This window comes from Aulostomus chinensis, chromosome 18 (genome assembly GCF_037954235.1).
Source record: "Aulostomus chinensis isolate RoL2024-O1b breed Wild chromosome 18, RoL_Achi_v1.0, whole genome shotgun sequence".
Classification (NCBI taxonomy): domain Eukaryota; kingdom Metazoa; phylum Chordata; class Actinopteri; order Syngnathiformes; family Aulostomidae; genus Aulostomus; species Aulostomus chinensis.
In genome coordinates, this window is record NC_141337.1 from 14,743,065 (window position 1) to 14,815,153 (window position 72,089).

The window sequence follows — 72,089 nt, forward strand, 5'->3', positions numbered from 1 at the left end:
CTGCATTCTGGAGTCACAAAGTATTGCGGGAAGGAAGGAGGCCTTTTTGAGCTGAAGACAACTATTTATAAATACCTGAAAGGCAGAAAAGCCTTTTTGGGTGACGTATCATTTTAAGGTCAGATATAGGTATGAGTATAACGATCACATGGCAGTGAAAAAGTCCAAATAGCTGCTTCATCATTTCAGGTCCGTGTGTGTTAACGTCATAACAATCCAAACAGGCTGATATGTGCTTGATGAAGTCATCAGCGTCTTGCAGTATCTCTCTATCGCCCGCTCCTTACCTCTCAGTCATTTCACATGGGGGGGGGTTCTGTTTTTTTATCCCTCTGCTTTCTGCATCTAAATCACTGCCCTTCCTCCTCCTGTTGAACGTGCGTTCATGTGTCTGACTCATTCTATATCTGGATGTGTGACCCAGAAACATATTCAGAAAACGCGTTTCATCTTGTGTCTATGTAACGATCACATTTTGTTCATAATTTCGCTCCACCGTCTAAGATCAAGTCACGACTGGAAAAAAAAAAATCTTACACCACTTTGTCAGCATGCAATGCGCTGTAAGATTTTTTTTTTTCAAGTTATGAACTTTTGCTCTGTTAGATGATTAAAATCTCACATACCCAAAATGCCCACAGACCTCACGTGTTGCTGATGAAATATACAAATCAGTCAACTACGTATGACTCAGCCTCGTGGCGACGTTCGGTAACTGCGAGGTGTTCTATCCAGCCTCTGTATTACTTTGTAACACATTTTTAGGGTTTACTTCAAGAAGAAATTCAAATTAATGAAACTTGGGAAGTAATGCACCCCTGAGAAATAATGTGTGTGTGTGTGTGTGTGTGTGTGTGTGTGTGTGTGTGTGTGTGTGTGTGTGATTGCTCATTAACCAACCCTGGAATACGTATGCCTGATGTTCTGGAGCTTACACAAGCAGGGAGGAATGATGGGAGTGTACAGTACCCTCTTTTATTTTTAGATTTCCTTGACAGGACTTAAGCTTAAGGAACTTAATGTATAAATGTATCAGATGTTTATTCCTTCTTCACTTTTTCTGCTCTGCGGCTCGCGCACGTGTCAAGTGTCTCAATCGGCATGCTGAGCAGACTTTCGCAGCCCCGGAGGGTATTCATCCATGATTCATGATCTATAGTTGATGTAAAAGAATTGAGCTCATCCTACTTTGCACTGCCAGAAACGTTTGATTTTATACTCCCCCAAGGAATAGAAAATCTTAAAAAAACAAAACTGTGACAGTCAACAAAAGCTGCCAGTAAGTACACAAAACACTGGAAAGTCCACCAGTTCATTGTCCCCTTGAACAGCACTACAAACTGGAGTTTATTCTTATTTTCTACTGTCTGATAAGATATGAATTATGTTAGTCTTTGGCTAAGGGTGATATTAACTTATAAAATCACCATTTCTTTCCGTACTCACTCAGTTTATTAGTTCTGCAAACAACAACTGTTCACATTCGCCCACTTTTGTTCAGAGAAATTTAAGGTACGCTGCTCTAATCTGTAGGACATCTCCGTCTCCAGAATAATAAGTCTGTCCGGCGTTTATTGACTATGCTCTGTTTGGATACAATCGCTGTGACTTTGTGATCCAGGAAAGGAACATTTTGAATGTAAATGGGATTTTGTGAAAACAAGGAATAAATCAACGACCAGACTTTTTTTTTTTTTTTTTTTTAATTCTATTTGCTATGGTAGGGCTCCTCATGCGAATTCCCCCCACCCCCAAAATTTGACAGAGTAAAACACAAGTTATACTACAGGTAGTGGTTCATTATAAGACAATTTCCTCAAAATGCTGTCACACTTAATCCATGTAACAATGGTTTTGCTCGATGTAAAGTCAATTTTGGCTAGTAAGCATGCTAAGAATGTAGAGGCTGTATAAGTACTGGGACTCACTGAGCCCTGAGTGATCACTGCGGAAAAATGCATGATTGTTTAAAGTAACCCAGAAGTAACAATTGTAATACAAAGAGTAAAGTGGTTGTTCTAAACGGTCTAATTCTTTGGTATGGTGGCCACATGGGTTACATTGAACACACACACCTGCGACAGGAAGAGGGTGTTTTGATGACAATTCTTTTCTGGGACTACAGCAAAAGCAGATACATTCAAGAATGAAAAAGAAGAGGCTCTTACGCAAAGACCCTAATGAAGAACCGGGGACAGAAGTTCTGGTGAATTACTGTCGAATTTGTGAGACAAATTGGTGGTGGATGTTACTGACCAAATATAAACCAGCAAGGTTGGCCGCAGCATCATTTCTGTCTCATACCCGGTCTCCCGTTCCCAGGCGCCATCTCTCCTCAAACCAAACAGTATTTCCAGAAGTCAGCAACATGTCTGAAATGGACAAACTCCTGCTACTGCGTGTGTGGAAGGGCAAAGTTTATGTTTGTGGCAGGCAGCAGTGGTTCACGTTGAGATGTCTCCAGCAATGTTTGGTCCAAAAATCAATACCATCATGCGCTGGTGGGTGCTTTCTGCTGGAAAGTGCATCTTCATCAAAAAGGGCATAAGCAGGTCAATCCCAGAACCACCATGTGAAAAAAAAAAAAAGTTACTTGTCCAGACATGTACAAAACCTCAGCAATAAGTTAACCCTGAGTGGATGTGGTGGTGCAAAGCTATGTCCAACTACATTTGGTATTTCTGCCAGGCAGTCTTTTTCTCTGAGGTTTTGCTGTTTCGAGCCTGTCCTTTCTGTTGTTTGTCATGTGAAAACTGATCCCAGGATAACTGACAGTACCAGACTAGCTTGTTTTCTTGTGTCCTTGTACTGGAGAGCTGGTGCTGCTTCTCTTGCTATGTGCTGGTAGCTTACTCATCTTATCCTTTAGGCCTTTAAGACTGTACAACCTGCTAAAGGTGACGCTAAATGGAAGTTTTCCGTCCAAGTGCCTGTGCGTTTCCTGTGTTGAAAACGTGTGACTCTGGGAATGAGGGAAAAGCTGCTGCATGTTTGAGTGTTTCAGGTATGAGCGCTGGTCCTGTCCAGCTCTCGCCCTGCCCTGAGCGAGCGGAGACTTTTGAGAGACGTCGGGCTGCTTGTGTCCAGCTGCCTGCAGAGGTGATGTTCTGGACACCATTTTTTGGGTAGATGATGTGTAACCCTGTGAACTACTTTGGAGCACCTTGCTTTCTGCCTGGTTCAGTGGTTGGCTTCCCCACGGACGAGGCCCCATCAGCAAGATGGATTGAGTGGGTCTGGATGGCTGAGTAGGTCGTGGAGGGGAGAATGCTCTGCTGTCTTGCTGCTGGGAGGACAGGAGAGGACAATCAGTACATTAGAACAAATAATACCCGTTTACTGGTTTATTGTGTTGTGTTCTGTCACTCATTTTATGCCCTGATTATATGTCATTAACATGATCTAACTGTTTCCCAGTGTAAAATCGTTCCCGTGTTTTTCTGTTTCTGACCGTTCTGCTGCATGAATCACATGATCGTGTGTCACCATCGACTGGCGGGAGAGCAGATGCAGGACAAATTGACTGCACACATTTAAAATAACAATCAGTAATTAACTGGCCTCTGTGGGGCATAATTGTGGTTGTTCACAGGGTGGTTTATGTATCTCCACCTTCTGCAGCGGCCACAGTGGCTTGGCTGTGCCTGCTGCCTTCTAATGCTGATTGTGGCGGCATGTCTGTCAATTGGTGTTTGCGTGTTTTCTCACATCTGACACCTGATGGATGGATGCGACAACGTAGGCCAGGGTGGAGAGGAAAAAAATACAAATTTAAAATGAAAGATTCATTGCACCCCCCCCCCCCCCACACACACACACACACACAACACAAACACACGCAGACACACACGTGTGTGATTTCGGTGGTCAAAACGGAAGCGTCCGATTAATCATTCAGATCGTGATGCCCCTCTGGGGCCGAGTTGAGACCTGCTCTATTGATACTTTTGTTAATATTAGCTGTAGCTGGGGCAAACCATGCAAACCTCACATGAACACAATATCTACGAGTGAAAGCTGAACTCAGAACAGCGTTGAGTTAAACTAAAGACATGTGAAATGCCAATAAACGTGGAACTATCAATCTTTTACAGATTCATAAATGCTGCATCGGAGTGAGCGAGTACGCATGATTAAAAGTATGTAACTTTGACTCACACAGAGTCTCCTTGTTCAATAATGAACAAGTGTCATGTGTTTCACTTAGTGACGCACTGCTGGTGCATACTCAACAAACTTACACACGCACACACACACGCACACACACACACACACACACAGCAAATTCAAACAGACGGATACAACATGAATGAAACTTGCGTCGGACTATTCTTCAGCGTTTAGAATTATCAGGGCCTTTGGTATGATGGGATATGATTAATCACAACCTCTGATGCATTATGAGAAATAATACTAATAATAACGTATTTAAACACATCCTCAAGTCTTCATCTAACTGCCTGCAAAAGGACAGGGCACATTAAAAAATGTAATAATGCTGAATGTTGAACGTGATTCATCGTCAAACCACCATATCTTCCAATAACACTTTGAAATGATATGACTTGTGATCCGTGTTTCAGTGTCGTGTCTTACCCTTCACTGTGTAGCAAGGGCGTAGGTTAGGTCTCAACATTGGTAGGGACACACACAAAAACCATCCTTTTAGAGGCATGCAGGGTTGGGTAGAGTAGTCGAAAACTGTCCTCAAGCAAAAGTACTGTTACTTTGCAAAAACAAGCACTCAAGCAGAATCTACTTGAGATAGTGCACATAAGTATCTAATTAAAAATGACTTTAAAAAACTCAAACATTACATAAACATGTCTCCCACCTCTATAAAAGACTCTCATCAGACTTAGATGAAAATACCTATAATATTAAGGAAAAATGGGAATTGGAATCTAATATAATAATAGTAGACGAACTTTGGGATAAGCTTTGTAACAGCAGTCATAAAGGTATCAGCAGTCAGCAGTGGAAAGAGTTCGACTGGAAACTTAAAATCAGATTTTTTCGCACCCCTTTGGCTGTTTCAAATTTCGTTGAAGACCCCTCAGCAGCTCTATGCTGGAGACAGTGTGGTAAAATAGGTGATCACACGCACATTTTCTGGGACTGTCCGGTTATTCTTGAATATTGGAAAAAGATTAAAGACGAAATTGAGAGAATTATGAAAAGGGAAATTCCATCAAACATGCTGCTCTACCTGCTGGGTGCTGTACCGGTCGACCTTTTCACTGCTGACCAAAGATATATTTTGCATATTTTATGATTGGTTGCCAAGAAAAATATAACAGCAAACTGGAAGAAAGTTAAAGCAGCGACTGTGGCTGAATGGAAACAGAGATTGAGACAGGTTTATCTCATGGAAAGAATGACCGCATCATTACAGCTGAAAGTGGACCTTTTTGAACGAAGGTGGAGCATGGTCGGAAAATATCTAACAATATGAACTATTTGGGTTGTTGAGGCTGTTCCTAAAGCAATGGAAACGGACCCTGACACGATGTGGATTTTTTTTTAAATTATTATTATTAACCTCATCATTTATTCATTCTTTTTTTTATTAGCTATTTATTTATTCATTTTTGTCTGTCTTGTTTGCTTATCCTTATTATCACAATGTGTAATGTTTATTTGATATACATTTGTACCGCCATTTGTACCTTTTTACATCACTGACCTTGTCTCAGACATTGTTCAATGTTTAACTGAAAAAATTTAAATAAAAAGTTCCAAAAAAACCAAAACAAAACCTCAAACATAAACTTTGGAGGTGTTTTACCTCTCAAGTACTCACAAACATGTGCAAATATCACAAAGATGTTTGTTTTTTTCCTCTGAGTCACTTCTTTGTCATTCCAGAAGGCAGAAAGTACCACATATATTCAGCTTGAAGCTACTGGTGACTTCTGGCTAACAACAGACGCAGCAACAAAAGAACAGCAAACACACGAACGCTAAGTGTTTCCAAACTTTCAAGCGCATCAACTGATATAATCCACCTCTTCTTTATCCAGGCATGTGCCCAGTCATTCCCAAATGTTTTAATTTGAGCCAAAAAAACACAAACACTTCCAGCTGTTGGAGAGCACGCCCAGCTCGTGGAGTCAGTCAGCCCCTCACGGTAGCGCAGTGCCGATTGTCAAAGACAATGTGTAGTACACCAACGACTTGCTCGAGATATGGTCAAAGTTTCATTAGCTTCAAACTAAACATACATGGCTGGCGGCTCTTTCTGCATTATGGAGTCACAAAGCCGTGTTGAAGGCAGGGAAAAATATCTTTTTTGAGTTTGGAAACATAATACAAAACATATTTGTCAGTACTTGAAAGGCAAAAAACATTTTTTGGGTGACGTAGCAATTTAAGATTCAATAATCTAAAAAGGCACCACACTAACGTTACTGTCTTTATAGATTCTTTAATTTATTAGCATCAACACAGCACAAGCACTCACTGTCAGCTTGGGTCTCTGATGTACTGACCTCAGAACAGCGTTCATGCCTGAGGCGCGCTACACTGTGCTCCCTTAATTCATCTGTAAGTATTAGCAGCTAGTAGTTTTTGAAAGCCATCCTCTTGTTGTAGCTTCTGCCATGATGCTGCCTTGAACAGCATCTTGTAGCTCCCAGTCTTGGGATGGCACGTCACTTTATCGGACTTCACCACAAGAACCAAACAAACCGGTCATTCAAATATAACTGGGGGCATTTCTGCAAACCTACGCCCTTGTTGTTCTGCTAGCTAGATCAGTGTGACATGGTTGAAAATTCAAAGGTACTGTGGGAATGACAACCTGCTGCCTTTCTGGTCATACCTTCTGCCTCTCAGTCTTTCTGGCTGACTGCGTCCTGTCTTTTGTCTCCTCACTGCTGCATCCTGGTGCCATCTGGCCACCTGAGGACACTTTTTTGGGTCTCTCAACCCCAGATGAGTCTTTGTCTGGTTTATGTTCACCAGTGGACAATTGCCTTGACTCTGTTCCCACACTGGTTGACTCTCCTGGATTCGGTCCACCGTCAACCAGCCTCTCTGCTGCTGATTTGTTTAGCATCCTCTTTCTCTTGGGAGGTTGGTAATCTTGCTCTTTTCCTATGATCTTTGTTGAATCTTTACCTTTGTATGCAGGACTAGTGGAATTAGGAGTATTTGGAATATGTGTGTTATTAATGTGATCCTCTGTTGTCCCGTGGCTGCGGTACGCTGATCGGTCAATAACGGGGTCCTGGCAGGGGGAGTCGCTACATTCATAATACTCCTCTGAGGTTGTGGAGAGAGCTTCCATGGGTGAGAAATATCCATCACTCACATCAGGAGAAAGTGTTCGAAAGTCTGGAGTGTCACGTGATGAGTCTGGTGCGTGTGTTTCGGAGTCTGGGGAAGGTATACATGGCAAAAGGCCATCTGGAGTTGTGGTGCCTATGAGGGCAGATTGTGATTCTCTCTCAGGTGAACGCATATTCTGTACGTACGGGTTGGACAAATATAATCGCAGGGGTTTCTTAGGTATATGGCAGCTTGTCCGTTCTTTAGAGGTGCCAACTGTCTTATTTCTTGATGCATTTGTCCTATCATCTCCGTGGCATGCTGATGTGACACCTGCATTACCCTGCTGACTTAGTTCGTCTTCAAGTGCATGATCCGTGCTGTTATTATGTAAGTGTTGGTTGTGTGGTGGTGCTTTCAGGCCCACAATATCAAGCACACCTACATCTTTTGGATCCAATCCACAATATGATTTTCTCTGTGGTTCACCTACTTCTGCAAGGTATGCTCTGTTGTCCCTTTTCTCTTTTGGAACTTTAGCAAGTTCACGGTCTGTTTGGGGTCTTGGTGCAGTTTTGGTCTCTGTCTGTGCTGTGGCTACACATTCTGCCGGTGGCTTTGGAGCTATATAACAGTCTGCTAACATCAAAGTTTCAGGCTCTTTTACATTGTCAGCAAATGTGATCAAACCATCTGATTGGGTTTGTAATTTGGTCCCAGAAACCATTTGGGTTCCTGCTATGTCAGGTGGTCCAACTGCTTCTTCAACTGCTTCCTCTGGAGAAGGTTCTCTCTGTTTTTGCTGTCGTGTTTTCCCAAGATTTTCCATGTTCCCATCATCCTTTTGTACTCCAGGTTTTCTTCCAGCTACGGGACTGTTATCTGCTGGTGTCTCTGCCTCAGTTGCAATAGAGGGCTCACTGTGGTCAACTTGCTCCCTGGCCAGACTGTCAGGCCTAGTAACAGTACTGGTACTTTGATGGTTCCGGACATCTTTAATAACCAGAAAGACAGTGCGAGGTTTAAGGATGGGAGGAGTGGAAATCAAAGAGGAGGACGTGGCAGATGAACAATCGCAGGCATTGGTAGTCACGCCAGAGGGCTCTGTGCTAATGTAGATGTGATTATTTGCAGAAAAAGAAGTGGAACTGACAGGCGGAGAGTGCATGTAGCTGTGGATGACAGGAGTTTGGGTCTGGGTGATTTGTGCGTGTGAGTCTGCATGAGGCAGCAGTGTTTGTGTGTGTTCTTCTGAGTTTGAGTCAGTGGGATGAAGCAGGTAGGAGGTTTGTTTGCAGTCTGAGCTCAGGGTGGGAGCCCTCTGTTCAGCAGCACTTGGTGTGCTCGGATTATTTTTAGTTTGTGCTTCTTTATCAGTGTTTATTTCAGGTAGGGAATCTGGTTTAGGATTGTTTGTGGTGACAGTTTGTGTCTCGTTGTCAGGAGGAGGGGCCTTGATGCTGGTTTGGGAAAGTGTGCGCGCAGTGGTGTGACCTGTGTCTTGATTCTTCGATGTGTTTGAGTGTAGATTGTGCTCAGCCTTGCTAGATTCTCTAAAAGGTTTGGACTTTGGTTCAGTTGTAGCTGATCTCTGTTTAGGTTCCTCTGCATTCATTTTTATACCACCAGACTGTGTGTTGAAGTGCGTTGGCTGTAGCTTGTCTACTACACACTCTACCTCTTTAGCTTTATCTTGTGTTGCCCGAGGCTTAGACACCCCCACAGGTTCGGTAGTCCGCTGTCTGGGCTTGGCCACCTCTGGCAGGACTTCCTTGGGCATACTAAACGGACTGCTAAACCTGATTGCTTGACTGGTTTCAAACCTCTCAGACCGCTGCAGATGGACTTTAGTGGGTTTGCTGGAATCTCGAACATTAATGAACCCAATAACATCACTTGGGGGGTCAGGTTCTGGCCATGTGGGCAGGTATGAGATCAAACATGCCTTCTCAAGATTACTAAGCCCAGGATGAAGAGGAACATTTTCCTCAAGAGCTTCTTTAATAGCCCTCCTTTTCTTCCCTTTCTGGGAGTTCGTAAGATTCTGGGCCTCTTTAGGGCTTTCCTGGTCAGCACAGGGGTCGGTGGTAGGAGTAGGACTAGGGTTCTCTACAAATACAAGGGCATATTTGGGGTTATGCATTTTTCTAGCAAGAGCAGCAGGGAGAGGGGCAACGGCGGCTGGCTGTGGGATAGGTTCTGGCTCAGGTGCAGGCACTGTGGCGACCTGGCGGAGGTCAACAAAGCTGGAGTTCATGTAAAGGCAGCGAAAGAGTCGGTCAAACGTGTCTACTGCATGGCCTGTAACCACGGTGATAAGATTTCTGTCCAGACGTGATGACGTCCAGGTGAAGCTATAGGACACACAGAAAATAAACAGCAGTTGACACCACTGACACCAAACAGAAACTTCCAATAAAAACATTCATGACATCCTGAAATGAAAATGTTTTTTTTCTGTCCAGTTACTTTAGGACAATCCTTTAAATACATTTCCTTCTCTTGTACATACAGAATGCTGCATTTGCAACCTGTTCATCAGCTTAAAGCAACAGTGTATTCTTTATTCATATCTCTTGACACCACATTCTGAAACAAAGACAGGTGTAGCCCTCAGATAGGGATCTGTCCCCTTCAATCAGCCTACTGGCACACACACACACACACACACACACACACACACACACACACACACACACACACACACACACACACACACACACACACACACACACACACTGACCTGTATGACCCAGACACAGCTTTGTCTCCATCAATGAACATGAATCTGTGTCCCATTCGCCCTCTGACCTTGGTGCAGGACCGAGTGTAGAACTCTGTCCCGTCTGTGCAGCGTACACGCAGGTGCTGTAACACACACACACACACACACACACACACACACACATGCGCGCGCGTCAGGTGCTAATGTTAGTGGGAATCTTTTTTTTTTCTTTACTAAATAAATAAATCCATCCATCCATTTTCTTCCACTTATCCTGTTAAGGGTCGGGGGGGGGGGGGTGCTTGATGTCTTTGGACTGTGGGAGGAAGCTGGAGTACCAGAGAGAACCCACACAGGAACAGGGAGAACATGGAGACTCACACAGAAAGATCCTGTGCTGGAGCTTGGACTCAAACCTGGAACCTTCTTGCTGTGAGGCAACAGTGCTGACCACTGCACCACCGTGCAGCCTTAAATAAATAAATTGGAATATTAACTGTCCAAGGGGCGGCGTGGCTCAGAGGTAGAGTGGCTGTCTAGCAACTGTAGGGTCGCTGGTTCGATCCTCATTTTCCCCGGTGACCATGTCCAAGTATCCTTGAGCAAGATACTGAACCCCTAATTGCCCCTGATGGACTTGCCATCCATTCAGGGGGAACCCCGCCTCTCACCCAATGTCAGCTGGGACAGACTCCAGCCTTTTAAGTCCTTTATTTCCTGGTTCCTTCCTTTAATTCTCTTTGTCCATGCATTGAGTAAGAAAAGAAGAAAACAGTAAAATGGCTCACGCTCAGTATTTCACAGATTTCAAGAACTTGATGATGGTCATTTTTAAAATAAGATGAGATATTACTTATTATTTCAAATCAAATAATTTCTCAGATGGGAATTTATATCAGGTCTCTTCTCCTTTTTTGCTCATCATGGATGATGAGACAACACGAATAAATCGTGTATTTTTTTCAGGGTTTTTCCAAACAATATGGAAAGGAAGAATAGTGCCTTTTTTTTAAATTCAGTATGAACAAAATGTGTATATTTTTATAAACTTGGATTCAAACTTGGATTCATTGGAAAAGAGAAATCTGCTAAAATATCAGCGTGTCAGATATCAGCAAAAATTCTTAAGTCATGCATCCCAACTGACAAAAGAAAAAAAGAGATTCTAGATCCCAGAACGTCTGCATTTTTAATTGCCTTTGAGATATTTAGTATATTTTTCTGCTCGACTTCAGGAAGCTGCTCCAGGTATGCAGCTCCCCAGTTTCCCATTAACACTTACTGGTCCATATAGGGGTTTACTGGAGTATTCGGGAGATCCAGAACCACTTCACGGGAGCTACATTAGATTGTGTTGAAGTTGAGCTTTTCTTTTGGCGTAGATGGAGCGTTGTTGTGTGTAACTAACAGGTATAAACTGCATCATCTCATGTTACCTGCAGCTTTGTGCTGTTCCATGGGGATTCAAGGGTGCTCCTGATGTGCTTTATTCAAACAGAAGGTGGCTGCTGTTGTCCAGGTGTTTGATGTCATGACTTAATGATTTAGCCACCTGGACAAAGTTTAGACTGAATCCATCTCACCTGGAGAAGACCACAGTGTCAAACTGGCCCTCACGTCCTCTTAGGACACAACGCGCCTCGCTAGACATCTGTTGGAGAGATTATTTCTGGTTTATCTCACAGCAGAAACACTGCTGCATTTTTCTCCTCCTATGATTCCTCACTTCTCTTTCTCTCTCTACATTCCTTTGGCTTAATGATAAGATTAAATCAGAAAAAGGAATTTTTCTGTGTGTGTGCATTTTTTTTTTTGGCCACAAGATGCAGGTGATGAGCCCTTCGTTGTTCTAGAAAGAACGTAGTGATGAAAAGCTCGATCCTTATAAGTTTAGTCGACGTGGAGTTTAGGTCCACACATCTTGGATGGAAAGGAGCAGAGCTGGAACGTCTCCTGAAACTTCCTCATTCGACTAAGAAGAATCTGGCTCCTCTTTGCTCCTCCCGTCTTGTCTATTCACTCCTCCACCTACACTCCTTCCTGTCACTCATGGCTCACTAAAAAACCCTGTCATCAAGCTGTCAAATGTCCTGTCAATCATCCTCTCCTTCAGTAGCCAAGCCTATGAGCTGCTCGTTCTCAATGTAACCGCCACTTTTTGTGTAGCTTTCCCCTAAGGATGTCAAGTGGAAACCATGTCCATAAGCCTGTCAGACTCACTTTGAAGCATCCCCCAGACCATTATAATGCAGACGCACTTTTCTGGCAACGTAAGCAACTGACAGCTTCTCTCCAATGAGTCCCAGCAAAGCAAATAACATGAAAACATGAACTGTTTCGCTTATTTTCTATATATCAACTTTGAGTGGGGGTAAAAATTCTGGTCTATAACATTTGTCATGTTTGAATGCTGATGCTGTCAGATGAAAACTCAATAGGAACTGGAAAAAATTCACATTTCATGACAAATCCGTCAGAATACAGCACAAAAAAGTAAAGCATTGAAGGAATTCTGGGGCAGAGCTGTTCTGCTATTAAATATTTGACTGATTTACACATGGGTCGTGTGCAGCCACTCTTCAGGCAGTTTTGCACTTGCTATGAGCAGATACGCTACAAAAAACAACAACAACATGCACTGAAGAAAAGCACAGAGTTGAAACATCCCAGAGAATGTGAGTAAATAGCAAGTGAGTGGAGACAGACGCCACGACAACAAATCAGGTAGCAAAAACGGCTAACTTGCTAACCTACAACAGCCTTGTTGGCTCGTCATCTGTCACTGTTCCCGTGCAGTACATGGATTTATGTTTATGAAGCACAAACCGCCACATGAGACCAGCATTTTCTGCTGTTCTGCTCCTAATCCACATCCAGATGGTACTGAAAGTCTGTCAGGCCGCTACTGCCTCTGTGTTTCCCTTTACTTCCTCCAAGGCATAAACTGGCAGAGGGGAGCACGCGCACATTTGTGTGTGTGTTGGTGTGTGTGTGTATGTGTGTGTGCGCGCGCGCCTGTTTCATGCTTCTGTTTCCAGAACGGTGTATCTGTGCACATACAAATACATGTTTCTATTTGTGAAACTAATCCTAGCCTACTACATCTAGGATTCCTACGCACTGTTTACCAATAAATTTCCATGGCTTTTTCACAATTTCAGGACATTTTTCATACCGTACATTCTCTGCGTTGTCCCGTTTGTGCATGAAAGGTACCGGAGAAATCTATGTCGAATTGTACCGGCGTAGATTTGACATAAAAATAATAAAAAGCTAAATGGTTCTTAAACGACACCAACATGTATCAAAATCAACCAATATGAACCCAGAAAAACTTTCTCTCGGTTGGTCTTGCAATTGCTGTTTATTGTGAAGAACATTTTCATGACTTTGCTAAAACTTTCCGACTTTATTTATATATCACAAACCTGAAAATGTCTACTTTTTTTTTTTTTTTTTTTTAATTCCATGACTTTTCCATGTTTTTCATGACTGTACAAACCTTGTAATTTCCTGTTTGTTTCTATATTTTTGCCTCATTTCCACCTCGCAAATACAGGACAGAACCATTTGACTGTTAAGGATTACTCTCATGAACACATGAGGAGTCACTGTACGCAACTTCTAAAAGGAGTAAGTCATCAGGTCTGACACAAGCCAGTATAGAGTGATCATGTGATACGTGCGGTTCATTTGAGGGATCTGATTTTGGCTATCGTGAGTAAAAAAGAAAACGTTTGGAAGTTTGGCAGCTACATCAAAGGACTTTTGTCTCGACAATAATACAATTCACAGCAGTTAAAGTTGTTATTAGTCCAATAACTCACTTTCACATGTCCAAACTAGCTAGTGTTTTTTTTGGAGTTGCCAGCCAGTTATGAAGTAACACACTCAGGGTAGACTCATTTATCCATGGTACACTGCCAGCTGGAAAGATTTTAGTAAGTGCGTGTGTTTGTGCGTGTGACATGGAGCGAGAGAGAGAGAGAGAAGGCATGTGCTTTCACTTACCCATCTCTCATGAAAATATCTCTTCTGCAGTTGCTTGTCTTACTGTCTCAAGATAATTAGCCAGTCGAATGTCCACCGGAACTACAGTGACAATCTTGAAATATTTAAAATGTATTTTTACAATGTTTTTTACTGTGTTGGATAAGTGCCAAAGATCTCAGAGCGTGTCTGCGTGCATATCTTTCGCAAGCTGTGTGTGTGTGTGTGTGTGTGTGTGTGTGTGTGTGTTAGCAATAATGTTATCGCTGTAAATGTCACAGTACAGCAATGCTGGGCAGTATCAGCGTTACTAGTTTAACCACATTGTAGCGTTGCTGGTTTCTCAATCGAGTGGCTTCTGCCCAAGCATTACCTTCTTTTCTATATTTATACATTTTACATTTATGTTTTGCAAAAATACCAACGGCTCCAATGGCATTCACTGATAATACAAAGAGACTAACTGTTATAAGAAGCTGCACCACACCAGGGACAGGTTAGGTTTAATGGTCCCGAACAACAGAAAAAAAAAGAGACATCCTGCCTGAATGCAGACATGTAAGACGGCAAATTAAAAGGTGTCCATGTTTTATAGAAGAGCTTTTTGTTTTTATCTACTCCTTCATGGGTAGGTTATTTTTCTAGAGGTATGCAGCTGTTCACTTCTGAGAGACACAATCAAATTGGCAAGCCGAGTTCTTACTTCCATTTCATTGTACCTTCTTTTCTTTTCTTTTTTTTCATTTTTTGGCAATGGCTAGTAGAAATTCTGTGAGTTCAGTGGAATGCCACTGTAGATGATTAGAATTTGAGAAGTTGCCCAAAAGGCATATCTCAGGATCCATTGGGAGGGTGGCTCCATGAATTATGGATTAAGTCTCACAGAATCCTCGCCCTTGTAGTTTACTGCTCTGGTAAGGAAAGAGCTCTCTACCAGACCTAAACAAAGGAAGGAGGTGAGACCCATGGAGCCCAACTCTGAGCAAAACAACTACAACGGTCGTTGCAATTCCTTTTATTCTAGTTTCATTCTCTTAACGATTATATTAAATCACAACCCGTTAAACTACGCCATCGCTGTTGTGGAACAGAGCTTCATACAGGTGTTGTATTCCACTTTCATGCACCGCACTTCATGTGCTGTACTGCTTATTATCTTTCTTGCGAGCTTGATCAATGATAGAAAAATTCTACAGATTATGAATATTACGTGTAGTTCATACTTGATTAGACCCAGCAGCAACTACAGATGAATGTGATGCACCAACCTGCATGTGAAATTTTGCCTTTTTTAATGAAAAAATGCCACTCCCTAAAGACCCAAGCCCAATTCCCATGCTCACCGTCACCTTAACGCGATATTTAACCCAAAAATTGGATTTTGCCTTTCAAGTACTAACAAATCTATGTGTTGAGCTCACAAAGAATTTATTTCCCCTATTCCGTTACTTCTTTGTGACCCAGAATACAGAAAGAGCCAGCCATGCAGATTTGGTGTTAAAGGTAACAGCTAACAGATGACTAAAAATAATAAAAATGTCCAAAAACTTCATTTTACAAAAACTCAAGCAAGTTGTCCAACACAACGCAGTGTTCAACCAGCTTGTGCATCCGGTTCTTAGCAGAATAGCGCACAAGTGAAAGTGTCACAGTTCGTTTTTAGCTCAAAACAGCAGTAAAGACTCAGCCATGTATATTTAGCTTGAAGCTAAATGCTAACAGACAGCTTAACTCAGCAAAATGGTACAAAAATGCCCATTTACATAATCTCAAGCTAGTGATAAGAAGTCAAGCATTGATGAAGGAGGCAAAAAAAAAGCCTTCTTCGTCAGTTCAAGATGTTTATCTGTGAGCATAAAGCCAAAATACATTTTTGGATAAAGTGTCGCTTTAAGCAGCCTCAGAATTAGCCACAACTTGAACTAAACATGGCACACGTGAAAAACAACACTATTTATCCTTCATGGAGAGATAAACTCCCTTTTACTTTTTGTCGGTTTACTACTTTGGTTATCATTACCTATTTTTGCGTTGGTGTCAACAAACTGACCCAAAGGAAAATGTTTCAACAGACGTAATTTGATATGATCCCGTATCTTTTTTTGAAATGTTTGCATCGTTTAACAGTTGTGCAAGTTGCAAATATAATCATGTGAGATACCGGCTCACCTTGAGGTGTCCAGCGTGCATTTGAGCCCTCTGACACATGGACAGGAAATGAGGTAGCGCTGTGCGTTCCAACAGGATGTAGACAGAAACCCTCCTCTTGAATCCAGCATCAAGCAAATCTCGAAAGATATCAACATCCGTGAAGACATCCATCACCACGGCAATGACCTGAACACACACACACACACACACACACATACACACACACACACGCAAAAACTCAGATGGTGCACATGGGAAATACTTCGTGCAGACGACCTGGAAGAGTGCAGCAGGATCAAGCTACCAACTGACAGACTTGAAGATGCAAACAGTGTTTAAATCTTCTGTTAAAACAACAAGGTTCAAGAGAAGCTGTTCCACAGGTTCCAGACAAATCTGTTCACATGAGCTTCTGATACAAAAAAAACACTGACAGAAGTCTGCACGTTAACAGCTCGCTGTTATCTTTGTCCTGCCAGGCTTTAAACTCCCATATTTACGTACAGTATCTGCTGCTTTGCTCAAAAAAATACCATTAAAGCTGCAATTGAGTATTTTCATCACAAATGAATCTGCTGAATATTCATTGAGGAATTTTACACTCCATTAAATGTCTACAAAATTTGAAAATCTACATTTCCAAAGACTCAAAGTGTTCAAAAACGTGTCCATCCAACAGTCCAAAACCAAAAGACACTCCATTTGCTGTCTTAACTGACAAAAAAACCCAACAAACAACAAATCCTGCTATTTAAGAGTCTGGAAACAGATCGACATCTTTAACTCGATTGATTAATTCATCATGGGTGGGTGGGGGCTATTAATCACGGGGGCACCCTCCACTCAGAGGAGGCCGTGTACCAAAAAGGTTCAGTATTTAGTTCATGTACAAAAACTGCATAAGATCACCCCAGTGTCACAACTTTGTATCAGAACCGATGGGTTGTTGTTAACGGTTTATTCAGAGCCATTATAGCCAGTGGTGGTGTCCCGCTCTAAGGAAGGAGACTTATATTTGGAGGGGGTCCAAGCTGGGCCCCGCTGACCCGCCCTAGAACCGGCCCTGATACACACACTGGCACAGCATACAGGTCCTCTATTAGTCCCTGATAAAGTAGCTTAGTCAGGTTGCACTTTACTCTTGAATGTCTCATCTGGCCATCAGTGTGTACTCTGACCTGCCTGACAGAACCACAACTGCTCAAGGTAACACTTTAACACAACAACAACAACAACTTTGAAGTTTGGAGTTAAGAAAGAGGGGTTCTTCCTGAACTACTGCTCTACTGATGTGGCCTACTTGGTATTCAATTACAATCTAATTTGTTTTCCTTTGTGTGGCTCATTAAATTCCTAACAAAACACAGACAGGTTAAATAAACTCATGTTGAGTGGGTCCAACAATGACATACCTTCTGCGCCTGCGCAATCATTTTCCTGACAATCTCTTTGACGTGCGCCTGGCCATCCAGCGGCGGCTGTGTGTACACAGTGGTGCGCGTCACCCCGCGGTAAGCGTCACTGTTCGGCCAGCCCAGGTCCATCTGCGGGATGGACATGTCCGACAGCTCCGGCCAGTAGTGAAGTGACAGCGGGGGCTCGTCTTCCTCGGCGCCCTCTGGGAAGATGTCCAAGCCCGGGTCATAGGGCTCTGCCGTCCCTGTCAGAGCGTCCTGCTCCAGGTCCGAGAGGAAACCCCGCAGGCCGCGAGCTTCCACATACTTGACGAACGCCTCGCGCCCATCTTTGAGGAGCGCCTCGAGCGCGAGCCTCTGGTCCTCGCAGTACAAAAACTCCGGTTTGGACTCGTGCGTACGCGGGTTCACGTGGTTGTTGTCCAGACACTGTATCTGGGACAGAGCCATACCGGAGCAGGAGAGAGAACTTTAAAACTCCGCCAAGTCTCCCGGAACACTTCTCCTAAACTCCTCCAGAATTGCAGTAAAGAAAGCAACGTTTAAAGGCTCCAGACAGCGGAACATCTCTCCAGGTCCTCCTCTGGTTCGGTCCACCCTGTAGTCCTCATGAGGGGCCATGCTGCATCAACAGCTGGCCATTCTCTCATCCCCGGTACCGAGTGTCTAGACCGAGAGAGACGGCGACACCCCTACGGTGGCACCGCCCAACAGGTGTGACCCTTACAGCGAAACACACCCACTAACACACACCAAAACACACACGTGTGACCCAGAGGGGTTTCCAGGAGCTCCTCTATGCTGCGTGCTCCGAGTGAAAGGAACCCTGTAACCCTAAACCACATTAAATCATTAGCAGTCACATGAAAACCATCAGCAGAACTCTCGCACCTGTTCTGACGTGTTTCTAGCTCGGGTGCCAGCCAATGGCAGAGCCCGGGCCTTTGATCTGAGTAGATTAGAGCAGAACAAACGACTTTATTGAAAGGTAAGAAACCAGATTGAAAGATAAGGGATTATGGAATCTGAATACTTTAAGGGAATATAATATGTTCAGTATATAGTCCTTTAATGCCCACCTTCCCTTTGGGAACGTCACGTTTTAGCATTAAAATTTTGATACGTACCTACTAAACTTGATCACTCCGAGAAGTCTACGCAATAAAAGCCAACAAACACGTCTTCACAAGAATAGCATCCAAAACAAGCCCTTCGTCCAGGGTGTTAGATAGCTTTTTATGACTTTAACCACCTTATTTGAACTTGAATCCCTTCAAAGAGCCGCTTGATTGTCAGTGGATTACGCTCTCAATGGAGCCTGGTTTGTGTGCCGGGCAATTACATGTCATAAATACCCTTCCGACTGCCAGAGGAGGAAACACGTCAGAGAATACTGATGGCTTTCCAGAAATAGTCCACAGTAGAGTAGGGGTCTGGTTTGCTTTTGTGAATTCAGAGATGGTAAAGAATTGTTACTGAATTCCGAAAAAGCACCGAGAGAGCGCACACCTCCGCTAAAGTGAACTTCCGGCCTATTTTCATGCTCAGGTCCTCATTAAAGCTGCAACTGCACGGGTCCTGCTGTGACTGAATCCCAGTTTGTAGAAATCTTCATGTATTGTTTACATTTTCAAAGTATCAAATATCAAGAGTTTTAAAATTGTCCACCTTGCCGCGGTGACACCATTTATCAAAAAGTCAGCTCAACGGTCTCGGTGCCCAGATAGCAGGAGTCTTTGGGCCAGGTCAGGTTCAAAGCTTCCTGATCCAGCTTTAGTGCAGGCATGGATTTGGCTGACTTGCCAGATCTTGTTGGAAGGATGAACATGTAAAACGGCTTTTTGATTTATGAGTTCCAAACGGTTGTGGCAACATGGCATACAGGCTTGAACCGTAAGCGCCAAAACCCGAGGTGAAATGAAAATGTGTGTGACCAACCGGATTCGGTCCGAATATGTTATGCAGACCTTAAGCCGAAGGCGCCAAATACTGAAGTCCAGAACTGGACCAATTCTGGGTTTGGTCTGGTGCTGATCTGTAATCGGGATGCAGGCCGTTTTTGGGCCGTCATGCTTCTCGACACTGGTCTGGATCTGGCATCTGGATCTGGGCCGGATTTCATGGTGGATTCGGCCCAGATCTGGCCCAGTCACTCTTTGCTATCTGGGTAGTAAATAAGTTGTTAAGGTGGTTCTTGGTTTGAGATGAATCTGATCCACCCACATGGAGGAGTACAGCGAAGTGTAAACTTCAAACGTGTAACTTCCTGTTGAAACCAGATGGCGCTAGGACCAATCCCTCCCTAAACTGAACGGGTTCCTTATTGGTGAGAAACGGCCTCACTGTTTTCACGTAACAGACAAACCGTCGCTAACATGACCGGCTTGGTGGAGCATCTAATAATTATAAAGGAAAATCAGCGTTGGTGTGAATGCAGGGAGCTCAGTGGTCTCTTCTTCACGTTGAAACTGTGACAGGACAGTCAGCCGCGTTTGGTCAGCTTCCGGCTGAGAAAGCTGTTTGCCAACTGCCAAAGAAGCAACAACCTCAAAACAAGAAAACGTCAAAAATACGAACATGAAGAACAATTACATTCTTACCATTTAGAATAAACGCCTTCATCTTTGATGTTGCGCCTCAAGTAGAAGAAATCAGAGCTCTGAAAAGACACCTTCATTCCCAGCTCACAGCTTATTTCCTTCTTTTTGACTTCTGAGTTGTTTAAAACGCAGCAACGGAATGAAGAATGAGTCCAGAAACCTTGAGATAAGTTCCCATCGTGACACCTCAGGTTCCCTCGTCCAGAGGTGGAGTTTTGGAATTGGTTGAGCGTCTGAAAGAGTGTCTTTGTGGTTGAACTGAATTTAAGATTTTTTTTTCTATTTTACTGCATAAAAAACAACAGTAAATACCACACCTGTATTTTACGTTTTTATATCTTTAAAAAAGCACGAAAAAGTTTTAAAAGGAGACCGGAGAGGTTGTGACACGAAACCCAAAGTTAGGAGACGTGTCAAGATAATTTTGCTTACGTCACGCGTCGGCTCATGTGACGTTAGCTTCTTCCTTCCTACGGTCGCATTTACGCTTCAAAAACTCTAAAGATGGTGTCCATATCAGAGGATTAACCCACTGCACTGAACGTGTAAGCTTCATAAACATTTAATGAATGAGCATCAAATCCAGTGTACAAACTTTACTGGCTTTTGGAGGAGGGTCCTATGGAGATGCTAACGTTCATTTCAGTCAGCAAAAATATGTCATCCCTCATAACTGAACACAAACCTTCTTGACTGAAGCCAAGCCTAATAGCCTCCCCCCGAAGCAAAACACCTTTGGTAACCCTGTCGCTTTCTGTTTACACTGCACCAACAGCCCCGGGGCTGAAAAATGAGTGAGGGGTGCACACGGAATACTGGACTTTTGCTTAAACAAAGCTGAACACGTCTGTTTCAGTGGAAGCTGGTGGACGGCCATGTTGTTGATCTCTGCAGGAATGCATGAATGGTACATTCAAGAATGGAGAGAGAGAGAGAGAGAGAGACACACACACACACACACACACACACACACACACACACACAGACAGCCTGGTTTGGCTTCCTGGCGGCCAGCGTTACCCTCTATCATTTCCAACTTTCACTCCTGCTGAGTGATTAGCGGAAGACTTCCTGGGTGTATCTCAGATAGCATCCTGCTGACTCATCAACTGCCTGGCTTACCTTTGATGCTATCTGTTGGCTATATAACAGTGTATCTGCTGTGTAGATTAGCAGGTTTGAATGCAGGACAGAGTTATTGCTTCTGTCACTTAACAGCCAGAGGCTGTCACTCAAACTGGTTGGTGTGTATTTGCCTTTAACACCCATGAATATAAGCGATGCCTCAGCTCTCGCACTTTCCTCCCCCGCCTCCGTCGCAGTTGACACATTGAATCCATGTTTTTCATCTCTCACTCTTTCGCTCTGTCCTCCCCTGTCTAGTCACTCCTCTTCAGTTCGTCTATGTCTTGATGTCTTACTGTGCTTTTGGCTATATTTATACGGCCTCGCTTTTGTGTGACACAAATATGTCGTCACAGACCAAACACACACCGTGGCGCTTATATCTGTCACACACTTTAAAGTGATTCAGCAGTTTAAAAAAAAACAACCAAAAAAAAAAAAAAAAAGCCACTGCAAAATGTTCTATTTCTGTTACACCTTTAAATCTTGACTATATCCTTATTTCTGCTCCCCTGCTGCTTTCTTTATTGACTGTCAATGACAAACCAGAGGTGACTGTGGCGACGGGGAAAAAATGAGAGGAAACGAAACAGAAAAAGACAGTCGGACAGAGTTACAGTAAGGGATCCTGTTTCCCGCTCTGTTTCAAACATGACATCCTGGTGAGAGAAGCAACGCTGCATTCCTCACATAGCATCAGCTGACTGTCAAAACACATCACGCTAACATCCATAATGAGCTGCATTGTGCGTACATTTGTTGCTGGGCCGTACACAAAGACACTCAGACCTCTTGACGACATGACAATGACATCTCTGAGATGCTCTAAATGACTGCGCGGTGTCAAACACTCACTTTGTTATTGTTTGCATATTTATTCATTAGCCACTCCTAGATTTACACAGCAGCCCTGCCAGAAATCTCTCCTTGATAAAGATTAAATGTTTTCCTCATTGACAGAAGTATGATCGCTAACTAGCCTTAGCTTTGGTCACATGTCACTTGTGCATCCTGCAATCCCAAAGTAAGTTGTTGGCTTCCGCAAAGTCAATGCATTTTTGAATAAATGACTGAAATTTAATATGTAGCTTAACATCCACAAGGACCACACCCCTGAATTCTGACGTGTTTACGCATTGTAAAAATGGCACTTGCAAAAGAGCGGCTAAATGAGGTCACGTTGGTCGTGGGTTTTAGTCGACGGAACTCACGGTGAAGCCGACTTCCGGGTTGGCCTTCAAAAATGTGTCACAGGGACAAACAGATGGGTTCTGTATGAGCACATTTTGATACTCACAGGCTACTTGCTTGATATTAATCCAAAAAAAACAAACAAAAAAGATAATCATTTTAAGCTTAGGTGACTGGCTACTGAAGAACCTCTGGCCATGTCATATGGCTGAGGACACCAAGCTGTGTCCCGTTCGTGCCATAGACACAGATTATTAGAGACGCGGTGATGCTGCCGTCAGGTTTTATAGGGCTTTTATTTACAGGTGTGAACAGAGAGGGTTTTTTTTTTATTGTATGACTAAAAATGACCATCGTTTTGATAAGTAACAAACCAAAATGATTGATATTTGCATTGGTAATGCCAAAATAACTGAATTTGTAAAAAATTGGTATTGCCCACCATAAATATGTCACACAGGTTGGTGCAGTACATCACGGTAAAGATTATGGATGTGTTAAGTGAGGTTTAATTTTTTTTTAATTCTTTCAGTTGGGTTTTATGTTTAAATGAGACATTTTTGTTCCTATGTTTTATGTTACTTTGACATTGCAAAGCCCCTGCAATTTGTAAAACATCCTCCTGTCACTTTTAGTCTTTACAAAACTGTAATTCTCTTGTTTTACATTTAAAAACGTGGCAACATTATTTGCAAGTTTGAAGATGAGCTGTTAAAGATCACCGAAAAAGTAATCACGTTTTTCAGGAAACAAATTAGTTTTACATATAAAAACAATTTTATGAGCGCAAAACTATTGACGCTGATGTTAAAAAAGAGATTAAGTGAAATAAAATTTGTGATTAAATGTGTATTACAGGATGTCTTTTTATGTGAATGCAGAAGTTTTTCTAAACTACGTGTGACTTTAATTGAAAGACGTCACGTCTCCATCGGAGTGACGTCCTGGTTTGACATCGGCGGATAGAGATGTGCCTTACGCCTTTTTCCAGTCCCACAGGACTCAGTTCAACAGCGCAGTCTAGAGATTTAAAAACACAAGTTTAACTGTTCGATTCAAAATAAAAAGTTTTGAAGAAGCATTCATACACTTTTAATCAAAAACTTATATGACATTCCTTTTTAAAATTTATTCTGCCTGATGAAACATTAAAGATACAAAAGTAGGTCCGTGGATAACTGAGCCGCTTTCGCTTCTGGAGGACTCCCAACAACAGCCTGAGCTCTCACATGTTCACCGGGTAATAACTAGTAGAAAGTATCCAACCATGACAGTTTGAAACCACAAGATGATGATGGATACACCCAGTTTCGTAGTCATTCATATTCTCTATAATACGACAGGTGAATCAGCAGTAAGGGAACAGTAATGTCCGAGCCTTCGGGTTCAAAGAGGTTCATTTCTCACTTTATTTAAATCATTTGCCATTACAGCTTCAGCAAGATGGCTCCCATGTCTTGTTTTTCTTAAACTAGTTGTTGCGACAAAAACAAAACCTTTATACAATGTTGGATTTTACTTGTAATATGGGTAATATCTAAGATTATACATGACTAAGAATAAATACATAGTAAGAAACCAATGAACTGAAATGAGATATTAGCATTTTAAGCAGTGTGTTTAAAATACAAAGTGATGTCTCGCTGACTGTGGACGCTTCTCCCTATGCACATCCATTCACTTTCTGGTTAATACGTCAAACATAAAGTTTGCAGGTTTATACATTTGACCCCCCCCCCAACACACACTGGCATCCAGTGAGAGGAATCTGCTGTGTCAGTATCCTCGAAGCGTTTGGCCCAAATATTCACACAATGACTCTCTGTGTCTCTACTCAGCTCACCGGATCTCCTAGTGGGAGAGATGCAAAACACCGGAGCAAGTCCTGACTCATCTGCTGCCGAGAAAACCCCGCCCTTCCTCCACTTGGTTCCACAGGACACACACTGTTTTTCATCAGGTTGGTTTATGTGTGTGTGTGTGTGTGTGTGTGGTGAATTTATGTAGCCTGCTCCAATGCTGATAAGCTGTCATCAAGTGTTATGCCTGGGAGTGTTTACATGTATATTTGTCCATGTGTGTGTGTGTGTGTGTGTGTGTGTGAGAGAGAGAGTGGAATATTTGCAATAAGTATTAAGAGAAGGGGAGTTGTGGCATCAGGTGGAAGCAGTTGATGTGGCTGTAGCATCTGGTTTGTGATTGACAAATGGCATCATGGGGAAGCAGGAGGAGTCAGTTACATAACAATCAGTTCAGCCTGTCAATCATCTGCCCCCCCCCCCCAAAAAAAAACAGCAAACCGAAGAGCAGTGTGAGGGCTGGGGTCAAGACAGTTCATCGATTAAACTGTTGCAATGGTGTGTCAGGTCACTGGCAGTGGTAAATAGGCTGGACGTACTCTGGAGGGAAGTAGCCCACGTGTCCATGGCAACGGCCTCTCCAGCGCAGGGAATCGGAGCAGTCAATGAGTTCGATGACATCACCACGCATGAAGCGTAGCTGGGAGGGGTGGTGAGGGCTGAAGTCGAAGAGAGCGTGGGCGTGATGAGGACGCTGTAGAGGAGCAGGAGAGAGAAGGAGAGGGAGGAATAGGAAAAGGAGAGGAGGACACAAAATAGGGATGGAGAAGAGAGAGGAGATGATCATCATGTGGGAATTTAGCTGACATTTCATTGAGAAAATCAACTAAATTAATTGTTGTCTGGAATGTACTTTTCGTCTACCCTTAAAACTTTATTTCATGAATCATGTCAGGCAGCCAAAACTCCACGTGAGAATTAACTTCTTTTGGCCAGGAAGAATCCCGCTCGCTCATCCTTGTCTTTGTGCTAAGCTAAGCTTACTAGCTTCAGCGTTAGCACGGCCACAAGTAGCAATAATTCAATTAAGGTGTTTCTTATAGAATAGTCGAATCATATTCCCATCTTCATGCTGCAAATTCCAACAAGCGACTGATGCTCACATTACGGAGTTGCATTTCAAAATGTTGAGAATATTTTGAGACCGTCGTCTTTTAGAACGAGCATAATTGCATAAACGGTGTTGAATGTTTCTTTTAAAGTTTTATCATTTTTAAATTACCATAACATCTCTCTGTATTGATAATTTATGCTACATTTGAATGTAAATCACAATCTAATACTGTGCACGTACCTGAATTTTTTTCCTAACAAAATCAGAGATGGGAATTCCAAAAACATTCTTTGTATATCATTCTTCGTCTGTGTTGAGGGAGTACACGGTGTGTTCGGTTATATAATGTCACTCAGCTACAATACGTCAGCACAGTTTTAGTGCACTCATGTGCTCAGGTGGACCAGCAGATAAGTTCCCTCAATAAACAATGCGGTCTTCATCCCTTTTAAGTAAAAATAGATATTTTATTTAGCGTTTTCATTTAACATTTATCACTCCAGACCATGGTCAGTCGTACCGCTGATATTAAATATTAACTGAGCAGTGAACATCTGACATGGACGGCCGCAGCACAAGGGACAGGGACGAGGACGTGACAGTAACTATTCAGTGACAGCTAACAATGTAATCACGTCTGCTGACTTATCTAATGAACGGGGACATGTCTGGACAGGCAGCGGACTGACACGAAGACGTGACGGTGATTTATATACAGCGGTGATTTCATTACCGAGCAGGTCTGACTCATTTAGAACTGGGAAAAAACAACATTTCTTTTCGCTTCCAAGAGTTGAAAGGCTGGCGCATAAAAATAAAAATATATAAAGACGGTGACAGGCAGACAGAGACATAAGAGGGGTGGGCAGGTTGGCTGACAGGCTAAAAGGTAGAAAAGTGTCATGTTTACTTTTGGATTCTTCCAGCTCGCTATAACAACAGCCGACTTGAATACTCAGAGATTATTAAATATGCTGTCAATAATCTGCAGCTTTTTTCACTACCCCAAGACACGAGGCTTGACTTGTCTGTCTTCACTTGACTTTTTTTTTTTTTCCAAGTAAATTTCAATTAGGAAACAAAATCAACTTTAATCTTCGTACAACTTCCTGAAGCATTAAAATCAGTCCGTGCAGCTCGTCCCCTTCAAAAGCTTTGTTCTTTATTTGACTACACGAGGCTTTTATCGTGGCAGAGCAGCTCCGCTCAGAATAAATGACAAAAGAGTAGTTATGAGGGAGGAAAAAAAAGGCTAAGCCACTGAGACGGACAGACGGAGTCCAGAAGAGTGTGTGTGAGGTTGAGATAAGTATACACATGTTAAAAAAAAAAGCTCTGCTTTGTTAAATGTTTTATGATGATCCAGGGCAAGGTGAACTGTCTGTCTCTGTGCTTTTCTTTGAGTTGATAGCCAGCCTCCTCTGATCACTGCTGAAGTAAAAGCAGTTTAAGAGGTAGCAAGAAGAAAAGCGGCTATTTTAAGGGGAGCGTCTTGAACTTGACTAACCTCCTCGCTGTCAGCTGCACTCCCACAGAGAAAAGTGGTTGTGAACTAGGAGGGAGCTTAGCAATGTGAAGGAATATCAATATTTTGTGCGTGTATTTGTGTGTGGGTTTGACTTGAGATAGTTTTGGAGACATAAAGCCCACTGAAGACCAGATAGCTGGGGAAGGCATGTGCAACTGGGGACAAAATCTATGTCCTGCATCGCATGACTCGGAAGAGATCCAGAGACATTCACTGGCTGGTGCACTTCATGTCAAACAGCCCCCCAAGAAAGGCATGAACTGTAACACATCATTTCACACCAAGCGGCTGAGACCGCTCAAGAAAACAGTCAGGGTTTCCTCAGGATAGACATTAGAACCTGAGAATGTGCTTGCTTTACTGCACTGCTCTTGAAAGCTCTCAAGCTACCGGTGATTCTTAGTTCCTACTCTCACATATGGTCATGAAATGTAGGTTATTACGCTAAGTAAGAGATCATCAGTACAAGCTGCCAAAGTGTTTGGTTTTTTTTGCAGAAGGGAGGCTGGTCTCCCCTTGGGGATGAGGTGGGAAGTTCAGTAGCTGCTCCTTCGCATCAAAAGGAGCCAGCTGAGGTGGTGCAGGCATCTGGTCTGAATGCCACCTGGGTGCCTCCCTAGGGAGGTGTTGCAGGCACGTCCAGCTGGGAGGAGGCCACGGTGAAGACCAAGGACCAGGTGGAGGTACTACATTTACCTCATCTCCATGCTGGCCTGGGATCCCCTTGGGATCCTCCAGTAGGAGCTGGGGGATGTGGCCAGGGAAAGAGAAGTTTGGGGTTCCTAGTTGCTACCTCCTTAACCCAAATTAGGATAAACAGCAGAAGATGGACAGATGGATGGATGGGTGGATGGATGGATGGATGGATGGATGGATGGATGGATGGATGGATGGGTGGGTGGATGGATGGATGGATGGATGGATGGATGGATGGATGGATGGATGGATGGATGGATGGATGGGTGGTGGATGGATTTGAGGATGAAGTTTGGCTTAAAGAGTGGACAGTCAAAGAGATGTTGAAGATGATGAAACATCACTACAGGTGTCTGAATAATGAACCTAACCAAAATGAAAAACACTCGCTGTGTAAACTAAACAAGCTGTGGGCGGCATGGCTTGGGGGTCAAGTGGCCATCTAGTAACCGAAGGGTTGCTGGTTCTATCCTCCCTTCAACCAGGACTATGTCGAAGTGGCCTGCATGGTATGAGTGGGTTAGGCAGTATTATCAAGCACTTTGAGTACCCCTAAAGGTGAAGTTTATTCACCATTCAGGTGTGAAAGCACCTGTTAGTCTTTGTAAATACCCTTAAAGTGATCACTATACACCCGATGTTTATATATCTGTTTTGCATTTCTGGGCTTCATTGCTCTGGACTGTTCTGTCTATGAACCAGGGCCCAAAATATTGGCAGCCAGGCAGAGGCTGGCACACAAACCGACAAGCACACACAAATCATAAAACAGTGTCAACAGACACAGATTTAATTCCACAAATCTATTAAATCCTCACAGTCTGATCCCTCATGATTTTATTGATCTTGTCTAGACTTCTTGCATGCACTTTCACTTCATGCCTCTATGTGTATGTGAGTGTATGTTTGGGGATGTGAGCGTGTGTGCGCAGGTCTGTAGTGTGTAGATTGTGTGAGTTCGCAAGCACAAGCACGAACGCGTGTATAACAGTGGCAAGCTTGTACGATCAGAGAAATATATGCGCATATCATCAGCCCCAACGCAGCACAACTACTGACAGTGGAACAAATTACTCTATGACAGCAGTGGACAACAGCTTTGTAGGATGTCAATGAAAAATTGCCCCTGCACATGCAAACGCACACAAAGACACACACGCACACAAACACACAGACGCAAAGCGTTAAAGGCAGAAAAATAGTACCCCAGACAGTGTTTCCACTCAGAAATGGCAAGGTGTCAAAAAGAGATGGAAGTTTTGCATTAACAGCCTTTTTGTTTGAAGTGAAAGCTTAGAGGCATGAGGACATTAGGGATATGTTGGGGGGAGAGAAACGAGAGAAGGGGAAAAAAACTCCGAATGATTTCCCATCCTGCCATGGTGAGATAAGAAGCGATCTTGGGCCATGTAATGAGCTGATGTGGAATTAGTTTGGAAAGGGACGGGACAACACAAAAAGCTCCGCGACTCAGCGCGCGGAGTGAGATTAAGCCGGTCCTCAACAGTATAACACCAGCCTTAGTTTGTGTCTGTGAAACTGACCCATATAGCCAAGAACAAAAGGGATCATGTGGTGCCAGACAGTGGCAGCAAGAAGAAGAATTAAGACAAATAAAAGTACTGTAATCAGCCTCGGGGCAACGTTTAGAGGAGTTGAAGTTGACTTTTCTACAACCCAGTTTTTATGTAATCACTTAATCACTTATGTAGAGCTTTTAAGATGTGCAAACTACTTTTTTGCCTCGTATTTGGTGCTATTTGTTGCTAAGCTTGCGTTCAAAAGGCGTCTGCATGAGATATGTGTAGTCCCCCATGAATATTTGAAACACATGTAGAGTGTAAACAATCAAGGGAAAAAGGACAGAGAAGTAAGCTGCTGAATTGATTGGAATGAACAAGGTGAGAGAGATTTTTCACCGCAGCTTGCCGAGATGTTTTCCTCGTTTCATGCCGTTAATTAACTCTTTTCCAGACGCTTTTGCGACAGATGTGACAGCTCTGGTATCTTTGAAAACGAGTTCATCTTATCTCTGAGCTGCTTTTCCATAAATAAGGCTATTCTTACATTCACAATTTTCATTTGTGACAAATGAGAAGAACTTTTCCCTCAAGGCATTCTTGAGATATCATGGTCATATGAGGTCACGGTGACCTTGACCTTTGACCACCAACATTTTTTCAGTTCTTCCAAGAGCCCCAGTGGACATTTGTTTGAATGACTGCAAATCAAGATACGAACACAAGGTGATGAAGGTGAGATGAAATATAAAAAAAGATATTACTGTACTTGTAGACAAAAACATAGCAGTTATGGATGATGTGATCAAGTTCTTGGAGAAGGGATTAAACCAGATTAAATGATTAATTAATTTTTGTTATTTTTTTAAATTTGTGTTCATCATTGACAACCAAGGAGATCCTGCCTCTAGTCGAGCATGGATCTGAAGAAATTCCCACAATGCATTTAGCTATTTGGTTAATGAGACAGAGATTATTTACAGCTGATAGTGACCTTGATCTTTGACGGCCAATTGGTTTTCAATTCATCCGGAAACGACATTGCACGTTAGTCCGATCCATTCTGGGGATATACCAGCAGAGAGACGTAGTCACTCGACCCAAAAATATAACATGTCTGACCTTTAGCTGCTGCTGCAGGAGTATAAAAACATTTTTCCGTGGCCCCTACCTGACACTGATTGTTTATTTTCAGAGTCAGACTGAGGAAAAAAAGCCTAGATTTTGTTGAAAATGACTGTTGGAAAAAAAAGTCTAGGAGGGATTTACTGCTCTGCAGGTTTACTGCTTTGAGTCGCATGTTGACAACAACTCCTAACAGGTAGGATGGCTTTTGTTGTCTTGTCCTTCTCTGCTCAGCAGTCTGACAGACACAAGCTAAAAATACAAATAGGCCTCCGTGCAAGTAGGGCTGAAATATTTAGGAAGTATTCTCCAATGCTGATCTCAGATGATGGAAAATAGACTTCTTGTTGTTTTAAACTTAGATGTAATGTTTAAATTTTGATTTAGGCGAACAAATCAGTTCATATTTACAGCAGGTTTTTTACGACTAACTACTTGAGTCTATTTATAGGCCACAGAAAATATACGGTCGATCCCCCCAAGGACTCTTTTTAAAATAATTATAAACTGTAAAGTAAACCAAGTTATGACTAAGCTGCAGAGAGCTGATTTAGAGTGACAGAGTCTTTTTCCAAAGCTGCAGCTCCATGTAGGTAAACACGACACCTTCAGCACGCCACCCTCAGCTACGGGGCCTGGTGTGATCCAGATGATCTGCAGGCGATGGCAGGCAACCATGGTGACCTACACTTCATAGGAGCAGAAGAAAATACAGATCGCATCTGATTTGACCTGCTTTAGGGTGCAGTGTTTAAGGTTCGCGACAGTATTTAGGTCATGCAGTTTTTTTCTTCCTCCTCCCACGGGTCAGCTGTCATCATCTACTCTTTAACCATCATCATAATGGCCTTTAGCTAAATTCTGAACTTGCACCTGCTCCTCTGCATTTTCAATGACTATGCAGTCTCCGCAGTGATTTATCCTGGAAGCTGTTCAAGTAAAAGAGACACACATTTAATGAGAAAACGCTCCCATAGGATGAAAATTAAAATGTTTAAAAGAGAAGCCCACGTCTTACTGGCTTAATGCTGCAATCCTCCTCCATCACATAGAACAACCTCAAAAAGGGTAAAAAGAGCTCCCTGAGTCTGCAAGTGCAAATTTACTGAACTCTCAAAGATCAGTGTCAGTGGATCATCTCCACAAGAGCATCGGATTCACTGATTTAAATTGGTATTGCGTCATATTTTCATATAAAAGGAATGTTCTTTCTGGCGTCATGCCTCAGAGGTAGAGTGGTCATCTAGCAACCGAAGGGTTGTTGGTTCGATCCTCACTTCCACCCCTCACTCCCCCCCCCCTCCCCTTGCGACCCTTAACGGAAAAGCGACATAGAAAATGGAATGGAATGTTCCTTATATTTAAGCCCCGACCAAAGGAGTTCATACAGTCAGTTCTTCCAAAGTGTTAAAGTTAAAAATGCTTAAACTTGAAGCAGATTTTTTTTTTTAATTATGAAAAATATGCATGACGTGATTAACTGCACTACTTTACATACAAGAGAAGAAGTGCAAACTCTTACAACTGTGAGGTGGTATAAATCTCATATTTTTAATGAGATGGGTTTGCCTTCTTGATTTTTTTTCACAGAAATCCACTCGAAGTGATGACACGTAGTGTTGCAGAATTAATTTTCCTTCCCAATCAATGAAAAATGCAACATTTCCCTGCTTTTTGTTGCGAAACCACTGACTTTTGCGCAATGACAGCACACAGATATTGAAAATATGCAGTCCCTTGCAATACCTTAAATATGGATGAATAATTTAATCACAAAGACCCTCGAGACATCCCAAATATGTTAAACTCAAACAAAACACATCATTTCAAAGGTTTAAGGTTGCACCATTTTACAGACAGTAACCGCGTGTATGACGACTTCCTCTTAGCCCTCCACTAACTTTGAAACTCTTTAATTGAGTGGTTTTGTAACTTGTACATGTTAAATCCAAAATAGATCAAAATGGGATAGAGAGAGTCATTGTGGGGAGGTTATGTGATGCTCAACAATATTTATCCAGTTTTTACAGCAGAAACAGTAACAGTGCAGTCGTAACTGGAGCTTTTGGCTTTAAAGCAGTCAGTATTGGAGGGCATGCAATCTGTTTCACCACACTAATATTTTACTGTTTAATTGTTTCTAATATTGGAGTCTTCCAATAATCTGCTGAGAAGTGTTGTTTGGAGCAGAATCTGATGGAAGAAAAGTGAAAGAAATGCAGTTTGAAGCCTGATATACCAGCACCTGCTTGCAGCAACTTCTGAATGTGCATCAAGGTGTATTTTTTCCTGTCTTTTTTTCACAGATTCACCACTAAACCACCCACTTTCTATATGATCGCCTCTGAAATACCACAGCAGCAGCAGCAGCAGCAGCAGCAGCAGCAACTGGCTGCAGGCCAGCATCATACATTCCTCCTCACTACTTTTTCTTTACGACAAGTGAGCTGGGTGCAGTGCCGTCTACATGACTGTTCGTGAAAGTATCAATTCTTCCCAGTGTTAAAACCTGCTTTATATTCACACTTATCAGCCATATCTAGTAAAGTAACCTTACTAAAGTGCACGGGAGGTTGAGGTAGATCAGCTTGTCCTCAGGCATGAGCAAGACACACAGCAATGCATCTCTAATGTGTGATGTGACCTGAATGTAGGTGATGTGTCCCATCCGGTTAATCGTTGATTCGACACCCATATTATGCCAGAATTACTGGTCAAATTTCTAAAACAGGTAGGGCATGAGAATTAGAGCTGCTGATATTCCTCTCTCTCTCTCTCTCTCTCTCTCTCTCTCTCTCTCTCTTTCTCTCTCTTTCTCTGTGTGTGGGAATGTGCACAAATGAACGTCCCTGTGAAGCCCACTTAAAACTCCATCCCTTGACAATCACCTCATTTATGATTAAATGTCAGTTTTCCACTCAGTTGCCAACAGAGATAACAAAAGATTATCTAAGCAGCTCCTGAAAATGTCATGTCAGTCCTTCTTTGGGGAGAAACTGTGCACAGATGTACAACAGTGAGTCCCTCCTTTCATTATTGTATCTAATAGCACTGAGATATTTTAGTCTTGACCAAAGAGCTGCAGCGACCAACTCAAATGGCGCTCCTAAGAGACATGCCGGTATAATGGTTAAACAAAGCTGAATTGTCTCTACTGACGTGGCGATTGTGAGATGAACTCAGAGCAGCTGTGAGGGCCCTGGTGCCTTAGAACTGTATTCTTTTTAATGACCAGCAGGGGGTGAACACACTAATTGCAAAATTTATGAAAACATTTCAAGTCTTCCTCTGTAAAAGAGCGTGTTGATTCAGTGAATTATGGTCTCCTTGAGAGGAAAGTGAAGGATAAAGCAGAGTGCACTTGTATCTTAGCCTTTTGTCTTCATTCCACTGTCTCTGCCTCTACTTTGCTCTTTTTTTCCTTAAATCACTCAAGGCCCACTGAAGTCCTGCTGCCTGATCAAATTATGAAAAAGTAATTAATAATTACTGACCTGACACATTTACCTGACACGAAAGAAGAACAGCATAAAAAAAAAAACGATTTAATTTTTAAAATGATTTTGTTTTCATTGTTTGGTTCGTTGCTGTGATGTATTTTTTAAGTAATTAGTTAATTTATTAATTTACAGCTGGCAGGCCAAATCAAACCTGCGCTGCTCTACATAGATGAGCGGCAGCGAGAGAGGGGGAAGAATTTCTGCATAAAAAACATAGGGAAAGAAATTTGACCAACCTAAATAAAATAACTCCTACATCACGACATCTCCTGTCATCAGCAGCGGGGGAACCTTCCTACGTGACGTCAAGTGCGCTCTCCGTGTGGCCGTCCTCTCTCATCCAATCAGCCCCGATAATTAAACGCTGCATTTTCGCTTCCCTAATGAATGACTATTCTCAGGTGCCAGACGTGAACTTGATGTGATGAGTATTCACACACAGCTGGCGTTATAGTGAAACAAACATGCTGTCGTGTCACTATTGCTGTGGATCAAATGCTTCCATAGCGACGGGGTAGGGGTGAGGGGCAGCCTAGGGGTGCGGCTTCCCTGACACTCCCAGGAATACTTGGCGTGCAACATGACCTCGCCTGCATAATGATTTCACAATAATAACAACAAAAGCAGCATCTCCCCGGGTGGAGCCTTCGTGGGAGCCACCTGTCATTCATCTTCTCTAACACTGATGCAAAGTGTTGTGAATATGCTGAAAATCTGGGACACGACTTTGGGTCATGCAGCTGTATTATTTTGGACTTTTTAGGGTTTTTTTTCCTTTACATAAGGACCGACTTGCATGCGATGTCTAAAATGCCTCGCGTAAAGAGCTCATTAAAATTAAGAATAGATCACAAATTGTGTTGCTGTGAGAAACAGGACTCAACACAACAAACCAGACATGCTCTGTCCAAATTCGACATGTGGAAACTTCATCACAACTGGTGTTAATAATTGACTCTGAAATCGGTTTTCTTTGGAACTGCTGCGCTCCCTCCCCTCTGGCTCTGTGCCTACGATGACTGATTTTCTTCTCCAAACTGGTGGCAGTCTTGTGATCGTTCATTATAAGCAACAAAACCCCGCTGCCACAGTCCCAGCGCCACAAATTTCACCATCATGTTTTTGTTCCCAAAGCTGTCAGCTCCATTTAAGAAGAAAAAAAAAAAAAGGAGTTGCAGCTTGTTCTTGCAGCGATATGAAATATGAACACCTGGTTGCTTAGATGGAAGAGGGAGGATGCAGGAGGGGAAGATGTATGACAGCTAGAACAGATGTGTTCTAAATGGTTTAGAGATTACGTGACATCACAAAGTAAGTGTTGCTACATATGTGACAGGGATTAGGGGGATTTCTTTGCTGCTTGCGAGTGGTTTATCCTGCCCATTCTGCACTATATTGTTTATATATACTTAATGCTCTGCTAATATCATTTAAAGCAAAGTTTCGGGAAAATATGTGTATTGGTCCTCCTTTCCAGAGCCAGACAAGATGGAAGATACCCTGAGACCCACAGAGACCTGCTGAATGCTAGTTAGCTTCACACAATGAATGGTAGTGGGTGGGCAGATTAGCGTACCTTACTCACGTATTATTATTATTATTATCATTATTATTGTTATTATCAGCAGCAAATTATTTATTTTGCCGTTGTGTCATCTCACCATCGCTGATAACCGATCAGGTATTTAAGCTGTTTGTGTTTTCATGTTATTCAAAGCAAAACTGTAAGCATAAAGCACGCCGTTGCGTGGTAATTGAGTGTTTGAAGCCGTCAAAGAAAGATGTAGCACGCTCACTCTGGCAAAGTGCTCGGGGTCTCTCAGAAAGACAGTCCTCTCCTTGGCGATGCTGTTGCTATGGTAGAACTCCACAAGCTCGTTCAGAGAGGAGAAGAGCTCGTCCCACACATAGTACTGACCGCAGCGATCCTGCAGCACTTTGAAGTGCTGGACATGGTCCCCGTAGCTGCAAAATAAACAAAGAGGGAAGTTTTCAAGAGTTTTGAAAACAGTGTGTTGTGAATGGACAAGTCATGCTAATTCCCTGTGTATGCACAAAGAAAAGCTGAGTTTATTTGTTTATACACAAGAAAATATCAAAATCAATCTTTCAAGGTTGCATTTTTTCTACACTATTAAGTTGTATACTTGAGGAAGAGAGATACATAATTTACTAATCATATTAAAGGTGCAGTTAGCGATTATATCATGTGAAAAGCTCCTAGAGTTGAATTAAAGCTTCAAACATGTTTGGAGGTTTGGTTTGTCAGGATCAAACTGAGGAACAGTCCCGGTATGTTTTGTTGGGATTTGTCTCCGTTCTGCTTCTAACTTCCAACTGACAAACATGAGGAAAGTTTGCACCACTTGATATGTTGTCAAGAGCTGATATTGATCGCCCATCAGCTGGTCTCTCTCTCTCTCTCTCTCTCAGCAGAAAAAAAAATAAACCGATCAAATCATCCTCAACAGTAACAGTAACTGCTTAAGGTTTTCTAACGTCAGTGGTGGACTGACATGTCTTAAACTAACATGAAACATACAAACATGCGGCAAAATACAAAATAAAACCTGCTGCAGGTAAATATAATGATTACAAATGTTGCGATCGGAAGTAATGTATGTGTTTATTTCAAGGAAGTGAGATCCAATCAGAGGAGAAACGACTCATCTTCAAACCAAGAGTGTGTTCACATTCAGCAGAGCTTGCCACTTGTGAGCCAATCAGCTCAGGGTGTATGTTAACACCAGGGTACACAGATACTTGAAACAAGTTATGTGGTTCATACTAGCTTAAAACATCCATCATCCATCCATTTTCTTGCCCTTATTCCTGTTAAGGGTCGCGGGGGGGGGGGGGGGGCTGGAGCCTATCCCAGCAGCCTTCAGGTGAGAGGCGGGGTTCACCCTGGACAGGTCACCAGTCCATCACAGGACCAACACATAGAGACAGACAACCATTCACACTCACAGTCACACCTACAGTCAATTTAGAGTATCAATCAGCCTCGTCCCCTCTTGATGTCTTTGGACTGTGGAGGAAGCTGGAGTACCAGAGAGAACCCACACAGGAACAGGGAGAACATGGAGACTCCACACAGAAAGATCCTGTGATGGAGCCGGGACTCGAACCTGGAACCTTCTTGCTGTGAGGGGACAGTGCTGACCACTGCACCACCGTGCCGCCACTAGCTTCTAACACCATCCCATTTTATTTTACAGCATAATATACGTCACTAATTGCTGCATTCCTTAGTTTCAAAGCATTTATCCGTTTTAACTCTCTATTATTTATGTTTAAATTTGATGTTTCTTCTGCAAATTTCATGAGTGACACCAACGGCCGGAGTCAAATTCCCTGTATGTTGTGAACATACTTGGCCAATAAAACTGATTCTGATTAGAACGCAGGTTACTGACAAGTAGCTCGGCCAGACTACAGTCACTGCAGCGATGAATCAATGCAGAAAACAGGATCCAGTTATGGTGATGTTGTGGTTACACATCAGTGGGGAAGTTTGATTGTAGAATAACATTAGCTATGTCCTTCAAATGATTACATTTACGCTTCCAAAATCCTAAAAGTGGATTTCAAGTGTGAAGATTATCTTGCTGAACAAAACGCTTAATCTCATAAACTAGCAGTAATCCAAAATCCAGTGCAAAATATCCCATTGTCTTTTGATCGACCCATGTCGAGGTCTGAAAACAACTGATTACAGTAGACTCAGCCTGAAAACTGGTCATTTAAATCAGATATTCATGAAGCAGCAATTAAGACCTTTAACGTCCAGTGGGATGCAACTGTGTGAGCCAGCGCCTCTCACAATAAATCCAACCAATATAGGGGATGAAGGGGTTGCTTTTTGGTTTCCTTGTTCTTTGCGCTTTTAGAACAGTGTTGGGTCACTACCAACAGCCTTGGCCTCCAGTCCTCACAGCTCCCTTTGAACTGCACAGCTGTCAGCTTCTAGTGCCCCTACACACACACACACACACACACACACACACACACACACACACACACACACACACACACTCTCCATAACTCAGTGGTTTTCATTTGTCTCCTCAAAAAACACTGGATTAACCCTCATGATCAGAGTTTCTAAACCAGGTACAGTTGATACAGATGATTAGACACACACACACACACACGAAGAATCTCACAAACAGAAGCTCGCATTCATGCAAAATGGAGATGAAAAGTTGTCTGAAGAAAAAGAGACAATTACTCACGGGGTCTTTGTATCCACATGAGTCATTTTTCTAATTAAAACGAGCAGTCGTGACATTTATGTAGGCTGCGCTGGGGGATTTTTTTTTTTTTTTCCCCGTAAAGCAGTTGATATGAAATGTGTGGAAAAAAAACAATTTTAATGTGTGTTAAATTTTGATTTTTTTTTTATTAACTATACAAAACAAGCTACTTTATGTCAAAGTGTTTGATTTATTTTCTTCCTTTGACTCATTTCGCTCTGACAAAATAGTTAAGAGGAGCTAAAAATTAAAAAGAGCACATGGCACAAGCAGAAATAGCTGCATTGTTGACGTCTTTGAGTGTGTGTGTGTGTGTGTGTGTGTGTGTTAGAGTGTGTGTGCACGTGCACATGTGCGTGTACCTTGTTCCAATTAAAAGAGTTTTGCCAGTTTTCATTGGCGATCATAAATGCTCCCCTATCTTGCTTGCAGTTGCTAAGTAACTTGCCAGTTTATCTTTAGAAATCTGGACATCTCGCCATATCATACAGTTATATAACTGCATGTAATGTGCAGCGGAAGTCAATACAACACCCCCGTATTTTCAAGCACATCTTGGAGTAGGAGTGTGTTATAAGCTAATGAATGTTAAGATGTGTTGTTTTATTTGTTTTGTTTTGCAGACAAGGATGGTATATCCTCCCGTGATATCAGGAATAAACTCCTCCTCCTCCTCCTTTATCCTGTCTGCCAGGCGCCGCTCCAAGCTCGGCAACAATAAATGAGTGTGTTTTCGTCCTTTTCTCCGTTCAGGCAGGAAGCTGGATGAACGAGCAGCACTGACTCCCTGAGGTCTGGATGGCATTCAGCTACACCTCCATCTCTCTCTTTCTCTACTTCACCCACTTTCTAGCTTCTTCTCAAAAGTGACGAAACTGTTGTGATGTATAAAAAATAAGAAAAAAAAATCTGGCTGCTTTTTTTTAAAGTTCAAAACCTTAATTCAAAACAAGTGATTTTCTTCTTATTTTTAGTCGTCTTTGAACTCGGGTCTGTGTGAGCTGTCAGTTTGTTTCTTCTGGTTCGCCTGTGGCTTTGCTCTTTCTTCTATTATCTGACTTCTATCTAACTTTTGCCTCCTTATCAGAGTTTTTCCTCTTATCTGCTCCACCGTCTCTCTCTCTCTCTCTCTCGTTCTCTCAGCTGTATCCCACTACTGGCTCACACAAAGTAATGATCCTCTCTGTCTCTCTCTTTCTGTGCGTGTGTGAATCATTCTTCTGATCGGCCCCGCCGGTGTGGCTAATTGTCTGCTGCGCCCTCCTGGTGGGGTTGGGCTACTGCTGCCAGCTGTGAGGAGGCCTGACTGAGCCGGAAGTAGGTGGTGAAGAGAGGGGTTGAGATAAGAGAGAGGATGTGGAAAGAGCGAGGACTTTCCCTGTGAGAAAATTATAATCATAAAACACTGTTAATACTAAAAGAAGAAAAGGAAGTAGAAGTCAGTGCTTTCTCCAGCTGCACGTTGTACATGATTTGCTTTTGTTGTTTTGGGGGTCTTAATTTACAGCTTTATCACTTGACCAGACTGATGAAATGTAGATTATGGATTATTGGGGTTACATTTCAAATTAACTGTGTATTGTGAGAACTGAAATCAACAACAAAATGCTCAGACTTCATGGTGTAATTGTGGCGTCTGTTGGATTAAAAATAAAAACCTTCAACCAATTTCTCAGCAGCTGTGCTATCAGCCCCTGATGCAGCTAACACGGAATTTCCAACTGTCCAACTTCAGTACGGTGGCGTCTACGATGACAGCAGTGCGGGGGATAATTTGATGTTGTGTCATTGAAAACCAGGCACATCCAGAGTGAGATTATGACACACTCAGGTGAGGCTCAGCAGTGCCTGGCAGGGACAGAGAGAGATGAAGCCCATCCTGTGCTCCATCTAGCTGAAGCAGGAGTCATAATCTCAAGCCGTCACATATTAAACCTCTCAGCGGGCGCGGATCAACTCCGGTTTGGGTTTAAAGTGGCGAACAGCTAAAGACACATCATGTAAGCTAGCTGGCCAGCTAATGTATCAGACAAGCAAGCCGCTACACGTTGAGGGTTCGTTGGCGGAAATCAGCTGGTAGCACATCTCAAAGTTTGTGTTTTGTTCCAAGGGTGAAATTAGATTAGATTTGTTTGTCTTTTTCTGGCAAGTGTTGTTAAATCAATGAAAAACGTGACAGAGGATCCAAACTAAAAGGGTTCATAAAGGTTTTTGTTTTGTTTTTTAGCTGAACTTGATGAGCCATAATTCTGAACAGCAGGATGAAGTCATGTAACTAATTATTGCTGACTTTTCTTAACAGTGCAATATAGCACCGGTGTGTTTGAGGGTATTTTTATGTGTGTGTTTGTTGTTATAAGGTTACGTGGGATTTTCTTTAGAACTGCACAACAGTGTAGAACAAATTTCCCCTACAGGAACAATAAAGTATCTTATCTTTTTAAAAAGATAAGGAAAAAAAAAAAAAACTCGCTTTGATAATTAATGTTAGTCATTATGATATCCTGATTGTGAAACTATGAGAAAATGTGAAGGTATAAAACATCTCGTATGGGGAGACACGATGGCGCAAACTGATATAGTTTGCTGCTGGTTTCACGCATGAGATGACATCTACCACAACAATTACACTTTTAAGTCGTGCGTCCATAAAAAATGCTTTTTCTTTCAAACCACTGTCGTTCAGATCCTTGATGACAGTGTTCACCTATTCAACAATATATGCCCCCCCCCCAAAATCTGTTTCTTTAGATTTTTAGATCGGAATTCAGTACACATGGCGGCAAACGCAGATTTAGACCAATAAGTAAAGAACGTAAAATTTTAAAGAAGGTGCTTGAAAGGCGGAGGAGGGAAAAAGAGGCGTTGATGCAAGCTGGTTGTGTTTTTGGCAGCGTTTGTCCCATTTTCAGAAAGATTGAGGAAACAAAACTTGGGTAGATTAGTCACAGCACCAAAGAAAAAGAACACCGTGGTGCAATAAATCACCTCACTGCAGCCGTTGCAGTGTGCAAGCTGTTTTTTTTTTCCTTTTTCCTGTTTTCCTGCAGATTAGTCACAGTGCCTTGGGTGGACAATAATGAATCGCATTCATGCACATAACTGTACGTAACGTGCACATAACGTAGTTTTTTTAAATTTAATTTTACTAATGAAGGTGTTATTTTTGATATTGTACTTTGCTGCGTTTTAATTCATATCCATCACTGAGTTTAAAAAAATGGAGGCCAGAATTATAAAAAAAAAAAAAGTAAAAAAAAAAATGCAGTGAATGATGGGTAGGAGACGGACGGTGGTGCAGACCAATGAGGTGAACTCCTGGTCGTATTTCAGTGATCACCTTGGCTTCAAGTGCAAAAAAAGGCAACAACTTTATTATCTGTGTTTGCCCAGAGAGAGAAAACTAGCATCTCAAAAAAACTCCACATCAAACCTGCGCAAACATGTAGAGGTACATGAATTAATATTGGTGCTGAAGCACTGCCGGTTAAAAAGAAGTTTTCCTAATAAGAGGCTCTGCACAAACTAGCGATTGAGAAATGGTTTCATGCTGGTAACTGATGGTATATCACGTTACGGTAACACTATTGGTTACCTGATGGTATATAACATTACACAAATGCTACCTGATGGTATATAACGTTGTACTAACTCTACCTGATGGTAAATAACATTACACTAATGCTACCTGATGGTATATAACGTTGTACTAACGCTACCTGATGGTAAATAACATTACACTAATGCTACCTGATGGTATATAACGTTGTACTAACGCTACCTGATGGTATATAACATTACACTAATGCTACCTGATGGTATATAACGTTGTACTAACGCTACCTGATGGTATATAACATTACACTAATGCTACCTGATGGTATATAACGTTGTACTAACGCTACCTGATGGTATATAACATTACACTAATGCTACCTGATGGTATATAACGTTGTACTAATGCTACCTGATGGTAAATAACATTACACAAATGCTACCTGATGGTATATAACGTTGTACTAACGCTACCTGATGGTATATAACATTACACTAATGCTACCTGATGGTATATAACGTTGTACTAACGCTACCTGATGGTAAATAACATTACACTAATGCTACCTGATGGTATATAACGTACTAACGCTACCTGATGGTAAATAACATTACGCTAATGCTACCTGATGGTATATAACGTTGTTCTAACGCTACCTGATGGTATATAATGTTACGCGAACGCTACCTAATGGTATATAATGTTACACTAACGCTACCTGATAGTGATCAAAAACAACTATGTTCCTAAGGGGTTTTAAAATTTTAGGTGTGGATATTTTTATTTTGGAATGTACTTTAACTTGTAAAGATTCTCCTTTAATTAAAATCAACAAGTATGAGATTCAAGTCCTCCTGACCATTTTTAGCACTCTGCAGGAGAGAGGTGGTGCAGTGGTCAGCACTGTCACCTCACAACAAGAAGGTTCCAGGTTTCTCGAGTCCCGCCTCCAGCACGGGATCTTTCTGTGTTGAGTCTCCATGTTCTCCCTGTTCCTGTGTGGGTTCTCTCTGGTACTCCAGCTTCCTCCCACAGTCCAAAGACATCAAGAGAGGACGAGGCTGATTGATACTCTAAATTGACCGTAGGTGTGACTGTGAGTGTGAATGGTTGTCTGTCTCTCTGTGTTGGCCCTGTGATGGACTGGTGACCTGTCCAGGGTGAACCCCGCCTCTCACCCAAAGGCTGCTGGGATAGGCTCCAGCCCCCCTTACCAGGATAAGCAGAAGAAAATGGATGGATAGATGGATGGATGGAAATATTTAGATTGGTGATTTAACCTAAATAAAGTGTAATCAAAGCAATAGTAGATTTACTTGATTAGAATTGCATAGAACTCCCTCCAGCTTTGCATAGCGCCACCTGGGGACAACAGGAAATGACATATTCTTTTATGCTTTGATTTACACTTCAAATTTGGTCAGAAGCACCTCAACAGGTCACTGTGAAAACTGTTCCTGAGGTGGATTATTAGGTTTTTTTCACCCAGAATACTAAAATCATGGCAAACAAAAGTTGTCCATAAATTGAATGTAAGTCACATTCTTAGCGCCACCTAGTGGTTACAGGAAGTTAGCAGGATGTACCAAACGTGTCAGAACAAACACAGAGCCATGTGAGCTTGTTTAACACCAGCTCTGGCTCACCTTGGCAGAGGTACGCGCTCTCTGAGTGCCCTCTAGTTAATTATTAGATCTAGTGTGTACAACATAGACAGCATCTGCCTCAGCTCTCTCTCTCTCTCTCTCTCTCTCCCCCATCTCCCTTATCCAGTGTAATTAAGGCCCACAGCGATAGAGAGATTATGTTCATTCTCCCAGGAAAAGGAAACGAGTGGCAGATTAAGAGAAAGTGCGAGTGAGAAACAGATTGAAAGAGAGAGAAAATGAAAAAGATGTAGCGATAGAGCTCAGTGATACGTACTGAGCACGAGGACACAAGTTATTTTTTACAACTTTTACTCTGCGCCAGCACAATTCAACATGGTCATTCGCTCACCACCCCCCCCCCCCCCCCCCACACACACACACACACCCATCAGTGCACTCTCACTTCGCCATTCTCACTGGCTGGACACCCCCCCCCCCCCCCCCCCCCCCCCCTGAATCAAAATCTCGTTCAGTTTCTAAATGGTTCCCAATGTCTGGGCTACAACACACAACCACGCTGACACCAGCTGTCAGTGCTGCGTGTGTATGTTGACATGATGATCCAAACCACACTCAGGCATGTGTTTACACGTCTGTTGGCATGTGCCCGTCCACGGGTCGTATCTCGTGTCACATTATTCAAAAGTGTTTATGTGTGCGAGTGATGAGGAGAATGATGGAAGAGGATTTTATTGTTTTTTTTTGTGGGAGTGATGCAGTCCAGAGTTTGTTGATGCTTCACTCAGATCTTCTCGTTACGAAGTTATTATCATCATAAAGACATGAGAAACAGAAAAAAACACACACACACACACACACACACACACACACACACACAAGATCTATGTATGAATTCTGACTGGTGTGGCAGAAAGAACAAAAGAACAAACTGAGTTGATTGTGTTCAGAACCAGACATATTTCACTGGATACACTCATTATACAGTCAGAGTTTCTCAGCCAAAGAGCTGCAGGCGTTTGGCTAACCTCAACATTTTTGTTCGGCCGTATGATTTTGATTTTTTTGAGCGTTTCTTAGCTTGGTGTGCTGATAACAATTTGGGTAAACTGGTTAGCTGACTTTCATAGATTATATAACACCAGCCAGGCCAGAGGCACGTCACGTCGCTCTGTCACTCGCTCAGTTGGTCCCCCGTGTTTCCCTCTCGTCCCCCTCTTCTTGAGTCGGTGGCCTTCTGTAGGTGTTTCTCTGAGGTTCCACTAATGGCTGTCCTTTTAGGGTTCTGACACCGTTCTGATGTCCAGATCGAAGCAGCGGCATTATGGAGGATGCGGAGGGCAGCCCGGAGACGATTGGCTCGTCAATGCTGATCATCATCATCATCAACATCGCAGTCTTATTTCGGCGTAGCCTTCGGTTATTTACCACCGCACGAGTCTGACTCTGTCCCTGTAATGTGATCTCGTTCCTTTTGGAATATAAATGTTGGTGTCAGGGATGAAATATAAATGTTGCTGCCACATCAGTTTGTCTGATGAAGGTGAAGGGTTGTGCTTTTAACAAAATGCTGAAATAGCTGCTCCTGTGGACTTTCTGGACATCACCGGTTATTTTCGTGAGAGTCTCTGAGTGCGTCACGGTAACCAAATCCCTACTCGTGTCCATTTAGTGACGTGGGAGCAGAGAAAGCGCTGAACATCTGCACTTCAGTAAATCTATAATTACTCAAGTCAGCCCTAAATACCTTTTTTTCCTGAAATCGTTGCTCAAAACAGACGAAACAAAGACCTGAACTCTCAAGGTAAAAATATTCAAGAAAAAAAGAAGTTGACGGCCTGATTGCCTTCGAGTTTTAATATGTTGTAGCTTGAAAAGACCAGTTGAAGTCATTTTTTGTTGTTGTTGTTTTTAATGATTTAAAACAAATAAAGTTATCTTTGAAAAATTACCTCAACTTGACATCTCAAGTTCCGGCAACTTGAAATTTGAAGGCAATGGGGACGCTAGCTTTTTGTTTGTTTTGTTCCACGGCTCACTGGATTGTTCCGGAGACGTTTTTTTAGCATCAGTGAGTTCGGCGAGAGAAAGACGGAGTTGTGAAATGATCAAGTGTGAGCGGAACAGGAAAAAAAAGGGAATAATTAGAGGAAGAGAATCTTTTGAAGGTCAGTTTCCCAAAGAATGCCTGGTTTTATTTGCACTCCCACTCCGCCGGCGATGTGTATTTTATTTTACCTGCTCTCTCTCTCTCTCTCTCTCTCTCTATTCAGTTGCATCTGTGCTCTAAGCTGTTGAAATGGAATCCTCAAGCAGGTGAAATAAAAGTGTCAGAATAAAAGCGATTGATTTCCTTACCACACAGAACAAGCTGCTGTTTTGGAGTTTTCAAAATGAAATGAATCGATTTAACAAGTGTATATAAACTTCTTAGACTTCTATTTACTCACTTTTCATAAAGACAATATGTTTGGTTCTCTTTTTTCTTTGAACTTGCTGACAAGAAAATACTATGCTATATAATAAATATTGTCGTGTAGAGTGCTGTAAATATGACAACACCGTACGACAAAAAAACATCAGGAACATCCCTCTCGCAGTACTGCAGTCAAGCTTTCAAAAAAATGAAGTTAATACATTCTGAGTAAATCTATCAAGTGGACACAAAACTAATGATTTATAGTCACGTACTTTTTTCTAAAAGCAGTTGGTTTGCGAGGCTTCTTCGGTTCCGATCGACAATTTAACACAATCCAAACGTGCGTTCTCTTTTTTTTTTTTTTTTTTCTTAGTTTAATTCTACGTCGTCCTTTTCTGGAACCAGCTCTGACTTTAAAAGACGCTTGAGAAAATGCAGTATTGTCCAGCTAATTTTTGCTGATGTACTTTTTTTGGTAGGGTTATGGAGACTCACTTACTGTGAAATCACTCCCAAATTGATGACATTCACGGGACGGCGAGTTCACCGCGTGTTACTTCAAGCTCAGACGAGATTACGCACTGTAAAATAAGCCGAGCTACGGGGTCAGTTCCCTGGAATGGCTCCTCTTCGGAGTAATGACCCCGATAAGAGGCTAATGGTAACTGGTGGGTGAAAGGTCTGTGGGAGTATGAATCACATGTCAGGCAGAGTTCAAAATTAATGGCGTCCAATGCCGGAAAGGAAGCAGAAAACATCAGGACTTTGTCAAAATATCATCTGTTGTTTAGGATGCTGCCAAATTTCGGAGCTCGCAGGACAGAAGAGCATCTGAGAGGTTACTTGTGTCAAACTGGACATAAGGAAACCACTGACGTTGTGTTTTTTGTTTTTGACAAACGATAAAGGAAACACGATACTAATTAACTGCCATTGTTTTAGTGTTAAATATAGAAATCTGTGGGAGCGACGGAGCTCGACAGCGATGAGCCCACAGATCAGATCAAACCGTTAATGTCTTTTGTTCTACGTGACCTTCACGTAATTCAAGAGAAAGACAACGGGGAAATCGACTGTGTGTTATTATTTCACTGTAACTGTGTGTGTGTGTGTGTGTGTGTGTGTGTGGGCAGATCACCGGGGAAGGAAAAGAAATAAAAACCTCACCTCTGTTTCAAACAGGAAATTATTGGTATGTACAGGGTTTCCTGGCAGTTTTTGAAGAAATAAATTTAAGCTCTTTACAGTTCTGCAAATATGTGATTGAATGCACTTTTTTTGATAGACGCTTGTAAATTTGCTGCGTTTTAATCAGGGGTCGTAAATTTTGCAGCTTGTAGGATTGTCGTTACCTGATGATGGCACAGAAGGAGGTGAGACTTTCAGTTGATGAAAACGCTCTTTTTTTCAAAACTGTGACATCCCCTGTGTGTGTGTGTGTGTGTGTGTGTGTGCGTGCAATCAACCATGTCACCCTTTATTTTTAATGTCTTTTCTTTTCGAAATCTCTCCAAAAACACACACGACTCATTACTCCACATGTCCGTGCACATGCACGCGCGCTCACACACACACACACACACACACACACACACACACACACACACACACACACACACACAACTAATACAGACTTTCACTCCTCATTCGATCATTTAATAAAGTTAACTTTACTTTTGGCAAGTCTCTTTTTCATCTCCCTTCTTTTTGGTGGTACTAAAACTAGGGGCTGGAGAGATGGGAAGAGTTGATACTCTATGATTTCTTTCTTTTAGGTTTATCCGTCTCTGAGTCACACGTGATGACTTGAACCACGCTGTGGTCAAAATGCTTGAGGTTCGTCCACGAGGTTTGATCGTTGCTCTGCCGCTGCATCGGTTGATTCTCATTGTTCTTAATGATTTCGGAAATGTTGACGTCTTCAAGTGCGGCGCCCCCTGTGTTGGTGATCAGTAGGAAAAGACAGCTGCAATATGTTATTCCTTGTGAAAAATGATTCTCCTGGGCCTGAGCTACATTTACGCTCACTCATTAATCCTTTTAAGTTGTTTTACTTTATTTCATTTTATTTTATTGTAGCCTGGAAATCTCAGGAGTTTCAGGGTGCTGAGTGAAAATCAAATGGATTAATGGATTCTTGCTCTCTCTCTCTCTCACTCTCTCTCTTTATCAGTCCAGGTTGGCATCCTTTTGCTCCACTTTCCAAAAATAAGCTACTAAATAACCCATTGGGAAGGTTTCGCTGGCGTGGTCTGAAGCTTGTCCCCAGTCTCATATTCTTTCATAACCACCTTCTCGGAGTATTCTGAGCACAGACTTTTAAAAATGCCCGCCTCTATTTATGTCCTTGGACAATAAATTTCTAATCCAGATTACAAATGTTTTTACAACTGATTATCCATGAAGTGTCAATGAGATCCCTCCTCTAACTGGTGTCAAAAACAACAGTTAGATTTTCTCATCGAAGTTCTTGAATTGAAGCAATGATTTCTGTCTCATCTTTTGTCTTGACTAAATGTCGTCGGTTTGAAGGTTAAATTTAAAAGAGGGAATCAATATATTTTGTTCACAAAGGCAGGTTAAAAAAGTGAAATGATCATTTTAACCTCACAACAGGCTCAGTGTTGCACCGCTCCACCAGTTCTTGTCTCCAGTCATGGATCACGTGGAAGTGAATCCCTTTTTCACAGACTGACATTAAAGCTAGACCGAGCTTAGCCGAGAGTGAAGTCTTCACAGTTACTGCTGCCAACATGTCTTCTCTGACAGGAGAGCTGTCAGCGGTACACAAGGACCACACACACACACACACACACACACACACACACACACACACACACACACACACACACACACACACACACCTGACCCAGTTTTTGGCTGTTCCAATATCCAGCAGTAACAGGCAGAAAGACATCAACAAACAGTCCAAATAAAACAGGAACCAGCATCCCAGTGCCTCTCTTCTCTACCCTCCATACTTATTTATACACACACCCATATTTACCTCCACCAAGGAGGTCATGTGATTGCTGGCGTGTGTCTGTTGTGGATGAAATTTGGTGCAGAGACAGGCAACATTACAAGGAACAAGTGACGATCTTCATGAGGCGACCTGGATCAATCTGTAGATCCCGAGGAGCGCTCAAGACGATTGGCAGGAAAATGCCATTAGCTCATTTATAGATTTAATTAAGTTATTAACTGACATATAGCGGGGGTCACATGTCTCTTTATTTTGAGGGTCCAGAAATGAAATGTTCGGGAACTGGTTGAATTAAAGTCATATGGAAGCCCGCGGAGATGGTAAGGACTCATTTACGGTGGCTGGAAGAACATTGGCTGTCGACTTATCCTTCTTGTTGGAAGAAGTCACTCTCGGTGTAAAAAGTTATTTCATTTTACTTTCATTACAGCAAATGTCTCAGTTAATATTTCAAAAAAAGCCCCAAATCTACAGGGACAGTGACAGGAGGACAGCAAAACACAACAACCCTCAGACTGGACTCTTGACAACAGACTTGAGGCAGTTTGTCCCACAGCAACCAAGTTAGAAGCCAACCCATCAGTTCATTTTTTTTTTTAACACCAAAATCAAGACCTTGGACGGTCCACACACCCATAACATCCACAGCCTTCAGGATCCCAGCTTCAAGCCAGGGGTCCATCCGTGACTGTCACCCCCCCAACAAGACAACCAAGCTCCAGATGCCCTGACGTGCCAGACGGGATTAGCTCACATCAGGCCAGAGGGGTAGCAGATCCTCCTTCTTACCCTCCGCCCTGCACCTTATCCTCTTACATGCCTCCTCTGCCTGCTGCTCTGATCCTATGCCACATCACACAATTGCCACTGAACACCCGCACGCAAGCGTGCATTCAAAATGTATGAATGAACAAAGATAGGGATGTGTGCGTGTGCGCATCTCTTATGACGGACTTCTAGGTTGCCTTAGATGAGATGGCATAAAACTTTAATTGGCCTTGTGGAGAAGTAGGAGTGCAGGTGTGTCAAAATATGGACCGACAACAGCTTATTAATACAGAAGACCATGTAGGATGTGTGTGTGTGTGTGTATGTGTAAATGGTGTTCTCCTACCTGACAGACATGGAAAACTCTCCAGGAGCACTTTCACTCTCCCGGACCAAAAACGCTCCACACTCCCTGTGTCTGAGTCGGCTTTCTGCCACACCGCGAGATATACGACCGGCAAACCAGCTGGAGACGAGAGAGAAGGAGAGAATTACCTTCGGTTCCATTTAAACCCGCCGTTAACACGGAAGATTGTTAGCCGATCAGCCGAATGACCTCTCGGGGTGATCTCACTGAAAACAAGTGCTAGGTAGGGGCTAAGTGCCTTGTGATGTTGTGATGCAACCAAGATGAAACACCGATAAAGAAAAATAGATGAAGGTGGCCAGAACTGGCTGTAATGTCAAAGAAACATTAAATGCTAATAAAAACCATTCAAGATTCAAAACAGAGGATAAGCAGGGTGACCACGGCCATCATGACCCTGGTGAAGAGGTTGTGATGGAGTCCGAAGATTTTTAAAATCGAAACTCCTCTGTCCTGAAAATACTCTGATGTTTAGGTTGTGTTTTTTTTTTTTTTTGGCAGGAAGCTTTTAATTTGTTTCCCAGGACGTTATTCCAAAAAGTGGAATAAAATTCTCGAAAAACCAGGGCCGCAGTTACAAAAGCGCAATCTATTTAATGAGGTTTTGATTTTAAAAATGTCTTCTATCAAACGTTTCAAATATTTCCGAATTTAATAAATGTGTGACTAAAAGAGATCAAACTCAGAGGTGGATATCTTGATTATTTGCCAAAAACTATTCATCGACAATTGCAGCCAAAACAAGAAAAAAAAAAAGAGCCAACTATGACCTACAGAGCATCTCAGGCCTTTTGTCTGCGTCCATCATTGTTTTACAAAACTGCTGAGTTTGTTCAGTGGGTTCCTCTTCTTCTTTTAATTTCCTGCAGACAAGCAGCGAAAGCTCTTCCTTGCAGCTCTCCTTTTACCAGGCGAATTTTATTTTTATTTTTGTCTAATCAAATCATCTAATGTGATCAGTTATTTTGTTGCTCTTGCTGAAAACACCACAAAAACGGTGACGTCGGCAACGGATTATAAAAGGTGTATTCATCGAAGACTCAGCATCAAAATAACATTATTTGATATGATTAACACTCTTAATGTTATGCAAATTTGAGAATAAAATGTATTCTTTGAGGTCACTGAAATCAGAGATGCTTGATGGATTCGCGAGGAGAAATTCCCCATCTTTCAGCGCTCTGGATCAGTAATAAAAATATGCAAACAGGAAATAATAACTTGCTGGTTCCATGCTAGCTGGGAGAACAATTGCATCTCGGTGTGACCACTGGAGACACACGCCAGGTGTAAATGTAATCAGTTACACTCGTATCAAGATTGGAATGCGAGGTGTAACTTGAACGCGAGAGAGATTTTTAATATAAAAAAAATCTTTCTTGACTTTTGTAGTGGTAACGATGACGAGAATTCAAAGGGAAAAGCAGGACGTGTCTCAAACAGCACAAATCACTGCTGATGGAAATAAAAAAAGAGAGGTTGAGAGGAAGCTAAAATATGGAAATTAGCACATTTTTTTGAAGTTATATTTAAACTCTGCTGCTAAATGTGCGCACAAACAACTCCCAAAATGTTTGATTTAAGCTGACAGCTGTGGAGCAGGTGTAACAGAAGTCATTATTCACCTCAGTATTTGCTCATTAGTTTAGCTCAGTAGAGTTTTGGTGCGAAGCGTGCGCTCATGGTGCTTTCATGGACTTCTTCTTTTTCCCCGTTCAAGGTTGCCGGGTCGTTTTTTTGTTTTGTTTTTTTAAATCTCACAGATCAGTTCTGAAACGGCCCACGAAGGGAGAACAAACATCCCAACACATCTCTCTAAGCCGTGTTCATTAACGAGCTGCTCCCACAGCCGCGTCATCAGCAGTGTGTGTGTGTGTGTGTGTGTGTGTGCGCGCGCGCATGTGCGTGTGTTGCTGCAGAAGTAGAGCCCAGCTGGTGTATGACCATCTGATGGAGATACAGCATGTACCAGCAGTTACACTGTAAACACACTCACACGCGCACACATGGCTGTAGCGTGTGTGGTTACGCAAGCCAGCGTACGAGTTTGGTCAGGCCGCCGTGTGCTGGAGTGCAGATGTCCAAACCAGAGCAGAAGACGCCCGGAGCTGCACACACTCACTGATGAGCTGTTTAGATAGACCAGCACTGGATGTGTGAAATAGATTAATCTACTGATGCATTGAAGGTGTGTGTGTGTGTGTGTGTGTGTACTTACGCATGTGGCCTCAGGTTGATGTAGTTTTTTGGAACAAAGCCTTTTCTGTTGTGGAGCTCAGCTGTGTACCAGTTAGGATCATCCTCCATATTGGTGATCTACGAGACACACACACACACAAGGAGATGAAATATTGCTCATTATGATGTCGACTCAGGCTATTACTATCAGGTGAAAGGTCACTCATTTCTCTCTCCTGCTGTATATCAATCCTCTCGCCTTTCCTCTCTTCTTCTATTATCTTGTGTCTTGTCCTCATCTTTGTGTGACCTGAGGCGAAACAAATTCGGAAGCACACAAGATACTGCAAAAATGAGCATACATGGCTGGACTAATGAAATGGTCTGAACTGAGCTGCGGTAACACAGCATATAAGCATTCTAATTAAGGCAAAGTACACAAAACTGAACAGTGTCATGGAAGCATTTGACAGCAGTCATTAATCTAGAAATTGAATTTTAGAGACTTTTACCTTTCACAGCTAAAATCAGCTCACTTACCCTCGGGCCCAACTGAATGTTTGTGCCAAATTTAAAGAAATACTGTAAGGTTTTCCTGAGATGCCATCTACAAATCCTGTGGCAGTGACTTTGACCTTTTACCCCCACCAAAATAAATCCTTTTATTTCATCCTTAAGAATCAAGAATGGCAAAAGTATATCGTGCTTCACCTTCAGCCACCAACATTTTTCAGTTCATCCTCAAGTCCCAGTGGACATTTATGCCAACTCTGATTAAATTTAAATCCATAATCCGAATTAACGCAATTTCCTGATATTCTGGAGAGATCCTGAAATATCATATTAGCTGGATAAGGATCACATGTGAGGTCATAGTTACCCTGAACTGCGATCAACTAAATCTCTTCAGTTTATCCTCAAATCCCAGTGGATGTTTGTGCTAAATTTGAGGAAAAACCCTAGAAATAACACCCTCAGCTATCAGTGGCATGGAGACATAAAACAGTCTGCGCTTGGGGCTAACGGTCGCTAACGGTGTAGTTAACGGGTAGCTGCAAATAATCAGTATTACCACAAAGCCGTGTGAGTGTATTCTTGATTCTTGTCAAAGCAGAAGTATTTGTTTTGCTCTATTTGACTTTGTCCAGCGCTGGTAAATCAGTCGAGTCACAACATAGTGATGAGGACAGGTGAAGAACCTGCTGTCAACTGAGATGACCCAGTTTTCTATTACTCGCAAGTTTCATCCTTTTCTTTGGCTGTACTTTGCCCTGATCCACTATTCTAATCCAGCTGTCACGTTCTTTCTCTTTTTGACGTTTTAAGATGTCGCGTTTCTTTGCGCTGCTCAGTTAGCGGTGATATATTTTATAAATATTCCATTTGTATTCTCTATCCACCCCGAAGGGCCGAGCTTCACCCCTCATTTTGTCGTGTTTATCATTACGCCTCTATGTTTTATCCATGACACTGAAATGTCTCCTGCCAGGAAGAAGAAGTTCCTACAAGCTCAAGTTCAATGCGCCCTATTTGTCAAAAACCTGCTCGGTCCCTCTCTGCCTTGAGGAAGTTCATTTCATGCACCGACTGTTTTAATGGAACTGTGAATACATTTATAAATGTATCGCAAACTACAAAATGATTAACTGGCTGTAGTATCATCGTTAAATGAGTTATTTCACTTTCAATCAGGTGTTGCTTCAATGGTTGACATCAAGACTTGATAAAACCACTAAAAGGGAAAACACTGACATCATCTCACTTGTTTTTTTCTCACTTCATACACAACTTCCCCGCTGCGTCTATATTTTTCTTCTCTCTTTTTTTGTTCTTTTTAAAAAGAAATCTTCCTGTCCCTCATCTACCTTGCCTCCAGCACACAAGAAATTGGTTTAGAAATGTCGCCTTGTCAGAAACTTCTTAAGAACATATATTTCAACATAGGTTTTCCCAGTCTACAAGTTGACTTTTACTCATGGCGCCACCTAGGAGTTACAGGGAGTAAACCTGATGTTACAAACACCATTGGATTTACATCAAAATTGTCTTCAGGTGATCTACAGCAACATAATAAGCACCTCTGGTGCCAAGTAAAGAAATAACTTTTTTATTACAAATGCAGTAAAAATGTGTGTTCTGCTAAAACAAAACAAAACGAATAATATCAGGTTGCACTTCCCTCCGACCCTTCGTCCACTCACTGCACTCCGCTCATGTATTTTATTTTATGACTTGAAGGACGCTCTATCTGCCCATGCCAAAGTGAAATAAATAAAACAATTTTCTGAACTACTTTAAAAAAAAAAAAAAAGATCTGCACCAGAAATCTTCACCGAGGTTTTGTTGTAGATGTTACGTCATCCTGTGGACAAGTGGACCGAAAAAGAAAGAAATAAACAAGTGAAAACATAAGAAGTTTCATGGATTTATATGAAAGCCTCTGTCGTGGACTAAAGCTATGGTAGGAGGATCCTTGTACGAAGGAGGACGCGCGGCTGGTCTGAGAGCAGTCGAAGCCATTAACCAATCCCTCACCGTGGCTCCTACCTGCAGCCACGCTTTACTCTCTCTTCTAGAAATAAACGCCGCTTCTGCTGGTTCACTTCCTGAACTCCAGTGAAAACATCATTATCCCAGCATCCCACCATGTTAAAGTTTATGGTTTGTTATCTGAATTTGAATAATAATAACAGCTGCTGAGACTGTGACAGGAGCTAATGGACTCGTCCGTGAAAACCTGAATGTTTATGCTTGGCATTATGTGACTATTACATTTAATAACAATAAGATGATTAAGGCTCATATTAGCAACCCTTTTTTGTTGCTCATATGGAGAAAATAAAGCAAATGTTTAAAATTTAAAGTTGTAAAAATGTGACTAGGACTCTTAATGAGGTTGAAAATCAGGTCAGGTAGGATTGAAAGCAAAAGTATATTTATTTCAGCAGCAAAGGTGTTTACAAGTTATTTAGCGCTGGAAATAAATGCTGATTGCTGTTCGTATGAGTCTCATTCTACTATCTGGCTACTTGGTGGGATTTTCTGCAACATTTACTACAAATTTGAATCCCAAATTGCTAAATTAATATGTTAAGGTTTGGTGAACAACAGAACCGTGACACACTTTTGTGTCTCTTTGTGTTGAACGCGCTTTCTTCCAGCCATTGAACACAACACCAGAGCAGTGACTTTACTCAACGATCTATCAGGCTATTTTAAGGACTTCTTTATGTGCGTATGCTTCATTCAGCTCCAGCTGATCTGCTGCCACATGGCTTCAGCACAGCGGGACGTGGAGCCACACAAATACACAAAAACTACTTAATTTCATCTGCAGATCTTGGATTTTTTTTATTTTTTTTTTTAAAGGTGCTTTTAAGACACAGTACAGGGACGTGGACAAGTATACACACACAGTCTGAGAGTCAATTTGGGGAAGGAAATTCAGACATGAGCCCATGTTGGTCATTATAGTCTTGTTTGACCTGAGTCTGAACCAGAGATGTTTATCCCAGCAGGCAGAAACCAAACCAAACAGTCTTTTTAAGCGTCCCATTTTACTTTGAATTAAAGTGTCACGATGCCCAAAAGACACTGGTTAACTTTCACGCCGCCGCCCTGGCAGCCAGGAAATGCACAGAAGTATTTAGGTGACCTAAGAGTTGCAGTAGATACGCTGCAGCGGTTCTAATCGTCATGGTTAAACGATTGCAGATTCACTAGAGTCTGGGTCCACAAACGCTGCAGAAAACTGAGAATGGGATTCATTCAGCCAATTAGACCCCGCCTCATATTGGCTGTGACATACATTGACTCAGCATAAACCAGAAGCAAAGCTGCTTTCTTCGTGTGTCGTCTGATATTGGAACAGAGTCGGTCTGGGAGGAATTTATTAAAGGTCCGCTCTTCTATACACTCGTACCGTATTTGACCTGACCAAATCCACATCTTGGGCTATTTTTAATGATGAGATCATTTCTTTATCATGTCTCACCTTTTTCCTCAGGCGATAAACTACTGTAAATTTTTGCCAGTCACCAGACCATGCTAGGAGGGGTTTTCAAAGTAAGGTCGCAGGAGTCAATAAGGGTCCTCAGCAAGGTACAGTTTTTGATTGCGCATTCATTTAAAGGATCCCACCAGCTTTTTGGGAAGTACCCTTATTTAGAATTCTCCCCAGAGCCAAGGCCAGACATGAACATAGACACCCTCCTCTCCTGTGTGTGTAGGAGGAAGCTGAGATCCACTGAGACCTGCTGACTGCTATTTAGCTTCGCGCACCGAATGATAACAGATGGGAAGTGTTAGCCTGCTTCCCATAGTGTTACCATTGCTTGACACTGCGTGCTCAGAAAATGTAGTTAATTGTGTCTCTCCAAAAGTCGCCATGCTCCCTTCAGTGTTTGTGAAAGACTTTTTAAATGCTCATTTCTTAATTTTCACCAATTTTCTTGTCATTTTTGGGAACTTTTTACAATTGTTCCTTTGTTTTTGAAAGCAATCAATAGAAAAGGGGAAAATCGGTTAAAGTGGAAAGGGTAAATAACGTATATTGGAGCGTATTCATTTTAAACAGGATGTGCAAGTGGACCAAATCAGGCAGCGTCACAGTGTGCGAGCAAATCTGTGGCTTTTTCCCTGTCGAGATTAAGTGAATGTTGCCCCTGACATAAAACTTCCCCGGCAGCAGCAGCAGCAGCAGCAGCAGTAGCAGCAGCAGTAGCAGCAGCAGCTTTGCTCTCTGGTTCCCTGAGGCGTTTAAGTCCAGAGGAAAGATTGATCACTGTGTGTTTGCCTGAGCCTGAACAGCTGGCGCTCTTTAATTCTGAAGTTTACTGCTGATGTCCTGTTATCCCAAGATTACAAACGACATACTTTAATGGTATGGGAATGTAAGACCAGAATGAACGATTTGAAGGATTTCCTCTTCATTTTAGAAACCAGGTTTTGGTTAACACTTGTAACTTTTACTAAAGTGTGAACTGGAAGAAATTATCAACTAAAAGCAGCAATACAAAGACGCAAAAAGTGGAATAATTTGCCATCTTACCTTTAGTAAATCTCCTTTGTTGAAACTGAGTTCATCGCCCTCCGTGGCACGAAACGTATACAGTGCCACTGCCTCCATGATGAAACCCCCCCCCCCAGCACACACACTCTCTCACACACACACACTTTCACCCACACACTTTGGGACCCCACTTATACCCCAAGCAGAGTGGGGTTTTGGGGGCGGGGGGGAGGAAAAATGAATAACTGATGATGGTGGAAATGCACTGAAGTAAAAGAGAAGAGGAAAGAGAGCGGATCTGCTGAGCTTGAGAGTCGACGAGAGAGTCAGAGCAGAGGATGAAAGAGAGTGAGCTCGGTGAGAGGAAAAACCCGACTGGCTGCTGCTCAGCAACACATTGCCATGAGTAACATTCAGAGCAAGGGAGAGAGAGAGAGAGAGAGAGAGAGAGAGGCGAGTGAGTGGGAGGCACTTCCTGTGTATATATTTGTCACACAATCGGTGTGGCTTGTGTGTGCAAGTGTTTTTCTTCAATCAGTTATGTGTATGCTTTATGTGTGTGTGTTAGTGTTTCGTCTTTTCACTTGCGCTCACAGATCCCCCAAAGATTTTCACACATGAAGTGAAAAGTGAGCTTTTCCCTGCTCCTCACCTTTGAAGATGAAAGTTCAGGTAGAAGGGAGGTGTAAAAAGTAAATCCACTACAAATGACAGAGTTAAGCTTCTTTATCGGCACAGAAATGTGAGATGAGATTTGATATTTCAGTTCCAGTTTCAGTATGTAGATTATGGAAGATTTCACTTCTTCCTTTTCAAACTGGCAAATACGCAGAAGTTTTTGGATACGTTTGCAGAGGACCGAGGGTCGCATCGGTCACGGGGTGCGTACGGACGCGAGAGCTAACTCAGCCAAAGACTATGTAAAAAAAGACAAACAAAACAAAAACAGCATTTTCCAGCTAAGTTAGAAAGATCTGCCCCAAAATATACTGTTTTTTTTTTTCTTGGCCTATTCTGCACCTGTCTATCCTGACAGTCAGATAAACACCTACAAAAAAACCAACCAACAGCTCGTGCCTGCAGTAATAAAAGCGCACTTTCTCCAAGACGACATAAAAGAACGACTAGAGCATAAAAGCAGCCTTGTGTTTGTCAGTCATATTATCAGTATGTGAGGAGGATGTGAGCCTCTCAGCTGCAGCGCGTACAGTAGAATGGACAGATCATTGATGCTAACTTGCGTCATCGGCTGAGATGAATCCACTGTTGCATGAAGTGCCCTGGAGTTGCTAAGGAAGTGCTCTTCATTTCAGTATTGAAGTGGGCATACTCAAGATCAGAGCAAATCACGCTGACATACTGTGGGTGTGAAAATGCATCTTAGTTCGTCTTCACTCGACACGTGATAGGGGCCTTGCCGCAAGACACCGCAGACGATATTTGTCTAACTGGAGGAAAAAGGCAAATATTAGCAAAATATCACCTCGAAAGTGAAGTTGTTTGGTCAAATCCTTCAACAGTGTGCAGAAACCCCTAATTTGACTTAATGACACTACCGAGCCAAACACGCACACTGCTGGTTTAGAGAAAATACACAAGGCTACATGGGCTGTCAGAAGATGGCAACTTTATGTCTGCCTGTATCCGACAGTCGGGGAAAAATAAGAGGTCATATTGGTGGATTATGTTCATTTGGGCAGGTTGTTTCTGTATTTCTGTGCCAGTGGTATCAGCCCTGATGCGAGCCGTCTGGAGATGAAGACGTAGTTTGGGAATGTCCGTTTGATTTCACATTTACTCTTCTGGTAAAAAGGCATAAACTACCTAAAGAGAGAGACTTTTTCTCTGAATTCTGTCCATTTCCTTCAACCCTCTCAAAGGAGTACTTCAAAATGGACTTCACGGTATGTTGATAAAACATGAGTGACGACGAACTGTCCATAACCCTTCCAACAACTCAGTTTAGCCATACGAATTAAACCCAAATGAACCATCGAACATTTTAGACTGCTCACGACTTTAAACAACAACAACAACAAAGGATTGGTAGTGGATTGGTAAAAAGCAGTCAAAGTCTAAATTTCAATAAAGAAGAAAAGATTGGCAAGGGACTGTGGGGATGCGTCTCCACATGTCCAGCCACTACTGCATTGTCCCCTACGTATATTACCACTCTCTGTTACCACCTAGTACATACATTTTTCATTCTGTAGTACCTGAAGTACAGAAAACTGATCTACAATCAGATTTTCAACCCAAGGCAGAGGTGATATGACTTTGAGGAAGAGAATTATCTGGTCCCAGACCAGCGCTCCAATGTGCCAATCACAGGGAATCAACAACAACAACAAAAACACATTGGTAATGGCGTTCTATGGCGTCCTCTCCCTCCCTCCATCGCACACCCAGCCTCTCAGGGGCTGAACACTCCGGCTCAGGTGTGCATCAGTCAAGGAGTCGATGTTTCACCATTTACGTCACAGTTTGTTGACCGACTGTGCGCTTGGTGATCGATTTAATTCAAAACAACATATTGAAGCAATCTCAGCTTTTATAGTGGTTAGGATTCATGGTGTTCATATTTCAAAAGATCATTTCTTTAAAAAAAAAAACAATCTAGAAACTATTACACTTAAGCCAAAGGATTAAGTAGGTCCTTTTGTATTTAATAGAGCCATCAAGTCATCAAGATCATTTAACACGAAACGGAAATCTCATTTTCAGCCAAGATGTCACCTACGCTCCCAGTATAGATCAAACTCTTCATCTTAGTGTCAGTCTTAGTTTTGGTTCTTCCACTGGTAATGATCGCTTGCTTGTTCTGTCAGCTCTAGATGACATGGAATTACGTTCATAAATGAAAAATGTATCATTTTCCAAGGGCGCCCCCATGGACCAGTGTGTGACTGGGTCTCTGTGTGCATGGGCAGCAGAGGGTGTCTGGAAACTCTTCTGAATTTTTTGACACTGAATACAACAAGCAACCAACTGGATTATTTGCAAAAATAAAATAACCACCAGAACTCAAAGGAAACACAACATCTGTGCGCGTGTTCGTGTGTGTGTCTTTACTAGAACAGAACTAGGCAAAGCAGAACAAGCAGAGAAGTGGTTGGTTTCAGTAGTATGACCTGTCCAGGAAATCCCCCAGGCAGCTGATCACCTGACTCAGCCATGAGAATGGAGAGGTCACAGAGGGAGGAGAGGACAGCTGGATGGTGATGGAAGAATAGAAAAGGAAGGAGCGGAGAGGAAGTTGTCTTCCGGGTCAAGTTCCACAGCTCAAGCTGGTCTTTGACTTCATGAGAATGACATTGCCCCCTCTTGTGTGACGCTCTTGATGCATACAACAAGGACGTCAAAATGAGGAACCATGTAATGATATATTTCAGTAATTCAATGATGACTACTAAAGCATATGCAGAGTAATAAAACATCAAGTGATGGACATCAGCTGCAAGTGTGTGAAACCCACTTCTACTTGAGTTAATTAGTTCCTGTTATGATGTGTACTGCACTTTACAGCCCCCTCGTTCCCCCCATATTCTGTTGATTTTCTGTTCTGTTTGCTCAGCCATGCCACTGTTCACACCCCTGTGAGGCAGCTCGATCACTTCCTGATTTGTTTTTCCAGCGAAGACTGTGATGGCAGGTTTTTTGAACAGCCCGGCGATGCCTTCATTACGTGCTCACATTTTAGATTTTTTTTTTTTTTTACTAACCCTCTATTGACAACACACACACACACACACACACACACACACACACACACAAGTCCCAAATACACACCTAGTATGCAAGTGTCATTCTGCTTGAATGGCGTTAACATTTTCTTCTGTCAGGAGCACTGATGCAGAGGACATGAAATAGTTCTTGAACATGAACATGCGTGCGTGTGCGTGTGCGTGTGCGTGTGCGTATGCGTGTGTGTGTTCTAACGGAAGCAAGTGGGCAACAATGGAAAAGCAGGTGGGTTTTGTCTTTCAACTTCCCTTCAAAGACAATGTGAAAACACTGTCTGTCTCCCACTGTTTAGTCTCAAGCCCATTTTCTCAGCACTTACTGCTCCTTCTCCTTATGTCAGACTGCACCCATGAAACTTTTTCCCATTTTTTTAATCTGCCGACCTCCTTCCTGTTCGCTCACTACTTTTGAAAGGAGTTTGGATTTTAAACTCGCCCGCTTCTCCTCATTTTCTCTCACTGAGCAAATGAGCCTCATTTGTGTTTTATTTAGCTTTTGCCTTAGTTGGGTGACATTCATCATTTGTAAGGAATAAAAGAGCAAATCTGTTTGATTAAGACTTAACAAACCAAAGCCAAGAATATCAGATAACTGCAAGTTCAAATGAATCAGTTTAAAATAAATCAGACTGCCTGTTTGTATTTGAAACGTGTGTCAAATGTAAATTAGCATAATTTTCCTGGAAACCATCATTTCTTTTTCTCCATCTATCTGAAGACATCGATTGAACATCCGCTTCAACACTAATACAGTTCTGGTTAAACTCACCTTTTCTGTTTCTGAGAAAATGAAATTTATAACCCTGACTGATTTGAGCTCAAGGCATAAGTGAACTTACAGTAACTGCTGCTTGGGGCCCCCTGGTGGCCCAGTTGAGTGTTGTTGTTTTTTTGTTTGCTTTTTTGTTGTTGTTGTATGTTTTTTTTTAATATATTAAATATCTTAAAGAAGTGATAACATAATTTATGAATGAATGAAAATAGTTCATAATCCGATCCGTCTGTGCTCTTACTTGCTGAGAGCCCCCTAAAGGCTTGGGCCGGCTCTGTCGAGCACACAGTTATTGAGGTAACATAGCTAAGTACTCATAACACAGTTCTCTATGTTTGAGATAATCAATGTGAGGATAAGTGTGTGTGTGTGTGTGTGTGTGTGTGTGTGTGTGTGTGTGAGAGTGTTTGGTGTGGGGGGGGTCAGTGTTGACAATGTTGTATTTGAGAACATCCTCCTTGTCCCTCACAGTGGTTGCTCATTTCCCTCTGCTAGATGCGGTGAACAGTTAGCCATGGGAGAACACGCTTGTTGTTCTCCTCTTCTGCACAGATCCAGGGTTTAGGTGGATGTCAATCAAAATCCATCGCACTGGGAAACTGGACAACACGAGTAGGGTTATGACTCACCTGCACAGTACGGGTCAGCCTTCAGGAGAACTTCCACCGTGACATGGAATTCTTTTGATTCTGAGGGATCCTTGGCCCCATGTCTTTGACCCACCCTTATTTGGTCCAACTGCTACCTCACACTCCACCATCCCATTCATTATGGTCACTGTTATGAGTCTGGTCCCCTTCCTGAGGGGGCAGAGAGGCCCAGCTGGAGACAAGACCAGGTGTGCTGGGAGAATCTTGACCTTGTGTGCCCGCCATCTTTGCGTTTCTCTTCCTGGTCCTCAGCATATAGTTGAGAACTCCATCTGACTTCAGTCGGTTCTTATGTTGTTGGTCCAACTTGTTCGTCTCCATCCTCTGGCTGAGTGATGACACTGGTACGACCGCCTGTCGCCACCACAGGAGAGGTCTGATGGGGTCACCACCCAGACACACAACATTCCCTTCCAAGGGTTCTGCAAAGCTCATCAGATCCCCACAGTCCTCACCACTGCTGTCCACAATCGTGTGTAGAGAGGATAGGTCGTCCAGGAAGTTCAGCTGGGCCAGGTGACAGCAGGCATTCGTGATGCACAAAGTCCTAAAAAGTGATCAAGGGGATTTTAAACCCGAAGGGTACCTACAATGTCTTGAAATCTTCTTGAGGGTCAGACGCAGCTTAGAACAGTTCCATAACTTATACGAAACATTAATTGGGCGTTGAACGTTCAGAATGAATATAACCAGACAAGCAGCGAGTGCAGTACCCCAAAAGATGACCAGCAAGAAGGTTTACATAACTTCACACACCATCAGATACATAAACACGATCTTTCAGGGACATTTAATAGTTTGTGACGCTTGGAAAGAAAGAAAAACAGAAGAAACATACATTTATAATATAATATAATATGAGTGAAACCATTTGCCATTGCAGGTCTACGCAAATGACAGCGTAAGGAAATTAAGAGGTCCCCTAAACCAGTGAAACAAACTTTCACTTTCATTTTTGGAGCGTTTTTATTTTTATTTTAATCAGTTTGTTAATATGAAAGGGACATTTGGTGTTCGTTTGGAATTCCTGAGATGCTCGATTCACCATCAGAAATACAGAAATACATTTTTCTGTCTTCCTTGTGGTTCTTTGTGTTTATATTTACAAAGAAAAGTGTTCTTAACCCCCCTCCTGACATATTTGTTTTGGATTCATGACAGGGGTCATGTTTGGTTTTATTCAACTATTTATTTTCATTGATGTCAAAAGGGAAATGACATTTTATTTTTGTTGTTGTTTTGAATGAAAAGGGCACTTTGTTTTGAATATTACAGTATTAATACATGTGGCCTGAACCGACCTCAATAATCAATAATAAATGGACCTTTGACTCATTGAAAAAAATTCTTTGTGGCCCTTTAAGATCTGTATTTGACCCCTTTCTTAAATGTTCCTGGCCTTTCAACGTGTAATTTAGTCCGTTAGTTATACAAGTTGCAAACAGGAAATACCAAAGGCTTGTCACAGGTGATTTCTCATACCAAAAGAAGCCGAGTCAATTCAAATATGCGTGCTGAAATGTCAAATGTCTAAAAGCCTTTGAACACATCGTCTGTCTTGTTCACCTTTTCCAGGTACACCAGCCTCTAGCAGGTATAATTCCATTTTGCACGTTGATTTAGCTAATACGCTGACAAGAGTGGCAGGTATTACACATGATCCTGTTTCATGCTCTTGAAAACCTCGTGTTCCCCTGAAGGCACAAGACAAAATCCCGCCAGCTCCCCCCGTTTCCCATCACATAACTTTGTTCACTCTAGTGCACTAGACATCCGTGCACTAGACATCCATGCACTAGACATCCACGCAGCGATGTCTTGCAAATCTGCAAGCTTCCTTATGTGAACAGCGAAACATATATTCAAATGATTGCGACTCGCACGTCTCGCTGCTTTTGTCACTGATTTCACTGTATTTTTACACAAAGTGGGTCAGTTTATGTGTTATGGATATGAATATGGCACATCTCTTACAAAAACTGAACACCACTATACGTTTCTTTTTGAATATATGAAAGTCTGAGGTGGCTTGGCTACAAGTTCAATTCCACTGATGGTATCAATTAGGACCTTGAAACAAAAATGTTGTTCGTAGTTACAGTGCTAGGGTAACTATCTGAGAGATGTGCACTTCACCTGAGGGCCAAGGGGAAGCTAAGGGTTTAATGAAATACAATTGGATGTGTGAAATCAGGCAGACTTTCATGCTTAAAGGACTTTAAAAATCAAGGGACACTCCTGGTAATCATATATGAAAGGGTACAAATGTCTCGGGGCAGTTTTCTAGAAAGAAGTTTTGATTCCAACCAAACCTTCAGCCCATGAGTCTTGTGACCTAAAGTAGAACACAACTGACCTCTACTGGCTGAAAGTAGACCTGCAGGTAAATATTGTGCACTGTTTGACTTTATACATTCACCTCATCCAATGCACCTTTTCTTTACAGTTTAGCTTCAGCAGAATAGCGTGGCAAGCTGGACCGAGCTTGATAGTGCAGAAAGGCAAACAAAACAGGTTGGAAAGAAGCCTAACGTGAAACAATGCGAGTCAGACGACTAACGTGCTGCACCGCCTCGTTTATCTTTGATCACAAGCTGCAGAGAATGCCTTTTTAAATAAACTTTTAAAATGTTTTGCAGTATTCTACAGTAGTATATTTCATATGTTTTGAGTACATAATCCTCTTGTGTATCAGATCATATGGGTGCTGAAAAATCTGCAGTTTTAGTGTGTTTTATTTTTTGTTGGTCGCGCTTGGCCTGGATGTTCTGAAGGTTTGGTTTTTTTTGGATGAGTCATCATCTCTGATTCCGAGATAATAAAATATCTGAACATACAATCATGATGTCCCACATCCAGGAACCATAGTTAGGTCTAACTTCCTGATCTAATGCAATGCTAAAAAAAAAAAAAAAAAAAAAAAGACATTTGGAAAGGATGACCTAGTTTGACTACCTTGCAATCTAGTAGCTGTCTTTTGGAGGAAAATATAATGATGAATTAAATATAAAGCAGGCATGGGCTGTAACACCAAATCCTGGGGCCCCTAATTGTGAAAACAAAAACAAAAACCCTTGAATTCCAAGATTTACAAGAAGGCCGTCTCCTATTGGGGCCCGGGGTGGTTACTGCCAGGTCCCTGAATTTGGACACTGCAAAAAAAACAAAAAACAAAAAAAAACAGTCTTGAAGACAAAAAAGTGAAATGTATCAATGTATTTGTCCTTATACATTGATATTAAACACAGGGTCTATTTTGCTTTAAGCACACACACACAAGCTAAATGGGCAAAAAATAGGAGGCTGATGTTAAAAGGACCTCCAAGTCTATCAGTCTATTTGTCACGCTCTTCCACACCAGCACACTCCTAAAGCAGCTTTGCTTAGGCTCTTTGGCTTAGCCTGTGCTCCTAACATAGCATCAAGTAAGGGAGCCCAGAGAGACTGAAGAAAAAAACAAAAAAACAGAGAGGAATCAGAATGAAAAAAGACCAAAATAAAATGATTCTTTCGGCCAAGAACTAGTAATCGTAAGCCAAATAAGCAGCTTACGCTACATTGGCCGTGTAGTTCAGGTTTTGGCAACTTTTCTATTTGAGCTGGCAGAGATGTAAAACCGTGACATCTATTTTTAAGCGTCACACTTTCCGGCTACAATATCTGCGCGTGAAAATGTCTATTCATAGCTCAGCATACACAATTCAGGGAACCTTCCATGTCTATTCATAGAAGCTAGATTTGAATAAACGCTGTGTTAATCATGTGTATCTGAAACATGTGATGAGCATGTCCCTCCCTTCACTTAAAAGTCTGCTGATGGTGAAAGATGCAGAGGCAGCGGAAACATCTGAGAGATGGAATGTTGTCCTGCAATGTTTGCCAGGCTTGTACTGACGCACCTGTAACGTACACCAGTTTTGCTTGCTATTGACAAATCATCATGTACGTCTTGTGTAATAGGCCTGCATGTTCTTTTCCCTGTTGCTGATACAACCCGCCCTGGAAAGAGAAAGAAGCAAGCAGTTTCCTGGGCAGAACCTGATTTACCAGGTTGTTTTGAAAGAGATCACTTAACAGGTAATACATTGAGGAGAGAAAGTATGTTTCTCAGTAGAATCTTGAGGAGATGGCACCTTAAAGAAGATATTTTTAACCAGAAATGCAACAGAAGTTTTGAACAAGGCCCATCATGTTACATGTAATTCCTGTAGTATAAATAAGAAACAGCCTATATAATCAATTATGTTCATGGTTACATCTACCACTCTGGCACAAGGCAGCCCAGCTCTGCTCATGATGCAGGCAGGACTTGCTGAGTGTCCTGATGGAACTCCATGATTTTTCAGCAGAATTAGAGGGGGTTTCAGTGCCCCTGGTAAGTCAAGCCGCCCTGGTCACACCCTTTCCAGCTTCCCCCCTCCCTCTCTGCCCGCCATGTTCTGGAGGAGGAGATACGTGTAGCCTGCTGGCTTGAGCTTGCTTAGCATTAGCAACACATAGCTAGGCGGAGGCGCAACAAGCTCCTTGAACGCCGAAATAAGTATACTATCTTGATTTTTCAGTGGATTTGCCGAAACTCATTAATGGTTTTATAACTTTGGACTACCATTTAAACCCAACAGAACGCAAAAGACAAAGGTAAGTTAATATCTGCTTTCAAGACAGCCGAGTTGTTATGTTTTTCCAGTGTGTCCTGTAATCCAGTTTTCAGTGGTGATGTCTCCACCGAGCACCCGTCTTGGCTGCTAGCTGAAGAATAGCTACCTAGCATAGCAAGCTAGTTGGCTATGTTAGCACTGATTGAGAGCTAACAGGAATGTCTGTCAATTTAGACATAGTGATAACAATTAAATAATCGGATGGTATATTTCGACGCTAAGCAGTTGAGTTTTTCACCGAAGAACAAAAGAGGGAAGGGCTGGCTATCGTGAGGTACGCTATACTAGCTTTGACCAACTTTTTCAAAGACAAGTGTTAAGCTCCCAGGGTTTTCAGAATACAGCCTGGCTGGATCTCCAGACGTGCATCGTTATATCATACCTTGAGTTAAAAGTGCTACGAAGTGTATTTAAGTCGAATTATACTGTAAATTTATTCGATAAACTGCGGCGAAGTGAATTAACGCAAGCAAGTTGACAATGTTAGCTTGCCTCGCTCACTAGCTAGTTGTCGCAAGTTTGCACTCAACTTGCCTTCGTTAGTTGTAGTATTAAGTAGTAACTGACTATGTTAAAGTGATATTTCCCGAATATTAGCCACATCCAATATCATCTGGCAATTCATATGGGCCGTGTAGTTGATGTAGTTAGAATTACGCTCTACTATCCAGCTTACTCTAAATCATTAAACTAATGTGAGCTAACGTGAGCTAAAGCTAACATGTACCGGTTATCAACCAGTTAATTAGAATATAAAATCCCTGCGCTTCCTGTATGGCGGGGCAGCCCATCTGACTCTGTTGGTTAGTACCAACCACCTCCACCTCACACAATAAAAACTCAAAAGTTTTCCTGACCCCCCCCCCCCCATCAACAAATATCAGGGTTAACATTTTATGCACCATGCTTATATAGAGGACTATTTAATATTGATGCAGTTGTATAATATCGCTCCATATCCGTTAAAAAAAAGACTGACAGACGGTAATACTAACATTTCTTTTTGTGTATCATGCTAACTTTTATTCTCTGGTAGTATGATAGTTTATTACATAACCTAACAACTCTGGAAATTAAACCAATGCCAGCTCAAATTGCAGCGCTTCCTCCATGGCTGTTCATCTCCATCTCTGTTTAAACAGTTCATCCTACCTGTGTAATTAAAAAAAAAAAAAAAAAAAAAAAGTTAAACAAATTTGTGTTTGTTTCAAGATCAACAGATTTTAGAGTTACCTTTGGATGCACCAAGCTCGTAGAAAGAACCCTAGTTAAGTAGAATAACTCCTTATCACGAAGACAGCAGTGTGCAAGGAGAGCTGCCAACACTTGTCCTCAATCAGATCAGTTCATTAATACTTCAGGATGCTGAGGTAGGGGTGGCTGTGTTACACATAGCCCTCCATGGTTAAGAATCCCTGCAGACTCAGTTGATAATGTCATGTGACAGAAATATATTTGTTTTCAGTTCAACATTTTAAGTTTACTACAGCCTTGTCTGCACCATTTATGAAAATTATAGTGGTTTACTTATTTTGTAGTCCGTGTATGACTGGTGAATCCTGTTCTGTCTGTGTCGTCTTTTTGTTTCTGTTTGATTGATTTTGTGGCTCTCAGCTCCACCCCCCACCCACCCGACCTATTGACATCACTGGAAAGCGCCCAGCTTGTGGAAACTTAAATAAGATGAACATTTGTGGATAGTGTGTCATTTTATCTCCATATTTCTACGATATTAAAGGTCTCTTCCTCTGGACGAAGTCAGAGTGACTGTCTGCAGTGCTTTGAGCCTGTTTACTGGTGGCCTGAGACGATGAAGATGAGAGAGGGGCAGGTCTTTGTCTGTTTTCAGGTTGATTGCTTATGAGTCACAGTGGCGGGTAGCTGCATCATCAACATCCGCTTTCAGTCAATTGATGATAATGGGCTACTTCCACATGTTGTCACTTCCTTTCAGCTTTAGATTTGACACTATGGCAGGATATTATGGCCATGCCGGTAAAAGAAAAAAGATAAGCATCACGTTGTAACATGATATTTTCAACTTATAGCATGCAAATTTATTACATTTTAATTGTTATTGTTATAATAATGACATTGTGTTTTTCACATTTAAACCATGATCAATTATGCTATCGTTTGAAACCCATGATTGAAGAAGGAAATGTATTGAAAAGGTAAACGCAAACTTCCGGAGCCAGTGATGATAGAAAAATCCCGTTAAAAAGCAAATGATGTCTCTATCCAACTGTTGTAATGCAGACAACATGCTACAGTCTGGTTTTTTTTATCCAAAGAACTGTCCTATAGGCTGCATCAGTTACATTGTCCTCTATGTGCAGTGTGCAGGCTGTGAGACCAGAGTGCAGGGACCGTCTACAAAAAAGACTACGCCAAAAAGAAATACTGCAAATAACCTCACGTCAGAAGAGTGCAGTGCACTTCGAAATGACCTCAGGCGTCAGTTGTCTCCCGCTGGTTATCTTGCGATACTTAGTTTGGAACAGTCTGCTTTTACGTCATTTTAGGGCTTTTTTCATTCTAATAAAAGAACACTAAAATATAACCATGGAATGGGACTGGAGGCAATTTTTGGGGAATCCAAACAAGTTAATGATTCAATGATTTCTTGCCTTTCGGAGTGGTTTTGCAGAAAAAATAACAGCTAGGCTCTGTATTATAGCAAACAGGATATAATTGAAGTCATTTTGGTTGCATTATGTTATATAAAAAGTAAGGTATGTCGTGTTTTTCATTTTTGAAACTCACCAGAGTGGTGTTTACTTTTAACTTGTTTCCTCATTTAATCACAAGTTTCAGCATGGTCATGTAGCAGTTCATGATAATGTGAAAATATCCAGTTATACTGTGATGCGAATAATTTTTTTTTCTCTCCTTTTTTTTTGGCATGGCAGCGATACACTTAAGAGTGATACACATGAACATGTTTTACTGTTGTCTCTGGGTCAGACTTGGTTGTCTGTGTTGCATGTCGGATTATTACTTAATGGTTAATTACAATGATATTCTGCTGTTGTTGACTGTTGAAGAATCTTAATGAATTGTGCAAGTCCTCTATCTCAATATCAGCTCATCCTCTGCCTTGTCAGTTAGACAAGGCAGACCTGTTCTCAGTCACCGGCTGTGCTTCCATTAGACTGGTTCTGAATGGAGATCAGATCATCAGCCGCGGAATGGACAGATCACCATTATTGTTTTTTCCAAGGACACCTGGATTCCCTATTTCTACTTGAAAGGAATTTAGGAATTTAATAGAAGGTTGCCTATTCTCAAACTATGTCAAATGGAACTGACTACTTTGCTAAATACTATGCAATGGCTGTTGTGCATGTGACCCATCTTGTGCTGCCTCCCATCCATTCATTTTCTATACCGCTTATCTGTTAAGGGTTGGGGGGGGGGGTTGCTGGAGCCTAACATTGGGCGAGAGGCAGGGTTTACCTTGGACAGGTCACCAGCCTTTTGCAGGGCCATCAGGAGCAATTAGGGGCTCAGTATCTTGCTTAAGGATGCTTCTACATGGTCACTTAAGGAAGTGAGGATCGAACCAGCAACCCTTCAGTTTGCCAGACGGCCACTCTACCTCCAAGCCATGCCGTCCGACCCCTTGTGCTGCCATGCTTGTGTTTTCCACCTTTTGCAAAAGCTGCCAAGGGCTGGCGAGGTGCACTGATGGTTCTGGCTTGATGCAGTATTAGAGCAAGGGAGAGATGGTGACTAAGCATAATTTAGCTTCTTGTCGAATTGTTATATATATATATATATATATATATATATATATATATATATATATATATATATATATATATATATAACAACACAATAAAAAGTGCAGTCACACAGCAGCATTATCAGTTGTATACAAGGGATATTTTATTTTTGTCTTTTTTTAAAATTTGCATTGTGGTGTTTTTCGTTGCCTCTAACTCAACTTTTCTGTCCTGCATGCTTGCTGCCTGTAGGTGACGTAACTCCTCTCACCCATTTTGTGTTTGGATCATAAATCAGTGACCCACATTAAACACAATTGGACAATCTGAAAATACTTAGTTTCCATCAAAATATTTAAAAAAATTATAGGTTGATGAAAACGGCACGTTTAAAAAAAAAAGGCCCCAATTTCACAAAAATGTAATATGCATGATTGAGGTGTTTTTTACCCCACTTCATTCAAGAAGATGGAAATACATTTTTCAGAATATGTTTTGGAAATGCTCAGAACTATCTTGCATTATGAAATCAACAAAGAAGAGGGCACGCACCAATTTTCTTCTGAGTGTCCAATCAGCAGTTTCCATGCAGGTCTTTGCAGATTCTGGAATTTTCTGTGCACAGCCTTGATTGTAACCTGTAGATGAAGGATGGTTTCAGTGACACTAGCGAGCCAATGATTCAGCATTAGCTGTGGGCCGCAAAACTTCAAGTAGGAGTATCTTATCAATGGCAGAAATGTTGCAGGGAAGATCCAGCGTGGTCGGCAACTGTTTACACCACAAAAACATGTAAATCGGCAAAACTGACCGGCACTATTGGCAACACCAGCAATAAAATGCTGTCAGTATCTCTTTGAGTATTAACCGATTGGCCCTGATGCTGTCAGAATCCATATGCACATGCATAACTCACACACCTGAAGGAATCACTTCTCCGGTATATAAAACTGACGCCACACGCAACTACATAGAGATGAACCCCTCTCGGCAGTGAATACCATCCACTCCGATGTGAAGAAAACAGCCTGTGGACAGCCAACATGGAGGTTGAGAGTTGGAGGGTCAGACATGATCTGCACCTTTTTACACTGAGCTTATCAGAACAGCGAGGAAATCAAGAATTGAGCAAACGATGTAGAAATCCTTTCACTCGATGTTGATGAGGGATAATCAGCCTCACTGATCACAGGATCTGACCAGGGGCCCACACACGTTAGTGCTGAATAAATAAGTTAGACACAGCTAATTTGAAGTGGGAGAAAGACACGCAGCTAATAGCATTCCTCATAGAGACGACACACACACACACAAACATCGCTTTGTCAGCTCCGCACCTGACTTATTTTTCCTCTAATAATGAAGTTAGATATATGCTGTGTGGAGCAGACATACTCCTGAGGCTGCTGCCAAGGATAGAGACTGTTGCTTGTGCATATGAAGCCAGTGTGTCTGCACACGCTCGTCTGGTGGGAGGAGATGAGACTCAACATTCTACTGTTTTTCAGGAATTCCAGCCCACCACTCCTTAAAGAGCGGTGTCGCATCAAGTGACCTGTTGCGGTGTTCCTGTAGTGTTTTGTTGCTGTCTCCCAAAGCTTACAGATGACATGACTTCTGCCAAGTTCATCTTGGA

The 72,089-nt window shown here is 42.1% G+C and overlaps 3 protein-coding genes across 10 annotated transcripts in view; 1 reads left to right on the forward strand and 2 right to left on the reverse strand.

Annotated features, from left to right (window-relative positions):
* Window positions 1-1,060: 1,060 nt before the first annotated feature.
* sack1ga (scaffolding CK1 anchoring protein Ga) lies at window positions 1,061-18,382 on the reverse strand. Of its 6 annotated transcripts, none has more exons than XM_086185254.1 (5): window positions 17,551-18,382; window positions 16,157-16,324; window positions 10,016-10,140; window positions 8,951-9,626; window positions 1,061-3,283 (listed from the first exon to the last, which is right to left on the reverse strand). In XM_086185254.1, the coding sequence occupies exons 1-5, from the start codon at window positions 18,001-18,003 to the stop codon at window positions 2,783-2,785; spliced, it is 1,923 nt and encodes a 640-aa protein (XP_086041380.1). In that variant the 5' UTR covers window positions 18,004-18,382; the 3' UTR covers window positions 1,061-2,782. The 6 variants fall into 6 exon arrangements, 4 of the variants coding, with proteins under 4 accessions (XP_086041380.1, XP_086041379.1, XP_086041378.1 ...); XM_086185253.1 differs by having other exon boundaries at window positions 1,061-3,286; XM_086185252.1 differs by having other exon boundaries at window positions 1,069-3,283; window positions 6,824-9,626.
* Window positions 18,383-23,854: 5,472 nt separating this feature from the next.
* On the reverse strand, window positions 23,855-57,295 carry grapa (GRB2 related adaptor protein a). The gene is made up of 5 exons (XM_086184318.1): window positions 56,942-57,295; window positions 51,932-52,029; window positions 49,693-49,812; window positions 35,548-35,716; window positions 23,855-25,022 (listed from the first exon to the last, which is right to left on the reverse strand). Exons 1-5 carry the CDS (start codon window positions 57,017-57,019, stop codon window positions 24,837-24,839), a joined length of 651 nt encoding a protein of 216 aa, XP_086040444.1. The 5' UTR covers window positions 57,020-57,295; the 3' UTR covers window positions 23,855-24,836.
* A 9,179-nt stretch (window positions 57,296-66,474) lies between these two features.
* epn2 (epsin 2) overlaps window positions 66,475-72,089 on the forward strand; it is a 26,823-nt gene continuing 21,208 nt past the window's right edge. For all 3 annotated transcript variants that reach the window (XM_086184039.1, XM_086184040.1, XM_086184041.1), the window contains exon 1: window positions 66,475-66,705. The gene's annotated coding sequence lies outside the window, so the exon portion shown is untranslated. The remainder of the gene's footprint in view (window positions 66,706-72,089) is intronic.

Coding starts and splice junctions, on each gene's coding strand:
- sack1ga (XM_086185251.1), bottom strand. CDS start 18,003: ATGGCTCTGTCCCAGATACAGTGTCTGGACAACAACCACGTGAACCCG. Junction 9,627..10,015: donor GCTGTGTCTGGGTCATACAG/GTCAGTGTGTGT, acceptor TGTGTCCTATAG/CTTCACCTGGACGTCATCAC. Junction 3,287..6,823: donor GAAAGACTGAGAGGCAGAAG/GTATGACCAGAA, acceptor CTGTCCTCCCAG/CAGCAAGACAGCAGAGCATT.
- grapa (XM_086184318.1), bottom strand. CDS start 57,019: ATGGAGGCAGTGGCACTGTATACGTTTCGTGCCACGGAGGGCGATGAA. Junction 52,030..56,941: donor ACAAAGGAGATTTACTAAAG/GTAAGATGGCAA, acceptor TGTGTCTCGTAG/ATCACCAATATGGAGGATGA. Junction 25,023..35,547: donor ACCCCGAGCACTTTGCCAGA/GTGAGCGTGCTA, acceptor GCTCCTCTACAG/CGTCCTCATCACGCCCACGC.